The sequence below is a fragment of the Chiroxiphia lanceolata genome, chromosome 4 (genome assembly GCF_009829145.1).
Source record: "Chiroxiphia lanceolata isolate bChiLan1 chromosome 4, bChiLan1.pri, whole genome shotgun sequence".
Classification (NCBI taxonomy): domain Eukaryota; kingdom Metazoa; phylum Chordata; class Aves; order Passeriformes; family Pipridae; genus Chiroxiphia; species Chiroxiphia lanceolata.
The window spans coordinates 707,066-777,728 of NC_045640.1; the positions used below are offsets into that span (position 1 = coordinate 707,066).

A 70,663-nucleotide genomic window follows, 5' to 3' on the forward strand; every position below is an offset into this window, starting at 1 on the left:
GCCTGGGAATTGCTTGTTCCCTGATCCCTCCCCGCTCCTGCCTCATCCCTGGCATTCCCTGCTCCCTGCTGTCCATCTGGTGGGACATCTGATCCTCCTGGAATCACTGAGGGCCACTGGAAAAGCCCTGGGAGAGCAGCAGGGAGCGAGAAGGACTCAGGAAGAGCTGGAGATGGTGCAGGGTTGGAAGCCAAGTGTCCCCTGGGGCCTCCAAAGCTCAACCTGGAGAGGGTGCAGGGACAGGCAGGAGCTCTTCCCCCGAGTTTTCCCTTCATCCCACATGGATTTCCCGAAGGACTGATCACTAAGGTCCCTTCCAACCCAAACCATTCCGTGATTCCGGGTGTGAGCAGCCTCAGATGAAGGATTTTGGGAAGCAGGGGGTTCCCGGGTGATGCTGGGGATGCTCTCCCTTCTCCTTGGGGCTCACCTCCTGGATAACCTTCCCATTCCCTGCCGGCACTAACCCCCTCTGTGAGCACATGGATCATGGGATGGAGGACTTCTCCAGGTGGGAAACCCGGGCATCTGCCCCAGAACGGAATTACCCAAAATCTCCAGCTTGAGTCAGCAATTCCCAACGGGAATTAAAGCTCCATGGCAAGGGCTTGGAACTGGATGATCCTTAAGGTCCCTTTCCAACCCAAACCGTTCCGTGATTCCACGATTCTCTACATTCCACAGGGAAAATCCCTTTGGGGAGCATTTATTTGTGCCCAGATGGAAACCTACTCCAATCCTGGGACTGGAAAAGAAACACACTGGATTTAATGCAGTGTGTTTCCAGCCTGGAAAGAATTCCAGGTTCCCAAATTGCTCCCAACTGCCCTCGTTCGAGGGGTGGCATTTTCCGAGGTTTTCCTTTCATTCCTGCTTTTTTTTGGTGACTCTGGACTGGGAGATGCAGGTTCCAGAGGAACACGAGTGTCCAGGGAATTCTGGCTCCTGCTTTGCTCCTCTCAGAAGGCAAATTCCGAATCCCTCACGTGCTTCCCAGATTTGGGATCACCCTCTGGAGCTCCCTCTCCCTGGGCACTGTGCAGGGGTGGCTTTCCCTGTCCCGTGGGGTGGTGATTGATGTGGTTTGTAGGAACAGCAGCCCCTTCCCACACCCAAGGGTGATGCCAGCCCCCCATCCCGTGCTGCTGCTCCCACTAAATCACTACTTTTTGGGAATTGGCTCCCAGCATCTCACTCTGCCCAACTCTGACCTTGCTGCTGCCGCTTCCTCCCCTCTCCTCATCCCTCTGGAACCCTCCCACCGTGATCCTGGTGGGACAGAGGTGGTTCCACCTCATCCTTCCCTAAAAGGGGCTGAACTTGCTGGAGGGCAGATCCCTCCTGTTTCCCTGGGAACGCTCAGGGATCGCTCCCAGCAGGTGTTTGATCTTCTCCAGGCTCGGATGAAAGGGAGAAACCCAGTTTTCCAGCGAAATCCTCCCCCCAACCCTCATCTCCCCCTCTGGCTGTCCTGGACTTCCAGAGGGACATGAGTTTGGCGGAGAGATGGAGACTCTGGGAGGATCCAGCGTGGGGAGGGGGTCGGTGTCCCATCCTGGGGTTCCTGACGTGTCCTTTCCCTCTCTCTGCTCCCTCAGCCAGAGGATTCTGACCTTCCCTACCCACCCCCCCAGCGGGAGCCCAACATTTACATGGTGCCCCAGGGCATCAGACCCGTCCTGCAGCGCACGGCCATCGAGGTGAGAGGGGACAGGGGACAGGGACGGGGTCATGGGGCCATCGAGGTGAGAGGGGACAGGGGTCAGGGACGGGGTCATGGGGCCATCGAGGTGAGAGGGGACGGGGTTGTGGGGGTATCGAGGTGAGAGGGGACGGGGTCGTGGGGACATCGAGGTGAGAGGGGACAGGGGACAGGGACGGGGTCATGGCCATCGAGGGGACAGGGGACGTGGGGTCATGGGGACATCGAGGTGAGAGGGGACAGGGGACAGGGACGGGGTCACGGGGACATTGAGGTGAGAGGGGACAGGGGACAGGGGATGGGGTCATGGCCATTGAGGTGAGAGGGGACAGGGGATGGGGTCATGGGGACATTGAGGTGAGAGGGGACAGGGGACAGGGACGGGGTCATGGCCATTGAGGTGAGAGGGGACAGGGGACAGGGATGGGGTCATGACCATCGAGGTGAGAGGGGACAGGGACATGGGGTCATGGGGCCATCGAGGTGAGAGGGGACAGGGTCATGGGAATGGGGTCATGGACATTGAGGTGAGAGGGGGCAAGGGACAGGGACGGGGTCATGGGGACATCAAGGTGAGAGGGGACAGGGGCACGGGGATGGGGTCATGAGGACATCGAGGTGAGCAGGGACAGGAGACGGGGTCACGGGGACAGGGTCATGGCCATCGAGGTGAGAGGGGACAGGGGATGAGGTCCCTCAAGGGGACCTCAAGGTGAGGTGGGGATCCAAAACAGGCCTTGGGATGCAGAGAACCCCCAGAGCCTGGGGGGCTGGAGAAAAAGAGGCTCCAGAGGGACCCTCTTGGTCCTCACAACTCCCTGACAGGAGGGGGGAGCCGGGGGGATGTTTGGGCCCTTTTCCCAAAAAACAAGGGACAGGAGGAGAGGGAACGGCCTCAGGCTGTGCCAGGGGAGGGTCAGGTTGGGGCTGAGGAGGAATTTGTTGCTGGAAAGGGTGGTGAGGCCTTGGCAGGGGCTGCCCAGGGAGGTTTGGAGTGCCCAGCCCTGGAGGTGTCCCAGGAAGGCCTGGCCGTGGCACTCAGTGCTCTGGGCTGGGGGACAAGGGGGGCATCGGGCACAGGGGGCACTCGGTGACCTTGGAGGGCTTTTCCAGCCTCAGGGATTCCGTGCACACCCGACTTTTCCCACCACTGGGTCACCTCTCCATGGAGGGCCACCCCTCACCTTCCCTTCCCCTGGCGAGGAGCTCGGTGACACAGCCGGTGACAGAGCCGGTGGCAGAGGGGTGGCTCAGTCTCTGCTGTCCCCTCCCCTGCAGATCCTGGCCTGGGGGCTGAGGAACCTCAAGAGCTTCCAGCTGGCCAGCGTGACCTCTCCCAGCCTGCTGGTGGAGTGTGGGGGGCAGCTCGTGCAGTCCTGCGTCATCAAGAACGTCAAGAAGAACCCCAACTTCGACGTCTCCGTGCTCTACATGGAAGTGGTGAGGGCCCCGGGGGCTGGGATCACACGGGGCTGCTTGGGAAGGACCTGGGGGGCCCAGGAAAATGCACCTTCTGGTGAAGGGCCTCAAAGTCCCATAAAAATGCACCTTGTGGTGAAGGACCTCAAAGTCCCATAAAAATTAATCTTGTGGTGGAGGACTTGGGGGGTCCCATAAAAATGCACCTTGTGGTGGAGAATCTCAGAGTCCCATAAAATTGGATTTTATGGTGAATGACCTTGAAGTCCTATAAAAATGCACCTTGTGGTAGAGGAGTTGGAGGTCCCATAAAAATGCACCTTATGGTGAAGGACCTCAAATCTCATAAAAATGGATTTTATGGTGAAGGACCTCAAATCTCATAAAAATGGATTTTATGGTGAAGGACCTCAAATCTCATAAAAATGGATTTTATGGTGAAGGACCTCAAATCTCATAAAAATGCACCTTATGGTGAAGGACCTCAAAATCCCATAGAAATGAATCTTGTGGAGAAGAACCTCAGAGTCCCATAAAAGTGGATTTTATAGTGAAGGACCTGGAGGTCCCATAAAAATGCACCTTGTGATGAAGGACCTCAAAGTCCCATAAAAATGCACCTTATGGTGAAGGACCTCAAAGTCCCATAAAAATGCATCTTTTGGTGAAGGACCTGGGGGTCCCATAAAAATGAATTTTATGGTGAAGGACCTCAGGGTCCCATAAAAATTAATCTTGTGGTGAAGGACCTGAGGGTCCCATAAAAATGCACCTTATGGTGAAGGACCTGGGAGTCCCATAAAAATGGATTTTATGGTGAAGGACCTCAGATCTCATAAAAATGCACCTTATGGTGAAGGACCTGGGAGTCCCATAAAAATGGATTTTATGGTGAAGGACCTCAGATCTCATAAAAATGCACCTTATGGTGAAGGACCTGGGGGTCCCATAAAAATGAATCTTGTGGTGGAGAATCTCAGAGTCCCATAAAGTGGATTTTATGGTGAATGACCTTAAAGTCCTATAAAAATGCACCTTGTGGTGAAGGACCTCAGAGCTCCATAAAAATGAATCTTACGGTGAAGGATGTCGAAGTCCCATAAAAATTACCCTTACGGTGAAGGACCTGGGGGCACCATTAAAAATCTTTTGGTGAAGGACCTGGAGTCCCACAAAAATGAATCTTATGGTGGAGAACCTCAGAGTCCCATAAAAGTGGATTTTCTGGTGAAGGACCTGGAGGTCCCATAGAAATGAATCTCGTGGTGAAGGACCCCAAAGCTCTCAGAAATGGATTATTCTGGTGAAGGACCTGGGGGTCCCATAGAAATGAATCTTGTGGTGGAGAATCTCAGAGTCCCATAAAGTGGATTTTATGGTGAATGACCTTAAAGTCCTACAAAAATGCATCTTGTGGTGAAGGACCTCAGAGCTCCATAAAAATGAACCTTATGGTGAAGGACCTGGGGGTCCCATAAAAGTGGATTTTATGGTGAAGGACCTCAAATCTCATAAAAATGCACCTTATGGTGAAGGGCCTGGGGGTCCCATAAAAATGCATCTTGTGGTGGAGAACCTCCGAGTCCCATAAAAGTGGATTTTCTGGTGAAGGACCTGGAGGTCCCATAGAAATGGATCTCGTGGTGAAGGACCCCAAAGCTCTCAGAAATGGATTCTTCTGGTGAAGGACCTGGGGGTCCCATAAAAATGAATCTTGTGGTGGAGAATCTCAGAGTCCCATAAAAGTGGATTTTCTGGTGAAGGACCTGGAGGTCCCATAGAAATGGATCTCGTGGTGAAGGACCCCAAAGTTCTCAGAAATGGATTATTCTGGTGAAGGACCTGGGGGTCCCATAAAAATGAATCTTGTGGTGGAGAACCTCAGAGTCCCATAAAAGTGGATTTTCTGGTGAAGGACGTGGAGGTCCCATAGAAATGAATCTTGTGGTGGAGAACCTCAGAGTCCCATAAAAGTGGATTTTCTGGTGAAGGACGTGGAGGTCCCATAGAAATGAATCTTGTGGTGGAGAATCTCAGAGTCCCATAAAAGTGGATTTTCTGGTGAAGGATGTGGAGGTCCCATAGAAATGAATCTTGTGGTGAAGGACCCCAAAGCTCTCAGAAATGGATTATTCTGGTGAAGGACCTGGGGGTCCCATAAAAATGAATCTTGTGGTGGAGAATCTCAGAGCCCCATAAAGTGGATTTTCTGGTGAATGACCTTAAAGTCCTATAAAAATGCATCTTGTGGTGAAGGACCTCAGAGCTCCATAAAAATGAACCTTATGGTGAAGGACGTTGAAGTCCCATAAAAATTCACCTTATGGTGAAGGACCTGGGGGCACCATTAAAATTAATCTTTTGGTGAAGGACCTGGAGTCCCACAAAAATGAATCTTATGGTGGAGAACCTCAGAGTCCCATAAAAGTGGATTTTCTGGTGAAGGACCTGGAGGTCCCATAGAAATGGATCTCGTGGTGAAGGACCCCAAAGCTCTCAGAAATGGATTCTTCTGGTGAAGGACCTGGGGGTCCCATAAAAATGAATCTTGTGGTGGAGAACCTCAGAGTCCCATAAAAGTGGATTTTCTGGTGAAGGACCTGGAGGTCCCATAGAAATGAATCTTGTGGTGGAGAACCTCAGAGTCCCATAAAAGTGGATTTTTTGGTGAAGGGCCTGGAGGTCCCATAGAAATGAATCTCGTGGTGAAGGACCCCAAAGCTCTCAGAAATGGATTCTTCTGGTGAAGGACCTGGGGGTCCCATAAAAATGAATCTTGTGGTGGAGAATCTCAGAGTCCCATAAAAGTGGATTTTCTGGTGAAGGACCTGGAGGTCCCATAGAAATGGATCTCGTGGTGAAGGACCCCAAAGTTCTCAGAAATGGATTATTCTGGTGAAGGACCTGGGGGTCCCATAAAAATGAATCTTGTGGTGGAGAACCTCAGAGTCCCATAAAAGTGGATTTTCTGGTGAAGGACGTGGAGGTCCCATAGAAATGAATCTTGTGGTGGAGAACCTCAGAGTCCCATAAAAGTGGATTTTCTGGTGAAGGACGTGGAGGTCCCATAGAAATGAATCTTGTGGTGGAGAACCTCAGAGTCCCATAAAATGGATTTTCTGGTGAAGGACGTGGAGGTCCCATAGAAATGGATCTTGTGGTGGAGAACCTCAGAGTCCCATAAAAGTGGATTTTCTGGTGAAGGACGTGGAGGTCCCATAGAAATGAATCTCGCGGTGAAGGACCCCAAAGCTCTCAGAAATGGATTATTCTGGTGAAGGGCCCTGGAGCCCCATAACAAAGCCCCTTTTGACACGGTTGGTTCTGCCCCCGTTCTCTGTGGGGTGGTGCAGCAGCTCTGCCCCCCTGCCCCGTGTCCTGACCCCCCCTGTTCCCGCAGCGCCTGCCCAAGGAGAGCCTCTACAGCCCCCCCATCGTCATCAAGGTCCTGGACAACCGTCCCTTCGGGCGCCGGCCCGTGGTGGGACAGTGCTCCGTGCGCTCCCTGGAGCCCTTCCGATGGGATCCCTCCGGCCAGGACAGCGCCCGGCCCCCCGGGCACGGAGGTACGGGGGGGCTGGCACCGGGATCCTCGTGGAGCAGGGAACGGGGCGGGTGGGGAGGGACCCGCCCAGGGACACCTCCCCCCAGCCCAGCGTGCTCCAGCCTGGCCTTGGACTCTTCCACGGATCCCGGGGGGCAGCCACGGCTTCTCTGGGAGTTCTATCCCAGCCCCTCCCAACCCTCACAGGGAGGAATTCCTTCCCAGTATCCCACCTAACCCTGCCCTCCCTGGGCTCAATCCATTCCCTCTTGTCCTGTCACTCCGTGTCCTTGTCCAAGCCTTCCTGGAGCCCTCCCTTCTCCAGGAGGAGCCGTGGGTCACTCCCCACGTGGCTTTGAGCTCAGCCCAGCTCTAGTCCGGATCCAAAAACCCCAGGAGGTGCCAAGAATGAGTTTAGCTCTGGGACTGGCTGGTGGGATGGGCCGTCCTTGGGCCAGGCTGGTCAACCTGCAGGAAGATGAACTTTGGGGGCTGTGAAGGGTCTGGATAGGGTTGGGGTCAGGGACATGAGCTGTGGGTGGTGTGGAGGCTCTGGGAGAGGTTGGGATCATGGACAAGAGCCGTGGGTGGTGTGAAGAGTCTGGGAGAGGTTGGGATCATGAAGATGAATTTTTGGGTGGTGTGAGGGCTCTGGATGAGGTTGGGATCATGGACAGGAGCCGTGGGTGGTGTGAAGAGTCTGGGAGAGGTTGGGATCATGAAGATGAATTTTTGGGTGGTGTGAGGGCTCTGGATGAGGTTGGGATCATGGACAGGAGCTGTGGGTGGTGTGAGGGCTCTGGGTGGGGTGCAGGGTGTCACCCCAAGGCTCTGGGTGCCCCTGGCTGCCCTGCCATGCCGTGCCCTCCCTGCAGACGACGTGAGCCTCACGCCCGGGGACGACGTCCTCATTGACATCGACGACAAGGAGCCCCTGCTCCCTGCCCAGGTATGGAAAACGGGGCAGGGGGGGACAACGGGATCCTCGGGGTGCTCTGGGGGACCCTGGGAGGCTGGAGGGCTGGAGTGATGCCCTGGGAGGCCATGGCTGGTTCTCTCCCTCCCTTTGGAACTTCCACCCGTGTTCTCACCCCCCCTCCTCCACCTGCACATCCCCAAACTCATCCTCCTTCCCTGCTTTCGGTGTCAGGGGCTGGGTTGGCTCTTCTGGGGGAGGACAAGGGACTCTCTCCACACCAGGCTCTTCTTTCAGCGTCTCCTCCTCACTGTGGGGTTTGGTTTGAGGCTGGGCAAGGTCTGGAGTCACCCCTTGGGAAGGACAGGCACTGTCCCAAAGAAGGGATGGGAGGGATAAATAATCCCTGGAGGGATTTATCCCAGCACTGGGAGGTGAACTGGTGCTGGGAGATGATGGGACAGTTTTCCCAAGGCCAGGCTGGAAGCAAAGATTCCCCGAGGTTCCATCATCCTCACCCCATGCCAGGTCTCCTTTTCCCAGTTTTCCTCTTTGAAGGTTCCCTTGCTGCTTCCAGCAGCTCCAGTCCCTCTGCAGAGGGGGCTGGTGGGACTGGGATTGCAGGATCCACAATCCAGCTTGGGCAGGGAAGGAGAGGGGTGTTCCAAGCTCCCTGTGCCGTGAGTTTGAGGGACCTCAGCTGTCCCTCGTGGGTGGATCAGGCTGGACACGCCCCTGGAGCTGCTGTTCTCCTCCCTGGAGCTTCCCATTCCCGTAATCCCTGTGTTCCTGCCCCAGCAGGGGTGTCCCCTCTGGGACAGCCCTGCCTGTGCCGAGCTGGGCAGATCCATGGCTGATCCACAGGTGATCCTGGTGGCCCAGGAGCAGCTGGGCGTGGTGCCAGGAACGTTTGGTGCAGCTTCCCATGGTCTCCTGTCCCTTTGGTGTCCTGGGCACGTGCTGGAATTGCCTTTCCCCCCGTTCCAAAGGCTGGAGGTGCCGCAGGGAACCTCGGGCTGGAAGAGCCTGAGCTTTGGGGAAGGATCTGCCCCTCGGGTGTCTCCTGCCCCACCTTTCCTGGCCCTGGGCACTTCCAGGGGTGGGCAGGAAGATGTGGCACTTGGGCACCAATCCTGCTCCTTGTCCATCCCCTTGGTGGCTCCCCAGCGTTTCTATTCCCGAGGATTCCGTGGTGCCGTTGGATCCCCGTGGGCGTGTCCCAGGGTGGGCTCGGCCTGGGGATCCCAAATCGGGCTGGGAATGAAGATTTTTGGCCAGTTCCCAGCAAATCCCATGGCTGTGGGACTCCAGCCTGGACTGGCCTTGTCCTGGTCACTTATCCCACCCCCAGGCTCCCATTCCAAGTCCCCATCCCTGGGAGTGTCCAAGGCCAGGCTGGAGCATCCTGGGCTAGTGGAAGATGTCCCTGCCCATGGCAGGGGTGGCACTGGGTGGTCTCTAAGGTCTTTCCCAACCCAACCCATTCCCTGATTCCATGATTCTGGGACCCCCAGGCAGGGCTTTCTTCCCAAAAATCCTCCAGGACAAGAGTAGTCATGTGCACCTTTCCTGTGACACTCTTGGAGCTGGGAGAGCTGGAGCAGCTCAGCCCTTCCCTCTGGGAATCCCTGGGGAATCCCTGGGATCTCCCACCCAAAACCTCGCAGGGATTTCATGGGGATGTGACCAACCCTCCTCCCATCAGCTTTTGGGGGATGAAACCCCTGGATAGGGACACAACCCCCCCTCTGTACAGATGTTCCCAGCATTTGGAGCTCCAGGGGCGGCTCCCAGGAGTGGGGAATCAGCCCAGGAGCTGCAGAGATCCCGGAGGAAGGGGCAGGAGAGAGGTTTGCAATCCATACATCGTTCCTTGGGGTGGTTTAAAGCTGATGGAAAAACATCTCCCAACTCACATCAGATTCAGGGAACAGTTGAAAGGGGAGGAAAAGGGGGAGAGGGACGTGGCAAAGCCAAACCCCTCCACTCCAGGGAAGATTTGGATGATGTTTTATGGGAACAAACACTTCCCAAACAACCCCTGCCCTGAGCCGAGTTGTTCACTTTGACCCCACGTTTGTCCTCCTCTGCTTGTTTGTTTGTTTGTCTTTCCCTTTTTGTTTTGGGAGAGGAGGGAGCTTGTTCCTGGAAAGCCAAACCGAAATTCCCACCTTCTCCCTCCCTGACCCCTGAATCCTGGCACTGGAAGCTGTTCCTGCCCTGGAGGGGGACAGGGTTGGGACGTGGGTGGATCAGCAGGGTCCTCTCACCCCGCCCTGCTCCCGTTTGGGGGCAGATCCGGGGGGTCCAGGAGCACTCCCAGCCTGCAGAGACCATCCTGCTCCTTCTCCCTGGGAAAGAGGGACGGATCCATGGCCAGGAGCCCGTTCCCAGGGCTCTCCCAGCCGTGACCTTGGAAGCAGGAGCCAGGATTGTGCAGGGCTGTGCTTCAGTGGGTGGCTCCAGAGCTCTTCTCCCTCCTTGCCAGGCCTGGCCTTGGTCCCTGCTCCGATGGATGTTGGGAACAAAGGATCCCTCTGTTGTCCTCCTCGGGAATGGGGAAAACAAGCAGAGGTGAATCCCCCCTGCTCCAGAGCTGGGGAGTGTTGGCCATCCCATCCAGGGGGGAAGAGGAGTTCATCTGGAGTTCAGAGCACTTGGTGTGCACGTGAACCACACCGTGGTCGTCCGGAGGGATGGAAAAACCTCCCCAAACCCACGGAACAGCTGCTTTTCCAGGCTGACCCCTTCCAGTTTGGGAGATGGACCCAGAGTGGGGTTTTGGAAGGGCTGAAGTCCTGCCTGCTCTGCATTCCCTGTTCTCCAGGGGGTCATTCCCCTGGGAAGGACATCCATGGTGTGTCCATGTGCAGCCCCAAGGGATGAGCCAGGGGTTTGTCCTTCTGCTCGTGGATAAATCATGGAGGGGCCGTTCCCAGCAGCCTCCCGGAGCTGGGGGGGGTGTCCTGGTTGGAGCTGAGCCTCAGGGAATGTTTTCCCCGTGGAGCAGCTGGGAATGGGGTGTTTTCAGCTGGTTTCAGGTCCGGGGTGGGGCTCAGAGCAGCGTGTTGGGGGAGAGGCTCAGGGAACGCTGGTGGGATGGGGCTGATGTTTTCTGGGAAGAACATCTCGTTTGTCCCCCTCTCCCACCTCCAAGGGACCAACCCTTGGGAAGCAGGAGCAGAGCTTGGTGCCCAGGGCAGGGATGGCAGCTCTTGGGCTGCCCAGGACAGGCTGAGCTTGGAGCTGGGCCTTGGTCCCGAGCTTTGCTGATCCCATTAAACCCCTCCCGGGCTCCCGGGATGAACGTGCCCCGCTGTGCCCGGGGAGATTCCCTGCTCCACTGGAAAGCATTAACAGCTTTTCCATCCCACATTTCCCCCTTTAACATCCCATCCACTCCCTGTAACCGTGCCCAGTTTGCTGAACACCCCTAAAAACCCAAACCCTGCCGAGGCTGGGAGGGTTCACCCTCCCTGGGGACGAGGCCTCACCCTCGTCCCCGGGGCGGATTTCCTTGGATTAATTGCTTTGATTTCTCCCCAACGGTGCTTTTGCCGACGTGTGCTCCCCCCCATCCCTCTAATTCCATGGCTAATGGATCCTTTTGATTTGTAGCTTGCCGAGGGCGTGACCAGCTCTGCACTAATTACCCTCCCTCCTGCCGGGGCCCCGCCTCCTGTAGGTATCGCTTCACTTCCAATTCACGGCTTCCTCGAGGGCTTTTCTCTGGGATTGGGGGGCATGTGGAGATGGGAAAGAGGCATTTCCCACTGGGAAAGACCCCCTTGCTGCTCGGCGAGGTGGCAGTTCCACGGGGAATGGTTTTCCCTTCCTGCCCAAGGGAAGGAGTTGGGGTTGGGGAGGAATCCCGGGTCCTGCTCTGGAGCAGGAAGGATGTGGAGCTGTTGGAGAGAGTCCAGAGGGGGCACCTGGATGAGCAGAGGGATGGAGCAGCTCTGCTGGGAGGAAAGGCTGGGAAAGCTGGGATTGTCCAGCCTGGAGAAGGGAAGGATCCAGGGAGAGCTGAGAGCCCCTGGCAGGGCCTGAAGGGGCTCCAGGAGAGCTGGAGAGGGACTGGGGACAAGGGAGAGAGGGACAGGACACAGGGAATGGATTCCCAGTGCCAGAGGGCAGGGATAGGTGGGATATTGGGAAGGAATTCCTGGCTGGGAGGGTGATGAGGCCCTGGAATGCATTTCCCAGAGAAGCTGTGGCTACCCCTGGATCCCTGGAAGTGTCCAAGGACAGGTTGGAGCAACCTGGGATAGTGGAAGTTGTCCCTGCCATGTCCCTGCCCATGGCACAGGGTGGGACTGGATGGGCTCTGATGTCCCTTCCCACCCAAACCATTCCAGGATTCTTTAATTACCCTCATCCAGCTTCTCTGGGCAACCTGTGCCAGGCCCTTCCCACCCTCACAGGCTGGAATTCTTTCCCAGTGTTCCATCTATCCCAGTTCTGTCCCTGTGTCTCTGCAGCACCGCTGGACCCAGATGTTGCCCCCTGGGGTGGTTTGTGTGTCCCATGGAGAGGATGGATGGGTGGCAGTGCTGGGATCCCAACAGTGCCCACAAACCCTCCATGAATCCCTTCCCCAGCCCTGTCCATCAGCATCTGGAATTTACAGGAGCGTGGGTTTGGTTTAGTTCCCATAAAATAGGGGGGGGATGAAAAAAAGGAGGAGAAAAGCTGCAAATCGTTAATTTAAAATAAAAGCAGCGGAATGGGAGGCAGGAACAGACCCCTTGTCCTGGTTTTCCCCAGGATCCTACGGGATGATGGGATGTGATGTAACAAACCCCACTTTGCAGGGAGGTGTGGATGTTCCCTTGGGAAAACCATCCTGGTTTGGGAAGCTGGTCATGGAGTTGGGCCGTGCACGTCCCTGTCCCACCTCCTGCTCCTTTCAGAGCTTTGGAGCTTCCCAGGAAAGCAGGAGCTGTGGGATGAGGGGCAGGGGAAGAAATATTAGGAAAAAAGGCTTTTCCAACCCAAAAGCTCCAGCCCAGTGTGGAGTCCAGGAGGGGGAAAATCCCTGGATTTCCCCGGGGATCCGCCTCCCGCTGTGGTGTTAATGGCAAAGGATGGTTTCCCTCTGCCAGAGGGAGGGGTGGGATATGGGGAAGGAATTCCTGCCTGGCAGGGTGGGGAGGGGCTGGAATGGAATTCCCAGAGGAGCTGTGGCTGCCCCTGGATCCCTGGGAGTGTCCAAGGCCAGGTTGGAGCAACCTGGGAGAGTGGAAGGTGTCCCTGCCCATGGAACTGGATGAGCTTTCAGGTCCCTCCCAACCCAACCCATTCCATGATTCCATGATTCTTGGGCATCTCCCAGAGGAGAGGAGCTCAGGAGGAGCCCTGAGACGCCCCTGAGCCGTGGGACTACGAGGAGGAGGCTCCCATTCCCCCCGGGAATGGCTCCAAGGCCCTTTCCCCGCGGTGCCTCCCCCGTCCCTCCGGCCGAACATTCCTCGTCCCACACAAATATCCCAGGGAAGGACCCGGGAACGGAGCCCAGTGGAGCCGAATCCACGGAGCCCAGACCTGGGAGTGATTTGGGATAATTGGTTGTTCGCTGGCTTTGCTCCCTGCAGAGCCCAGCACACATTTCACGGCTTCTCCAGTTACCGTTGGAAGAGCTCCTGGCGCTGGATGGCTCCTCCTGGGAACGGCTGCCAAGGAGCTGCCTCCCGGAATGTTCCCCCTGTTCCTTTTATTCCCAGCTGGGAGACAGCCCCTGGCCAGGGGGGAATGCTGGGTTCCCACCGTGGAGTCATGGAATGGCTTGGCTTGGGGGGGATCTTAAAGCCCATCCAGTCCCACGGGCAGGGACACCTCCCGCTCTCCCAGGTCGCTCCAACCCGGCCTGGGACACTTCCAGGGATCCAGGGGCAGCCACAGCTCCTCTGGGAAATTCATCCCAGGGCCTCCCCACCCTCCCAGGCAGGAATTCCTTCCTGAAGGGAGAAATCCTCCTCCCTCCAGCCCAGCCCAGAGCTGATCCTGGGATGGGCAGGAGGATCCAGGGGAAAGGCCTGGGCAGCCGAACATCCCGGCCTTTTCCAGAGGGATCATCCCATCCCAGCTCCAGAGCTTTCCCCCAGCAGGAATTCTGCCTCCAGCCGGGAGGGATGAGCAGGCCCAGCCTGAGGTGGTGGCTCAGCTGCTTTGGGCAGGTTTGTTGCTGTAATTCTCTGTATTCCCACTGGGAAGAGCCAGAGTGAGCAGGAGAACAGGGATAAGGATCGAGGCTCCCGTTATCCTGCTGCTGCTCCGCTCCGGGCTCTACCTGGGCCCGATCCTGGCCCTGCCTCAGTTTCCCTGGAAGGTGCTGGTAGGGATTAAGTTCCACCAGCAGCTGATTTGTCCGTGGTGTGGGAATTTACCAGGTTTCCACGTCTTTCTCCAGACTGAAACAACCATTCCAGCAACTCCTGGGACAGCTGGGTTGTGCTGGACAAGCCCAGGTTCCTGGGATCTCCATTTGGGAATGCATCCCATGGGATGGGCTTGTGGTCACAGGGAACCCTGGGCAGGGGGGGGAAATCCCTGTGCCTCGGCCTTCCCGACCAAAATGAGGTTAAAAACAGGGAATTCTCTCCGGGATTGGGGAAAAAATGGGATTGAAAACATCCCCGGAGCCGTTGGGGTGACACAGGTCTGGGTTTGGGGATCCAAAGGGGGGAAGAACTGGGGGATCAGGCAGAGCTTCCACCCCATTCCCTGTTATCCCAAGGGATGAGGCAGCCGATGGCTCTGCTGATCCCAAGCCCTGATCCAGGGATCCTCAAGGCCCCGTCTGAGGAACCTCAGGGGTTCCCCCGAGGTTTCCCCACTCCATGGAAACTCAGCACGTTCCCTGAGTGCCCTGGATGTGCCCAAACCACAATCCCAGGAATTTCAACCCGCTGGGGAATTCTGGGGATTTAAGTCATTAAAAAAAATAATACTGGAATTTCTGTATTTCTGGAAGCTTTTGACCATAAGATATTCCTGTCTTTGGGATTTCCCCCCTGGAAGGGGCTCTGCTGCTTCCCTTTCCCTGGAAAACTGCTGAGCTGGTCCCGCTGGTGAAATAATCCTGGATCATCCCTCTGATCCCTTGTTAAAGGTGGATTTTCCCATGTTAGCAGAGAATTCCAAAGCTGGACTCCCTGGAGCTGGAAAGACCTGGACTTTTATCCCAGTAGTGAGCAGGAAAACGTTTGGGATCATGATTCCAGCCTGGGAGAATTGGGATAAAGGTGCCAGCCCACCTCGTGGTGATCCCTGCTCCGGGAGAGGGGACAGGGATGGGGAGGCAGGAAACCTCTGGATAACTCACTTCCAGGTCTGGAGGAGCTCCTTTCCAAGCTCAAATTGGAGGCTTCGATCCCTTGGGCTTAAATTTGTGATCAGCCGGGGGTTGATCCCGTGGGATCCATGGAAAAGCTGGAGAGGGAATGCAGGAGGTCCCTCAGCCACCTGCTCCAGGCTCAGGGAACAGATCCCGACCTGGAGACCCTCTGGGCTGTGTCCAGGATAAACCACTGGAGGTGATTTGGGATATCCCGAGGGAATTTTGGCTATCCCAGGGGAATTTTGACTACCTGGAAGGGGTTTGGGGATACTTGGAGGGAGTTTTGGCTCCCTGGAGGGAATTTGGGATACCTGGAGGTGATTTGGGATATCCCAGGGTGATTTTTGGCTCCCTGGAGGGAATTTGGGATACTTGGAGGGAATTTGGGCTGTCCTGAGGGAATTTTGGGTGTCCCGAGGTAATTTTGGCTTTCCAGAGGTGATTTGGGAATCTCGAGGGAATTTTAGCTGCCTGGAGGGAATTTTGACTGCCTGGAGGGAATTTGGGATACCTGCAAGGGATTTGAGATCCCTGGAGGGGATTTGGGATCCCTGAGAGGGAATTTGAGATCCCTGGAGGGGATTTGGGATCCCTGAGAGGGAATTTGGGATCCCTGGAGGGAATTTGGGATACCTGCAAGGGATTTGAGATCCCTGGAGGGGATTTGGGATCCCTGAGAGGGAATTTGAGATCCCTGGAGCTGATTTGGGATACCTGGGAGGGAATTTGGGATCCCTGGAGGGGATTTGGGATCCCTGAGAGGGAATTTGGGATCCCTAGAGGTAATTTGGGATACCTGCAAGGGACTTGAGATCCCTGGAGTGATTTGGGATACCTGGGAGGGAATCTGGGATCCCTGGAGGTGATTTGGGATCCCTGAGAGGGAATTTGGGATCCCTGGAGGTGATTTGGGATACCTGGGAGGGAATTTGGGATCCCTGGAGGGGATTTGGGATAGCTGGGAATGAATCTGGGATCCCTGGAGGGGATTTGGGATCCCTGAGAGGGAATTTGGGATCCCTGGAGGGAATTTGGGATAGCTGCAAGGGATTTGAGATCCCTGGAGGTGATTTGGGATACCTGAGATGGAATTTGGGATCCCTGGAGGGGATTTGGGATCCCTGAGAGGGAATTTGGGATCCCTGGAGGGGATTTGGGATAGCTGGGAATGAATCTGGGATCCCTGAGAGGGAATTTGGGATCCCTGGAGGGAATTTGGGATCCCTGCAAGGGATTTGAGATCCCTGGAGGTGATTTGGGATACCTGGGAGGGAATTTGGGATCCCTGGAGGGGATTTGGGATAACTGGGAATGAATCTGGGATCCCTGGAGGTGATTTGGGATACCTGGGAGGGAATTTGGGATCCCTGCAAGGGATTTGAGATCCCTGGAGGTGATTTGGGATACCTGGGAGGGAATTTGGGATCCCTGGAGGGGATTTGGGATAACTGGGAATGAATCTGGGATCCCTGGAGGGGATTTGGGCCCCCCTTGGTCGCTCCATGAAATCCCTCAGTCCATCCTTGGTGTGGTGGATCCATTGCTCTCCCTGCCCGCTCCATTCCCAAACGGATTCCTACCCTTCCCTATTAACATTCCAGCTGCTCCCCTTCCCTCCCTTTTTTAATTCCTCCCGTTTTTTTTGTCGTGACCTCCGTAAAAATCCACTAAAATCTTTCCCCCCCCCTCTCTTTCCTTGGGGCTGCAGAAGATCCCGTGGGTAAGTCCTGGGATGAATCCAAGTGCTTTCCTTGGAATCCCCGGGGGAACGTCCCAGGAAAGCCACGATGCTCCAAGAGGAGCTTTTCAAACACTAAACCGGGGGAAATCATGGAAGGCAAATTCAGATTTTCCAAAAAAAAAATAAAAAAGGAGTTAATTTGTGTGATATTCCCATGAAATCCAACGTCTGTCCCAGTGAAATCCCGCAGCACTGGCTTCAAACAGAATTCCAGGAAACCTCTGGTGTAATTCCTGCGTCGGTCTGGGATTCTGTGGCCTTCTAGAATCAGGCATCGTTGTTTTGCGGGAATGTTTCGTGGGAACGTTTCGTGGATCGCAGGCAAAGCCCCTCCGGCTTTGCTTTAGGCATTTAAAAAATGGGATTCTTGGAAAATCCGTGGTTTTCCTCTCGGAGCAGCATCCTCGGGGCTGGAATGGTTTGCCCAGGGAATGAGGCAACTGGTCCTTGCTGGCGGGAGGTGAAACTGGGTGGGATTTTCCTGCTTTTCGGCCTGATATTGTGGGAAGAGGGTTTTGCCCTTAATTTTTCGTGGGAATGTCTGGATTGGGATTGGATGGATTTCTTCCTTCCCCCCGGGCTGTGTCGGGATGGGGGGGGTTGGGTGGTGCTGGGGCACAACCGGGGAGTCAATCCCTGTCCCCAAAAATCTCGGCGCCGGAGTCCGTTCGGTCCCATTCCCTGCGCGGTCCCGCCCGGAGAATCCCGGGAAAACCACCTTCCAAAGGGCCGGAATCTCCCTACAAACGCTCCCGTCGTTTTCCTGGGAGCTCCACTTTGCCCTCCCGAGGAGAACCATCCCGCCAGGAGAAGGTTCGCGGGTTTGGGCCGGGAGAATCCCCCAAATCCCCCCGGGAATGGGGGCTGGAGGAGCTCCCGGGGGGGATCCAACCCCCGGCGTTGGGGTCGGCGCGGGAGCTCAGCTCCGGGAATTTGGGATCTTTCCTTGGAGCTGAGGAACTCTGGGATCTGCTGCAGGAGGAAGAGTTCATCGACTGGTGGAGCAAGTTTTATGCTTCCGTAGGAGAGAGGGAAAAATGCGGCTCCTACCTGGAGAAGGGCTTTGACACCCTGAAGGTGAGCGGATTCCCGCACTTCCGGCTCCTTGGATCTCGCGCTCCAGGAATTTTTGGGGGGAATTTTTGGGCTTAGGAAAAAAAAAAAAAAAAAATGAAACGTTGCCCCGAGGGGGGAAAAAACCGGAATATTTTCCGAATGGATGTTGGTTTTAAAAATGCGCGTTGTTGGTTTTAAAATAAGTTGTGTTTTGAAGATGAGTATGGTTTTAAAAATATTGTTTTTAAAGTAAAATACTGTTTTAAAGGTAAAGATTGTTTTAAAAATAGAGATTGTTTTTAAAATAAATAGTGTTTTAAAGGTAAGTATTGTTTTAAAAATAGAGATTGTTTTTAAAATAAATAGTGTTTTAAAGGTAAGTATTGTTTTAAAAATAGAGATTGTTTTTAAAATAAGTTGTGTTTTAAAGATGAGTATGGTTTTAAAAATATATATTGTTTTTAAAGTAAAATACTGTTTTAAAGGTAAAGATTGTTTTAAAAATAGAGATTGTATTTAAAATAAATAGTGTTTTAAAGATAAGTATTGTTTTAAAACTATATATATTGTTTTTAAAATAAGTTGTGTTTTAAAGATGAGTATGGTTTTAAAAATATATATTGTTTTTAAAGTAAAATACTGTTTTAAAGGTAAGTATTGTTTTAAAAATATATATTGTTTTTAAAATAAATAGTGTTTTAAAGGTAAGTGTTGTTTTAAAAATAGATATTGTTTTAAAAATAAAATACTGTTTTAAAGGTAAGTATTGTTTTAAAAATAGAGATTGTTTTTAAAATAAGTTGTGTTTTAAAGATGAGTATGGTTTTAAAAATATATATTGTTTTTAAAGTAAAATACTGTTTTAAAGGTAAAGATTGTTTTAAAAATAGAGATTGTTTTTAAAATAAATAGTGTTTTAAAGGTAAGTGTTGTTTTAAAAATAGAGATTGTATTTAAAATAAATAGTGTTTTAAAGATAAGTATTGTTTTAAAACTATATATATTGTTTTTAAAATAAGTTGTGTTTTAAAGATGAGTATGGTTTTAAAAATATATATTGTTTTTAAAGTAAAATACTGTTTTAAAGGTAAAGATTGTTTTAAAAATATATATTGTTTTTAAAATAAAATACTGTTTTAAAGGTAAGTGTTGTTTTAAAAATAGATATTGTTTTAAAAATAAAATACTGTTTTAAAGGTAAGTGTTGTTTTAAAAACATATTTTATATATAAATATAAATATAAATATTATTGTTTCAAAATATATTTTATATGTAAATATAAATATAATTGTTTAAAAAATGTAATTATATATAAGTATAAATATTGTTTAAAATAATATATAAAATATAAATATTATTGTTTTAAAATATAATTTTAATATATAAATATAAATATTATTGTTTAAAAATATATTATAAATATAAATATAAATATTATTGTTTTAAAATATATTATAAATATAAATATAAATATAAATGTAATTGTTTTAAAATATAATTTTATATATAAATATAAATATTATTGTTTTAAAATATGGGGGTTTATATAAATACAAATATTATTGTTTTAAAATATATTTATATATAAATATTAATATTATTGTTTTAAAATAAAATTTATATATAAATAAAAATATTATGGTTTTAAAAATGTAATTTTATATATAAATATAAATATTATTGTTTAAAAATATAATTTATATGTAAATATTATAGTTTTAAAATATAATTTATATATAAATATAAATATTATTGTTTTAAAATATAGTTTATACATAAATGTAAACAGAAATATTACCATTGAAAATATAATTTATATATAAATATTATTGTTTTAAAATACATTTTATGTATAAATATAAATAGAAATATTATTTTTAAAAAATATAATTTTATATAAAAATATAAATATAAATATAATTGTTTTAAAAATACCTACTTGGAAAATCCAAATTGCTTTGCAAAATCCCCTCTGGAAGCTCTGCTGCCTTCGGGAAATCTCCACCTTGGAAGTGGCCGAGGAGGTGGGGGAAAGGCCGCCCTGGGAATTGTTTGGGAATGAGGAAAACCGGGCAGGATTTCACACCCAGGCCCCAGCAGGGCTAAAACGGGGAAAAGACCTTTCCTGCCCTTAAGGAAAACGTTCCCAGCGGGATTTTTCCGGTGGGAAACCCTGGAAGGAGCCCTCTGTGATGGGCTGGTGTTTATTGTAGGGTCACCAAACTCTCCATCCCCATCCTGGGGGACGGCGGGGGTGGGAGATCCCGGGATTTTTTTTCCCCCGTGGGGGGGGATTTTCCCGGGGCCTGAGGAGGTTGGAAGGAGCCTCTTCCCCATCCCGTGTGTCCCTGCAGGTCTACGACGCGGAGCTGGAGGAGGTGGAGGAGTTCGAGCACCTCTGTGACTTCTGCCACACCTTCCCCCTGCTCCGGGGCCGGAGCCGCGACTGCAGCGACGACCCCTCGGTCGTGGGGGAGTTCAAGGTGGGAGCGGCTCCCGAGGCCTGGAATTCCGGGGAGGGGCTGGGAGGGCCCTTCCAACCCAAACCGTTCCAGGATTCCGGGAATTACGGGAGCTGCGGTTGCCCCAACACTGGGAGAGTCCAAGGACGGGTTGGAGCAACCTGGGAGAGAGGAAGGTGTCCCTGCCCAGGTGGAATCAGTGGGATTTACAATCCCTTCCAACCCAAGGCATTCCAGGATTGTGGAGCCAGGCTGGGAGAGCTGGGGGGGTTCCCCTGGAGAAGAGAAGGCTCCAGGGAGAGCTGAGAGCCCCTGGCAGGGCCTGAAGGGGCTCCAGGAGAGCTGGAGAGGGACTGGGGACAAGGCAGGGAGGGACAGGACACAGGGAATGGCTTCCCACTGCCAGAAGACAGGGATAGATGGGATATTGGGAAGGAATTCCTGACTGTGAGGGTGGTGAGGGGCTGAGATGAATTTCCCAGAGAAGCTGTGGCTGCCCCTGGATCCCTGGGAGTGTCCAAGGCCAGGTTGGAGCAACCTGGGAGAGTGGGAGGTGTCCCTGGTTGGAACTGGATGGGATTTAAGGTCTCTCCCATCCCAACCCATTCCATGGTTCCATGAACCCATTCTGGCTTCAAGCTGCCAGAGGGCAGGGTTGGGTGGGATATTGGGAAGGAACTCCTGGCTGTGGGGGTGGTGAGGGCCAGGGATGACATTCCCAGAGCAGCTGTGGCTGCCCCTGGATCCCTGGGAGTGTCCAAGGCCAGGCTGGAGCCCCCGGGATAACGGGAGGTGTCTCTTCCCACACTGGCCCAAGACGACCTTTCAGGTCCCTCCCAACCCAACCCAACCCAACCCATCCCATCCCACGATTCCATGATCCATCCCACCCGCTGGGGACGCCCATCGCTCCTGAACTCCCGTGTCCTTCCCAGGGTTCCTTCAGGATCTACCCCCTTCCTGAGGATCCGCGCGTGCCGGCGCCGCCCCGGCAGTTCCGGCAGCTCCCGGCGCGGGGTCTCCAGGAGTGTCTGCTCCGGGTCTACATCATCAGGGCCTTCGACCTGCAGCCCAAGGACTCCAACGGGAAGGTATCCCGGTATCCCGCTATCCCGGTGGGAATGGGCTCCGGGGGCGGGATCTTGGGACAGGTTGATTAAAACCGACCAAAATCCGTCGATTCCGCTTAAAATTTTGGGATCTGTCCCTCTTTTCTGTCTCTGTTGGAACTCTGGGGATGCCAGAGCCAGCTCTTCCTCATCCCACGGGGATTTTCCGTAGGATTAGTTCAAATGTGGAAAGGAGTTTTGGCTTTTTAGTGAGTTTTTTGGGGGGATTTTGGTGCCAAAGGGCGACGAAATTCTCTCTTTCCCAGGAATTCCTTTGCCAGTGCGGAAGGAAAATTTAAGGCAAAAGGAAATTGGGTCTTTATTTTGTTTTATTTATTTTATTTTATTTTATTTTATTTTATTTTATTTTATTTTATTTTTTAATTTATTTTATTCTGCACTATTTTATTTTATTCTACACTATTTTATTTTATTTTATTCTATACTATTTTAATTTATTTTATTCTGCACTATTTTATTTTATTCTACACTATTTTATTTTATTTTATTCTATACTATTTTATTTTATTTTATTCTATACTATTTTCTTCTCTACTATTTTATTTTATTTTATTTTATTCTATACTATTTTATTTTTTAATTTATTTTATTCTGCACTATTTTATTTTATTCTACACTATTTTATTTTATTTTATTCTATACTATTTTATTTTATTTTATTCTATACTATTTTCTTCTCTACTGTTTTATTTTATTTTATTTTATTTTATTTTATTTTATTCTATACTATTTTCTTCTCTACTATTTTATTTTATTCTATATTCTTTTATTTTATTCTATATTCTTTTATTTTATTCTACACTATTTTATTTTATTCTATTCTATACTATCTTACTCTATTCTATACTATCTTATTCTATTTTTTTTGTTCACTTTGGGTCACTTTACCCCCTCCCCCCCAAAAAAAAATATATCTCAGGGAAAGGTCCTTTTTAACTGTTTTTGTTCCGACTGGAAAACAGGGAAAAAGTTAAGGAAAACAACGGGAAATATTTGAATAGACGAGGAAAGAGATGTGAAATATAGAGGGGAAATAATATAGATATGAAATATATTAAATATATAAAAGAAATGTATGAAAAATATTATATATATGAAATATATGAAATAGATATGAAATATATATATGTGAAAAATAAGAAAATTTAGATATATAAAATATATGAAATAGATATGAAATATATATATGAAAAATAAGAAATTTATATATATAAAATATATGAAATAGATATGAAATATATATATGAAAAATAAGAATATTTATATATATGAAATATAGATGAAATATTAAAAAAAATATGAAAAACGTGAAATCTGTATGAAATACGTGAAAAAAATGTGTGAAGAAAATGAAACTGCTTTTGAACCTGCCTGGCTTTTGAAAATGGGTTGGGAATGAAGTTTTTCCAGCCCTTGGGAATCTCCCGTAAGTGACTCCCGGGGATTAAAAATAACTAGAAAAAAGGCTCTTTTTTCACACTCAAAAACCCCCAAACTGACCCAAATTTGACCCCCAGTGTCCCCCCCGGGCTGGGAATTCCCCTGGGGAATCCCGGGTGTCCAGTGTCCTTCCTTGGCTGGTGCTTTCCCATCCATTCCTTAAAAACAAAAAAATCTCCAGGAAAAGGGAAATCCAGGAAAAGTGATGAGGAACTGGTCCCGGGTGCCTTTTCCAGGGAATTTTTTTGGTGAGGGCTGGGATGGAGGATCCCTGACCCTGAGCCGGGCGGAATCTTTTCGGTGCAGTTGGATCGTTTTCCCGACTTTTTTTTTCCCGGCCCTCGAGTCAATTGAACCCCTTTTTAAAGGAATGCTGAGTTTCCAAGGTTGCTGGGACCGTGAGAGGGATGGGGTTTGGAGCATCCCGGGCTATGGATCCTGGCACAGGGTGGGATTGGGTGGGATTTAAGGTCCTTCCCACCCCATTCCATGATTCCCTGTCTCTTGCCCCCCCCCCCTCAGTGCGATCCCTACGTGAAGATTTCCGTGGGAAAGAAATCCATCAACGACCAGGAGAATTACCTGCCCTGCACCCTGGAGCCTGTCTTTGGGAAGTAAGTTTGGGATTCACTTTGGGATCCAGGGGATTTTTTTGTGTCACGCTGAGGGAATTGTGCTGGATGAGCCAGAGCTTCCCGTTCCAACCTGCACTCAAGGCTGGATGAGGCTTGGAGCAACCTGGGATGGTGGAAGGTGTCCCTGCCCATGGCAGGGCATGGAATGGGATGGATTTTAAGGTTCCTCCCATCCAAACCATTCCATGATTCCCTTGGCTCTTGTTCATCTTCTCCCTGGGAATTCCGAGCTGTGGAGCTGGGTCTGCTCCGTCATCCATGGATGCACCAGGAGGGATGTTTAGACCTGGAATTCCCTCGTGGAGGAATAATCCCGGTCCCACCGGTGGTAGGGGGAGTCCAGGGAACTTCTGCTCCTCGTTTAGGGAATTTGGTTCCATGTCTGGAGGAAAAATGGGATGGATGGAGACCTGTTTGGGACCGTGGGACAGGACACCTCCAAATGGGATTCCGTGGAAAAGAGTTATCCATAAACATGGTTTCCTGAGGCAGTTCCTGCCAGTTCAGGCTGCCAGTGACACCTTCCCAGAAAAGCTGGATGGACAGGGTTTAGATGGGATATTGGGATGAAATTCCTGGCTGAGAGGGTGGGGAGGCCCTGGCCCAGGTTGGGCAGAGAAGCTGTGGCTGCCCCTGGATCCCTGGGAGTGTCCAAGGCCAGGTTGGAGCAACCTGGGAGAGTGGAAGGTGTCCCTGCCCATGGAACTGGATGAGCTTTTAGGTCCCTCCCAACCCAACCCATTCCATGATTCCATGATAAACTGAGCCAACATGACACAGCCCTGGCACTGTTGGGTGTTGGGATGGGGAGTGGGTCCATCCTGCTGGCACTGGGGTGTTGGGATGAGGAGTGGGTCCATCCCACTGATGTGTTGGGATGGGAGTGGATCCATCCCACTGGCACTGGGGTGTTGGGATGGGGAGTGGGTCCATCCCACTGGTGTGTAGGGATGGGGAGTGGGTCCATTCCCATTCCCACTGGTGTGTTGGGATGGGGAGTGGATCCATCCCATTGGTGTGTTGGGATGGGGAGTGGATCCATCCCACTGGGGTGTTGGGATGGGGAGTGGGTCCATTCCCACTGGCACTGGGGTGTTGGGATGGGAGTGGATCCATCCCATTGGTATGTTGGGATGGGGAGTGGATCCATCCCACTGGGGTGTTGGGATGGGGAGTGGGTCCATTCCCACTGGAGTGTTGGGATGGGGAGTGGATCCATCCCATTGGTGTGTTGGGATGGGGAGTGGGTCCATCCCATTGGTATGTTGGGATGGGGAGTGGATCCATCCCACTGGGGTGTTGGGATGGGGAGTGGATCCATCCCACTGAGGTGTTGAGATGGGGAGTGTGTCCATTCCCATTCCCACTGAGGTGTTGGGATGGGGAGTGGGTCCCTCCCAGGGTCTCCCCCGTCCCATCCATGTCTCCCACCCCGTGCAGGATGTTCGAGCTGAGCTGCACCCTGCCCCTGGAGAAGGACCTGCGGGTGGCCCTGTACGACTACGACCTGCTGTCCAAGGACGAGAAGATCGGGGAGACCGTCATCGACCTGGAGAACCGGTTCCTGTCGCGCTACGGGGCGCGCTGCGGGCTGCCCCAGACATACTGCGTGTGGGTACCGGGGCTGGGGGGCTCTGGGGGGGCACCAGGGGGGTCCCAGGCTGCACTTCCCCCAGTGCTGGTTCTCCTCCAGGAGCCCCAAATGGGGCAAATAACCTGGAAATCCTCGGGGAGATCCCGTCACCCCCCCGGCGTCTCCCGCTCACACCGTGCTGGGGACGCTCCCCTTGCACAGCCTGCCCGGGGGAGTTGGTGATACCCCGTCCCTGGGAGTGTCCAGGACCTGGTTGGAGTGACCTGGGATGGTGGAAGGTGTCCCCTGCCCCTGGAACTGGGTGGTTTTGAAGGTCTTTCCAACCCAACCCATTCCATAATTCCGTGGTCCTGTTCGGTTTCAGCTCCGGGCCCAACCAGTGGCGGGACCAGCTCCGCCCTTCCCAGCTGCTCCACCTCTTCTCCCTGCAGCACAACTACAAGGCTCCCACCTACAAATCCGACCGGATCATCTTCAGGGATCAGGAGTACGTCCTGTCTGAGCAGGGTAAGGGCACTGGGATCTTCTGGGATAGCGGAGTTTCCTTTATCCAGAGCAAGGGGTGGAGCTGGAGGCCAGAGCAGGTTGCTGGGCACATCCCCATCCTCCCCACCTCACTGTCCAGCTTGGATCTGCACCATTCCCAGGCTTGGCCGTGCCCCAAACCCTGGGATCGAACCCAGACCTGCAGTGCAGCCCCGGGAACATTGACCTTGGGTGACTTCCCTGGGCTGCAGGAGCTCTGAAGTCCATCCTGGGCTGAGAAGCTCCAGCCTGATGTTCCAGCTGCTGGAGGAGCAGCTGTGCCATTGGAATCTCGTTTTGGGTCACTAGATGGAGACAGGATCACACACACAGTGCCCAGGGATCCCCTCAGGGCTCAGGGGGCAGCTGGAAGGGCAAAACCAACCTCTGCCCTATGTGGGAGTATCTCTGAGGCCTGGGGAGGTGTTTTCTTGTTTGCACAAAACCCACCCCAGCACTGACCCTTTGACCACCCTGGGCATCACCTCGTGCCCCTCTGACCCACACCCCCTTGGGGCAGGAGTTGCCTCTGTGAGAAAACTCTGCTTTAAGGCATCAAAGGGGTGTTTAGGCCCTGGGGGGATCATGGAATGGTTTGGGTGGGAAGGAACCTCAAAGATCATCCTGTTTAACCATGGGCAGGGACACCTCCCACCAACCCGGGTTGTTCCAGCCTGGCCTTGGACACTTCCAGGGATCCAGGGACAGCCACAGCTTCTCTGGGAAATTTATACCAGGGCCTCCCCACCCTCCCAACTGGGAATTCCTTCCCAGTATCCCATGACAAATTTTATTGTGGCAGTATTGGGGCCACCCCATCAAGGGGGTCGTCAGAGGCACAAAACAAGGCACAACCCAGCGCTGATCCCTCTCCTGCTCTTGGGAATCAAGGTCTAAATTCCTGGTTTTCCCTAAGGAGGAGGAAGAGGAGGAGGAGGAGGAAGAGGAGGAGGGAAGCAGGGGTTTTCAGCTGGGGCTGGGGAGGTGTTGGAGCAGCGGGTCCCCCCCGTGCCACCCCCTGCCTTTCACCTTCCTCTGCTTTAATGGCAGCGAGTTCAAAGAGCAGAACAAAGTGTGGAGCTTGACCTGGAGGAGATCTGGGAACCAGCTGTGAGCTGGGCTGGGCTGGGCCAGGAAACCACAGCAGGGCTTTTACAAGCGTCTGCCCCGGCCCCTCAGCCCACAACACCACCAGCCCCTCAGCCCACACTCCCCCAGCTCCTCATCCCACAACCCCCACCCTTCATCCCACAACCCCCACCCTTCATCCCACAGTCCCCCCAGCCCCTCATCCCACAACACTGCCAGCCTCTCATCCCAGAACCCCCCCGGCCCCTCATTCCACCACTCTTCCGGTCCTTCATCCCAGAACCCCCAGCCCCTCATCCCACTACACCACCAACCCCTCATCCCACACCCCACGACCCTCATCTGACACCCCCTGATCCCTCATCCCACAACCCCCTGGCCTCTCATCCCACCCCTCAGCCTTCATCCCACAACACCACCAGCCCCTCATCTCACAACCCCCCCGGCCCTCATCCCACCACTCTCCTGGTCCTTCATCCCAGAATCCCCAGTCTTCATCCCACACCCCCTGGCCCCTCATCCCACACCCCCTGGCCCCTCATCCCACAACCCCCACCCTTCATCCCACAACACCCCCAGCCCCTCATCCCACACCCCCCGACCCTCATCTGACGCCCCCTGATCCCTCATCCCACAACCCCCTGGCCTCTCATCCCACCCCTCAGCCTTCATCCCACAACCCCTCAGCCCTCATCCCACACCCCCTGGCCCCTCATCCTGCTACTCTCCTGGTCCTTCATCCCAGAACCCCCAGCCCCTCATCCCAGAACCCCCAGCCCCTCATCCCACACCCCTCGACCCTCATCCCACACCCCCTGGCCACTCATCCCACAACACCCCCAGCCCCTCATCTCACAGCCCCCCACACCTCATCCCACACCCCCTCGACCCTTCGTCCCACAGCCCCCCACTCCTCATCTCACACCCCCCAACCCCTCATCCAACACCCCCCAATGCCTCATCCCACAGCCCCCAATGCCTCATCCAACACCCCCCAATGCCTCATCCCACACCCCCCAATGCCTCATCCCACACCCCCCAATGCCTCATCCCACAGCCCCCAGTGCCTCATCCCACAGCCCCCCAACCCCTCATCCCACAGCTCCCAACCCCTCATCCCACACCCCCCAACCCCTCATCCCCCACCCCCCAACGCCTCATCCCATAGCCCCCCGACCCTTCCTCCTACAGCCCCAAATCCCACAACGCCCCTGTTCCCTCATCCCACAGCCCCCCTGCACCCTTATCCCACAACACCACCAGCCCCTCATCCCACACCCCCTGACCCTCATCCCACCCCCCCCAGCCCCTCATCCCACCCCCCAACCCTCATCTCACCCCCCCGGCCCCTCATCCCACAACTCCCCCAGCCCCTCATCCCACCACTCTCCCGGTCCTTCATCCCAGAACCCCCAGCCTTCATCCCACAGCCCCCTGACCCTTCATCCCACAGGCCCCCATCCCACAACCCCCCTGTTCCCTCATCCCACACCCCTCCAGCCCTCATGTCACAACCCCCCAACCCTTCATCCCACACCTCCTGGCCCCTCATCCCACCCCCCAGCCTTCATCCCACACCCCCCCAGCCCCTCATCCCACAGCCCCCCGACCCTTCATCCCACAGCCCCCCATCCCACAACCCCCCTGTTCCCTCATCCCACACCCCCTGACTCTCATCCCACAACTCTCACCCTTCATCCCATACCCCCCCCAGCCCCATCCCACCCCTCACCCTTCATCCCACACCCCTCCAGCCCTCATGTCACAACCCCCCAGCCCTTCATCCCACACCTCCTGGCCCCTCATCCCACCTCTCACCCTTCATCCCACACCCCCCCAGCCCCTCATCCCACTCCCTGGCCCCTCATCCCACAATTCCCAGCTGTAGTTCCCGAGGGGGGCCGGTTGCCCCCCCCCGGTCCCAGCACCCCCCTGTGTGCACACTCCAGCTTCCCAGTGCCTGGGAATGGCTGGGATGGAGCCCAGACGGCTGGAGGGAAGCACTCTGCCAGGAAAGGAGCTGGGATGTGTCACCTGGGTCTGGCAGAGCTGGAATGGTGTTTATGGGATGGCGTTTATGGGATGGCGTTTATGGGATGGCATTTATGGGATAACGTTTATGGGATAGCGTTTCGTGCCCAAGGTCCTGGAAGGGCAGCGGGGTTGGGGTGAGGTCCTGCTCCCTCCCCAGCCTGGCCCGGGGGTGCTTGTGGAATCATCCAGCTTGGATTTGTGGAACCAGGGAATCTTTTAGGCTGGGAAAGAGCTTTGGGATCATGAAATCCCAGGATCGTTAAGGTTGGAAAAGAGCTCCGAGGGCATTGAGTCCAATCCGGCCAATCCTCACCTTGTCCAAGTGTCACATCCCGTCATTCCTTGGACACCTCCGGGGGTGGGGACTCCACCACCTCCCTGGGCAACCCCTGCCAGGGATAGCTCATCCTGTCCAACTGTTATGGAATCATGGAATGGGATGGGGAGGCTGGAGCAGGCTCAGCCAAGGACAGGTTGGCCACCCAACTGCCTGGATGGGTGGATGGGAGAATGGAGGGATGGATTGGAGGGATGAATGGATGGATGGAGGGATGGATTGGAGGGATGAGTGGATGAAGGGATGGGTGGATGGATGGAGGGATGGATGGAGGGATGGATGGAGGGATTGGTGGATGGATGGATGGATGGGTGGATGAATGGATGGGTAGATGAATGGATGGAGGGATGGGTGGATGGGTGGATGGATGGATGGATGGATGGGTGGATGGAGGGAGGATGGGAGGATGGATGGTTGGATGGGTGGATGGATGAGTGGATGGATGGATGGATGGATGGGTGGATGGATGAGTGGATGGATGGGTGGATAAATGGATGGATGGGTGGGTGGATGGGTGGATGGATGGTGGGATGGATGGATGGATGGGTGGGTGGGTGGGTGGGTGGGTGGAGAGGTGAATGGATGGATGGGAGGATGGATGGGTGGATGGATGGGTGGATGGGTGGATGGATGGGTGGATGGGTGGATGGATGGGTGGATGGATGGATGGATGGATGGATGAATGGATGGATGGATGAGTGGATGGATGGATGGATGGATGAATGGGTGGATGGATGGATGGATGGATGAGTGGATGGGTGAGTGGATCGGTGGGTGATGGATGGTGGAGCAGGTGAGTAGCAGGAGATGCTTCCAGGTCTTTATTCACTGTGGCTGCCGCGTCCTGACCCCTTTCCTTGAAGGACCACAGATATCCCAGTGGGAGCAGGGAGGGGTGGAGCAGGGACTGGGATGGAAGAGGAAGCAGGATCAGCCCCCAAGCTGTGCTGGTGGTGTCTCCATGGCCTTCCTCCCCCCCTCCTTTCTGTCTTTCATCCCCAACCCAGCAGAGAAGAAATGGGATCCCCTTGGGAGCTCATTCCTCTGCCCAGCTGAAGATCCTGGATGGGTTGGAATGATGGGATAACCCTCTGGTGGGGGTGGGAATGTCAGCAGGGCAGCAGTGTGGGCTGGGGGGCTGCTGGGGACCCTGCACCCCAATTTCTGTGGCTTTAGGAGCCCTGAACCCCGGAGTGGGATCCAAGCCTGGGGTCTCCTTTCCATGTCCCTCAACCTGGTCCTTGTGCTGTCCCCCTGCCCTGGTTTGGGGTGGTTGCACGAGGCTCCCAGCAGGTCCCTCTCCCATCTGGGGGGGGTTTGCTCATGGGAGAAGGGCATGGGAATGGGACTTGCCCGTGGGGTGGCCCAGCTGTGCCCAGGGGGGGTTGTGGTGATGGATTTGGGAACGGAGGCTCTGCCCCTCCTGCTCGCCCCGGCTTCCCCGGGGCTGCTGGTGATCCCTGGGCCGTCCCAAAGCCACCCCAAAGCCACCCCAAAGCCACCCCAAAGCCATCCCAAAGCCTCCCCCGCGGGACTGACGCTGCTCGTTGCCCTTGGCAGAGGACGGGAAGGCCCCGAACCCGCACCTGGGGCCGGTGGAGGAGCGGCTGGCACTGCTGGCACTGCGGCACCAGGGGCTGGTGCCCGAGCACGTGGAGACGCGGCGGCTGAGCAGCCCCCTGCAGCCTGGCATCCCTCAGGTGGGAATGGGAATGGGATTGCAGCCCCTGCAGCCTGGCATCCCTCAGGTGGGAATGGGATTGGGATTGCAGCCCCCTGCAGCCTGGCATCCCCCAGGTGGGAATGGGAATGGGATTGCAGCCCCCTGCAGCCTGGCATCCCTCAGGTGGGAATGGGGGCACAGGGATTGCAGCCCCCTGCAGCCTGGCATCCCTCAGGTGGGAATGGGATTGGGATTGCAGCCCCCTGCAGCCTGGCATCCCTCAGGTGGGACTGGGACAGGGGGGACAGATTCCAGCCCCCTGCAGCTGTGCCTCACATTTTGAAATTTATCTGTACCTTTATTTCATTTTAATTTATTTTTATTTTATTTTGTTTTTTTCTTTATTTTATTTTATTTTATTTTATTTTATTTTAATTTTATTTTATTTTATTCTCTTTTATTTTCTTTCATTCTCTTTTATATTATTCTATTTTATTTTATCTTTATTTTACCTTTATTTTGTATTTTTTATACTTTAATTTATTTTATCTCTATTTTATCTTCATTTATTTTATTTTTAATTTTATTTTATTTTATTCTATTTGATTATCTTTATTTTATTTTTATTTTATTTTATATTTTATTTTATTCTATTTTATTCTATACTATTTTATTTTATTCTCTTTTATATAATTCTATTTTATTATCTTTATTTTATTTTTATTTTATTTTATTTTTTTATATTTTATTTTATTCTATTTTATTCTATACTATTTTATTTTATTCTCTTTTATTTTATCTTTTTTTTATTTTATCTTTATTTTATATATGTTTTATTTTATTCTATTCTCTTTTATTCTATAGCATTTTATTTTATTTTATTCTCTTCTATTTTATAGTATTTTTTTTTATTTTATTCTCTTTTATATTATTTTATTTTATCTTTATTTTATTTTTATTTTATATTTTATTTTATTCTCTTTTATTTTATAGTATTTTATTTTATTCTCTTTTATATTATTTTATTTTATCTTTATTTTATTTTTATTTTATATTTTATTTTATTCTCTTTTATTTTATAGTATTTTATTTTATTCTCTTTTATATTATTTTATTTTATCTTTATTTTATTTTTATTTTATATTTTATTTATTCTCTTTTATTTTATAGTATTTTATTTTATTCTCTTTTATATTATTTTATTTTATCTTTATTTTATTTTTATTTTATATTTTATTTTATTATATTCTCTTTTATTTTCTAGTATTTTATTTTATTCTCTTTTATATTATTCTATTTTATTATCTTTATTTTATTCCATTCCATTTGGTTTTATTTTTATTTGTTTTTATTCATTTTTTTACCATTTGAATTTTAATTTTACATTTTCGATGGAAAAGCCGTTTCTGGTCTCCCAGTCCTGGTGCAGAATCCTCCTCCCAGGATCCCTGAGGTTGGAAAAGCCCTCCCAGCCCATGGATCCCCCCTGTGCCCCATCCCCACCCTGTCCCCCAGCCCAGAGCACTGAGTGCCACATCCAGGCCTTCCTGGGACACCTCCAGGGCTGGGGACTCCAAACCTCCCTGGGCAGCCCCTGCCAAGGCCTCACCACCCTTTCCAGGGGGAAATTCCTCCTGATGTCCAACCTGAGCCTCCCCTGGCACAGCTGGAGGCCGTTCCCTCTCCTCCTGTCCCTTGTTCCCTGGGAGCAGAGCCCGAATCCCCCCGGCTCCAACCTCCTCCCAGGGAATTTTAGGGATCCAGAAGGTCCCCCCTGAGCCTCCTTTTCTCCAGGCTGAGCCCCCCCAGCTCCCTTGGATGCTCCTCACAGGACTTCCAATCCATCCCCCCAATAAAATACTTGTAATATCATATTTAAGGACACTTTTCCATGAGGGAATCCTTCCCTCTCATCGAAGGAATTCCGGAGCACGTGGGATTCTCTCTCTCCCCGCTCTGGTTGTCACCGAGGTGATGGAGCTTGGAGGCCCCTCGGGCTTCATGGATTGTTCTCTCCCCGCAGGGAAAGCTGCAGATGTGGGTGGATCTGTTCCCCAAATCCCTGGGGCATCCCGGGCCCCCTTTCAACATCAGCCCCCGCAAAGCCAAGAGGTAACTGGGCACTTCCCGGGGGGGTGATGATCCAGCCCCTTCTCTTTGGGAAGCCGGGAGGGCTTGGAAGTGTTGGCTGGGGTGGGATTCACCTTCCCACGTGGGATCATTGTGGCAGGATCGGCTGCCCGGGTGGGGTGGGACTGAGATTCCCATGTGGGATCATTCCTAGGGAATGACGGCTGGTGGCAGGACCAGCTGCCTGGGTGGGATGGAATTCACCTTCCCACAAGGGATTGTCCCCAGGGAATGATGGCTGGTGGCAGGGCCGGCTGCCCGGGTGGGATGGGATTCACCTTCCCATGTGGGATCATCCCCAGGGAATGATGGCTGGTGGCTGGACCGGCTACCCAGGTGGGATGGGATTCATCTTCCCATGTGGGATCATTCCCAGGGAATGACAGCTCATGGCAGGATTGGCTGCCCGGGTGGGATGGAATTCACCTTCCCATGTGGGATCATTCCCAGGGAATGACAGCTGGTGGCAGGACCAGCTACCTGGGTGGGGTGGGACTGAGGTTCCCATATGGGATCATTCCCAGGGAATGACAGCTCATGGCAGGACCGGCTGCCTGGGTGGGAAGGGACTGAGATTCCCATATGGGATCATCCCCAGGGAATGATGGCTCATGACCGGCTGCCCGGGTGGGAAGGGACTGAGGTTCCCATGTGGGATCATCATTCCCCAGGGAATGATGGCTGGTGGCTGGACCGGCTGCCCAGGTGGGATGGGATTCACCTTCCCACGTGGGATCGTCCCCAGGGAGTGATGGCTCATGACCAGCTGCCCGAGTGGGAAGGGACTGAGATTCCCATGTGGGATCATCCCCAGGGAATGAGGGCTGATGGCAGGACCGGCTGTTTGGGTGGGATGGAGTTCACCTTCCCACGTGGGATCATCCCCAGGGAATGATGGCTCATGACTGGCTGCCCGAGTGGGAAGGGACTGAGGTTCCCATGTGGGATCATTCCCAGGGAATGACAGCTCATGGCAGGACCGGCTGCCTGGGTGGGATGGAATTCACCTTCCCACGTGGGATTGTCCCCAGGGAGTGATGGCTCATGACCGGCTGCCCGGGTGGGGTGGGACTGAGGTTCCCATGTGGGATCATCCCCAGGGAATGATGGCTCATGACCGGCTGCCCGAGTGGGATGGGACTGAGATTCCCATGTGGGATCATCCCCAGGGAATGACAGCTCATGGCAGGATTGGCTGCCCGGGTGGGATGGAATTCACCTTCCCATGTGGGATCATTCCCAGGGAATGGCAGCTGGTGGCAGGACCAGCTGCCTGGGTGGGGTGGGACTGAGGTTCCCATGTGGGATCTTTCCCAGGGAATGACGGATGGTGGCTGGACCGGCTGCCTGGGTGGGATGGGATTGAGGTTCCCATATGGGATCATCTCCAGGAAATGATGGCTCATGACCGGCTGCCCGGGTTGGAAGGGATTCATCTTCCCATGTGGGATTGTCCCCAGGGAATGACAGCTCATGGCAGGATTGGCTGCCCGGGTGGGAAGGGACTGAGGTTCCCATGTGGGATCATCATTCCCCAGGGAATGATGGCTGGTGGCAGGACCGGCTGCCCAGGTGGGATGGGATTCACCTTCCCATGTGGGATCATCCCCAGGGAATGACAGCTCATGGCAGGACCGGCTACCCGGGTGGGAAGGGACTGTTTCCCACCCGCTCACGCTGGCTGTTCCCGGGTTCTCCGGGTTCTCCAGGTTCTACCTGCGCTGCATCATCTGGAACACCAGGGACGTGATCCTGGACGACCTGAGCATCACCGGGGAGAAGATGAGCGACATCTACGTCAAAGGGTCAGTCCTCCCACCCCGGGGAGCCTGGAGTCCGGAGTGGGAACAGCGGGGAAAGGGGGAAAACCGGTCTGGGAGCAACATGGCGGGGGTGGGCACGGATCCTGCTGGGATGGACCTGGATCCTGCTGGGATGGATGTGAATCCTGCTGGGATGAACCACTGCACCTCTCCAATGATGGATCCACCCTCTCTGTGGATGGATCCAAACCTCTCCATGGAGGGATCCAAATCTCTCCATGGATGGACCCAAACCTCTCCATGGATGGATTCAAACCTCTCCATGGATGGATCCACCCTCTCCGTGGATGGATCCACCCCTCTCCATGGATGGATCCACCCCTCTCCATGGATGGATCCAGACCTCTCCATGGATGGATCCACCCCTCTCCAGACATGGATCCATCCTCTCCCTGGAGGGATCCAAACCTCTCCATGGATGGATCCAAACTTCTCCACGGAGGGATCCAAATCTCTCCGCGAATGGATCCACCCTGTCCATGGATGAATGCACCCTCTCCATGGACGGATCCAAACCTCTCCATGGACGGATCCAGACCTCTCCATGGATGGATCCAAACCTCTCCAATAATATATCCACCTCTCTCCATGGATAGCTCTAAACCTCTATAGCTATGGATCCCCCTCTCCATGGATGGATTCAACCTCTCCACAGAGGTATCCACCCCCCTCCAGACATGGATCCATCCTCTCCCTGGAGGGATCCAAACCTCTCCATGTATGGATCCACCTGTCTCCAACTATGGATCCACCCTCTCCGTGGATGGATCCAAACCTCTCCATGGACAGATCCATTTTTTTGGAAGGCACGTCCCCACTGGGCTCAGAACTGCTCGAAGACGTCATTTTTCTTTGGAATTCTTGGATGCTCCCATGACAATAGGGACCTGTAGAGACCTAAGAGTGGGGAGCACCTGGGAAACCCTGGAAAGGGGAGTAAAACCTCCAGCAGTTGCAGAACTCAGCTGGGAAAAATGAATCCCAGCAGGGCTGAGGGGAACATCCCATTTCCCGCTCGCGTCCTTTGCGCCGGGAACTCCCGAATCCTCGGCGCGTTCCCGGTTTTCCATGGGCTCTGTCTGTGCTTTGCAGGTGGCTGGTGGGGCACGAGGAGAACAAGCAGAAGACAGACGTGCACTACAGGTCCATGGGGGGAGAGGGCAACTTCAACTGGAGGTTCGTCTTCCCCTTTGACTACCTGCCGGCCGAGCAGATGTGCCACGTGGCGAAGAAGGTGAGCGGCCTGCAGGGAGGGATTCCTGCCTTCCCCTGGGAATTCCGGGGTGGAATTGGCGTCTGGGACCTTCGCAGCCGGAGCTGTGCGAGGCTCAGCTTTGCCATGGTGTTGTTTGAACCTCCCGTTGTGGGAAAAGGATCCACGTTGGTGGGGTCAGAGTTAGAGGTGGGTTTGTGGGAGGGGTTTGGAGAGGTGGATCTGCCCAGGAAAGACCCCTCTGGGCTGGGCAAGGATGGATGTTGGTGCAGTGGTGGCCAAGTGCTCTCCAGGTGAACTTCCAGGGTGGCTTGGTTGGTCTGGAGAGGGCGTTCCCATGGGGATGCTTGGGTGGGAACCTCTGGCCTCCCCCATGGAATCGTGGATGTCTTCCTGTGCAAGAACTTCCCAGACGGGCTAAGGAGGAGGGAAAGGAAGGAGCTGCCTCCAAATTCCTGAGGGGATCACGGGTTGGGATGTACCACTGATGGGAAGAAAAGCTTTGGTTTGGGGTTCAGGGGGAAGATTGGTCTACTAGGGAGTTCCTCTCTTGGGAAGGTACAAATGGATGTGATTCCTCCACCTCTTATTGCTCCTGGTGTTCCTTGGATCACTTGGTGCAACAGGGTGATCAAATGTGAGAATTTCATGGAGGGAAGGAAACAGGGATTGAATTGGGGTGTGTGGGATAATGCCAGTGAAAACAGTGGGGGAAATTAGGGAAAATTGGACACAGAACGCTGCAGGAGGAGGAGATCTATTCCCTCTAAATTTTCTGCTCCTCACCTGGAGTTTAGGAGGATTAAAGGAGTAAGAGGAGTGGGATTCTAGTGGAATGTACTGATCCCACGGCAGGGGATTGGGGTTGGATGATCTTTAAGGTCCCTTCCAACCCAAAGCATTCCATGAGGCATTCCAGGGTTGTTGGGGTGTGTGGGGTGTGGGCAGCAGGGACAGTCCTGCCTTCCCACATTTGGTCCTGCTTGTGACACCTCCCTGGAGGCTCCAGCTCCAGCCACCTGAGCCTTCATGCCATGAGGAAGGTGTGATTCCATCCCATCAGGAGGAATTTCCTCCTGGAAAGGGTGGTCAGGCCTTGGCAGGGGCTGCCCAGGGAGGTTTGGAGTGCCCAGCCCTGGAGGTGTCCCAGGAATGACAGGAGGTGGCACTCAGTGCTCTGGGCTGGGGGACAGGGTGGGCATCAGGCACAGGGGGCACTCGGTGACCTTGGAGGGCTTTTCCAACCTAAATGATCCCAGAATTCTGTGATCCCGTGATCTCTGCTCCCTCCCTGGCTCCTGAGAGCTCAACCTCATGGAGTGAGTGTTGCCCAAACGTCCCTGTTGCACTGGAATTGTCCCCCAAACCTGCTGGGACCCCCCATCCCACCTGATTTTGGGCGGCCTGGCTTGGAAAAACCCCCGAGCCAATGCCCCATTCCTGCCAATGCCCCATCCCAGACACTCCAGTCCCCCATCCCTGCCAATACCCCGTCCCAGACACTCCAGTCCCCCATCCCAGCCACTCCAGTCCCCCATCCCAGACACTCCAATCCCCCATCCCAACCACTCCAATCCCCCATCCCAGCCAATCCCCCATCCCAACCACTCCAATCCCCCATCCCAACCACTCCAATCCCCCATCCCAACCACTCTAACCCCTCATCCCAGCCACTCCAGTCCCCCATCCCAGCCAATCCCCCATCCCAACCACTCCAATCCCCCATCCAAGTCACTCCAATCCCCCATCCCAACCACTCTAACCCCTCATCCCAGCCACTCCAGTCCCCCATCCCAGCCAATCCCCCATCCCAGCCACTCCAACCTCCCATCCCAACCACTCCAATCCCCCATCCCAGCCACTCCAGTCCCCCATCCCAGACACTCCAATCCCCCATCCCAACCACTCCAATCCCCCATCCCAGCCAATCCCCCATCCCAGCCACTCCAATCCCCCATCCCAACCACTCTAATCCCCCATCCCAGTCACTCCAATCCCCCATCCCAGCCACTCTAACCCCTCATCCCAGCCACTCCAATCCCCCATCCCAGCCAATCCCCCATCCCAGCCACTCCAATCCCTCATCCCAGACACTCCAATGCCCCATCCCAACCACTCCAATCCCCCATCCCAGCCACGCCAAACCCCCCATCCCAGCCACTCCAACCCCCCAACCCAGCCACTCCAACCCCCCATCCCAGCCACTCCAATCCCCCATCCCAGCCACTCCAATCCCCCATCCCAGCCACTCCAACCCCCCATCCCAGCCACTCCAACCCCCCATCCCAGCCACTCCAATCCCCATCCCAGCCACTCCCCAGCTCCCAGAGGGGCCTCTCTAGGGCAGACAAGAATCCCAGCCGTGCCCATTTCACGCCTCACGTTCCCCAAACCCCGGGAACGGCGCGTTCCACATCCAATTATCCCCCTCTGGAAAAGCCAAGCCCTCCCCCTATAAACCCTTTAAGCAAATCCATCCCACTGTGCCGGGATTTGCTTCCCCCTCCCAGCACATGGCTCCGAAAATAAACAGCTTGTAAAAGGCCCCTGGCAAGGCAGGACTAATGAAGGCAAAGCCGGGTTTGTGTCCGGGGGCCTGGGTTTGATCTCCCCGGGTGCTGTTTGAACTCCCCCTTCATTAAAAGCGCTGCTGGAAGAGCCCCTGGCTGGAAATTCGGGCCCTGGAAGTTGGAATTTAAATCAAAACCGCCCCCGGGGGCGAAGTGGGAGCTGCTCAAAGGCACCTGCACCCGGCTGGGGTTGGATCTCCCAGAGATTCCCAACCTCTCCTCTCTGTTTGCTCCCAGCTGGGGTTGGATCTCCCAGAGATTCCCAACCTCTCCTCTCTGTTTGCTCCCAGCTGGGGTTGGATCTCCCAGGGATTCCCAACCTCTCCCCTCTGTTTGCACCTGGCTGGGGTTGGATCTCCCAGGGATTCCCAGCCTGTCCCTGCTGTTTGCTCCCGGCTGGGGTTGGATCTCCCAGGGATTCCCAGCGAAGAATTCCTTCCCAACATCCCACCCAAATCTCCCCTTTTCCAATGTGAAGCCATTCCCTGTGTCCTGTCCCTCCCTTCCTTGTCCCCAGTCCCTCTCCAGCTCTCCTGGAGCCCCTTCAGGCCCTGCCAGGGGCTCTCAGCTCTCCCTGGAGCCTTCTCTTCCCCAGGGGAACCCCCCCAGCTCTCCCAGCCTGGCTCCAGAGCAGAGGGGTTCCAGAATCCTGGAATGGGTTGGGTTGGAAAGGATTTTAAAGGCCATTAATTTCCACCCCCATGGGCAGGGACACCTTCCACCAGCCCAGGTTGCTCCAACCTGGCCTTGGACACTTCCAGGGATCCAGGAGCAGCCACAGCTTCTCTGGGAATTCCATCCCAGCCCCACCCCCCCCACACAGGGAAGAATTCCTCCCCAGTATCCCACTCAAATCTCCGTTTTTCCAGTTTGAAGCCATTCCCTGTGTCCTGACCCTCCATCCCTTGTCCCAGGTCCCTCTCCAGCTCTCCAAGTGTCCCTAAAATTTGATGATCCAACCATCCCCCAGCCCTGAGCATGTCCCCAAGTGCCACATCCACAGGGCTGTTAAATCCCACAGGGATGGGAACTCCCCCCCAGCCAGGGCTGGACAATCCTTCCCAGGAGGGAGTTTTCCCAAAATCCAACCTAAACCTGAAGTTTCAGCTTTAGATCCCCGGGGCTGAGCCTGGCAGGTCCCAGCTCTTGCAGGGATATTGGATGGTCCTGGCACAGCCCCGAGGGCAATCCCAGCTCGGCTGGATGGGAATCTCCGGGCACAGGGAGGGCTCAGCCCCCTCATCCCGCGGGCACCGGGAGCTGGGAAAGGCTGGAATTCATTGGGAATGTTCGGCTGCACGTCCTGGTTCCAGCAGCAGCCGAGTGCAGCTGCCAGGGCTGAGCTCAGGAGGGTGTTTAGGGCAGGAAAGGGTTGGCAGGGAATGTCAGAGGGGATGGAATGGGCTGGTGCCGTGTCCGGGTCTGGGACCATCGTGGCCAGAAGGACACAGAGGGGCTGGAGCGTGTGGAGGGAAGAGAATGGAGTTGGGAAAGGGGCTGGAGCAGCAGGAGAGGCTGAGGGAGCTGGGGGGGCTCAGCCTGGAGAAAAGGAGGCTCAGGGGGCACCTTCTGGATCCCTAAAATTCCCTGGAAGGAGGTTGGAGCCGGGGGAAATCGGGCTCTGCTGCCAGGGAATAAGGGACAGGAGGAGAGGGAACGGCCTCCAGCTGTGCCAGGGGAAGCTCAGGTTGGACAGGAGGAGGAATTTCCTCCTGGAAAGGGTGGTGAGGCTTTGGCAGGGGCTGCCCAGGGAGGTTTGGAGTGCCCAGCCCTGGAGGTGTCCCAGGAAGGCCTGGCTGTGGCACTCAGTGCTCTGGGCTGGGGGACAAGGGGGGCATCAAGCACAGGGGGGATCCATGGGCTGGGAGGGCTTTTCCAACCTCAGGCATCCTGGGAGCTCCAGGGAGAGTCTCCTGCCTGTCCAGCTGCTCCGGGATGAGGGACCTGCTGCTCTCACAGGCTGAAGCGGGACCAGATTTCTGGGTGCAAACCCCCCGGGGCCTCCTGCCTTCCCAAAAATCCAGTTCTCTCCTTGCTCTGTATCCCATAGCACAAAAGCAGCCCAGCAGAAACGCAGCCCTGTCAACACTTTGCCGGGAACAGGAGCGGGTTTTTCCCTCCGGGTTTTCCCCTCCTCCCCTCTGCTTTATTCACGACCGTAAAACATCCCCCAGCCTCCCCTCTGCCCATCTCTCCCCCCTCCTGACTGCAGAACAACCCCCCCAAACAAACAATAATTCCAGCCCCTTCCTCTGCCCAGGGCTGGGAAATCAATCTCTGGCCGTGGGTTGTTTTTTGGGGGATTTCAGAGCTCGGTTTGATCCCGGAGGGAATTTTACGTTTAATCGCGGAGTGAATTTTCCGCCGCCTCCGAAGGGACCCGTCCACCTCCCCCGGCCTGGAATTACCCCTTCCCACCCTACCCTTCCCCCAGCCCTGCCTCTCCCTGTCCCCACTTCCCAGGGCTCTGGGCAGGGCAGTTTTGTCACCAGCCAAACTCCATTTACGGGGTTTTCCACGACAAAAAGGGTCCGGGCTGTAGGGGTGGTGCCGCTGTGGGATGTGCTCCCAGTTGCCCCCTGGAAGGGGTGGGATCCCCCCGGGAGTGACCCTTGGTCAGGCAGGGAGGCCCTGGGAAGGCAGGAGGTTGTTGTGAGGGGTGGGAGCAGTGCTGGGATGAAGGGGGTGCAGGGAGGATCCAAGGGGGTGGGGTTTGTTCCCATTGAGGGTGGACAAATCCTTGGATCTTGCAGTGGGAAGGGGGGAAGGTGGAAAGCCAAGTCCTGTGGGTTTTGCAGCAATTCCTTGGTAAGTCATGGAATGGGTTGAGTGGGAAGGGACCTTAAAGATCATCTCATTCCACCCCTGCCATGGGCAGGGACACCTTCCACCAGCCCAGGTTGCTCCAACCTGGCCTTGGACACTTCCAGGGATCCAGAGAGAACCACAACTTCTCTGGGAAATTCATTCCAGGGCCTCCCCACCCTCACAGCCAGGAATTCCTTCCCAATATCCCACCCAAATTTCCTCTTTTCCAGTTTGAAGCCATTCCCTGTGTCCTGTCCCTCCCTGCCTTGTCCCCAGTCCCTCTCCAGCTCTCCTGGAGCCCCTTCAGGCCCTGCCAGGGGCTCTCAGCTCTCCCTGGAGCCTTCTCTTCTCCAGGGGAACCCCCCCAGCTCTCCCAGCCTGGCTCCAGAGCAGAGGGGCTCCAGAATCCTGGAATGGTTTGGGTGGGAAGGGACCTTAAATCCCATCCAGTGCCACCCCTGCCCTGGGCAGGGACACCTCCCACTCTCCCAGGTTGCTCCCACCTGGCCTTGGACACTCCCAGGGCTCCAGGGGCAGTTTGGTCCAAGCTTCCCCTTGTTCCAGTGGAAGGTGTCCCTGCCCATGGCAGGGGTTGGAACGAGATGGTCTTTAAGGTCCTTCCCACCCAAACCATTCCAGGATTCTGTGAGGTTTCCCCCTCTCCCAAACCAGGAGCAGATGTCCCCATCAGGGGAACAAAACCCCTTGGAGATGGGAATTCTTCCACCTCCCAGACCCCACATGGACCTTTCCAACCCCCGGTGAGATCATCCCACCACCTTTAGCCATGGATACATATTCCCTTGGGATCTCTCCCCTGGGTGACTGACACCCCTCCTGCCACGAAGGCCCCGATATCTGGGAACGGGAAGAATCACCAGAAACTCTTCCCCTTCCCTTTGGAGCAGCTTTAATTTCCAAGGACTGGGAAAGCTGGAAAAACCGGGAAAACATCCCCCTCCCAAGCACCCCCCTTGGCAAAAACCTCCCTGCTGACATCCAGTGCCATCAGCACAGGGGGGACACAGGGAGCTTTTCGTCGCCTTCATTTCGCGTTTCTGGATTCTAAAATATTTAAAGCCCGGGGATAAAACGCTCTGGTGCAAAATTCCTGGCCCGTTTTCCCAGAGCTCCAGTGAAACCCAACCAGCCAGGGGGAGCTTGGGAAGGGAAACCAGTTCCAGGGGGATTTAAGCTCCCACAGCCTCCCAGCTGGAATATTTATGTCCTCCTGGAGCAGGACACGTCTTCCCCCCTTTCTTGTTTAATCTTGGCCCGTGGAATGAATCCGAGTTGTAGCCACTGCCGTGGGTTTGTGGGGTCAGGGATAGTGCTGGAGGTGCCTGGGTTTAATTAAATCTGCTCCTTTCTGACACTTCCACGGTGCAGGAGCGTGGAAGGAGGAATTGCCACCAGGATACCCCTGGGAGGGGGGGTCAGGAATCCCAAGATGACTCTGCCTCCTCTTTGCAGGGCCAGGAATGACAAACCCTCGCTCTGGGAGTGCTTTGGGCTCCCTCCTTCTGTCCTGATGCTCCTTTTTGGGCATCAGGAGGAATTTCCTCCTGGAAAGGGTGGTCAGGCCTTGGAAAGGGCTGCCCAGGGACTGGGGACAAGGGATGGAGGGGCAGGACACAGGGAATGGCTTCCCAGTGCCAGAGGGCAGGGAGAGATGGGATATTGGGAAGGAATTCCTGGCTGGGAGGGTGGGGAGGCCCTGGAATGAATTTCCCAGAGAAGTTGTGGCTCTCTCTGGATCCCTGGAAGTGTCCAAGGCCTGGTTGGAACAACCTGGATTTAAGGTCCCTTCTGACATGAACAATTCCATAATTCCATGTTTCTGACAGCTCTGAGTCTCTCCTTTCTTGAACTTAGATACAAATAAGGTAACAAATATCATGGAATTACAGGATGGTTTGGGTGGGAAGGGACCTTAAAGCCCATCCCATCCCATCCCATCCCATCCCATCCCATCTCATCCCATCCCATCCCATCCCATCCCACCCCACCCCACCTTCCCCCAGCCCAGGTTGCTCCCAGCCCCGTCCAACCTGGTCTTGGACACTTCCAGGGATCCAGGGGCATTCAATAAATTTGGGAAGCAGGTGTCCAGCTTGGCAGCCCGGTGTGATAAATCCCAGGATACCACGTCCAAGTCCACCTCTGACCTGGGGGATCCAGGGGGATCCAGGCTGTGCAGGGGAGAGGAGAAGGGAAGGGATGTGCTGGAATTGTCTGCCAGAGGTGCTGATGGAAGTGTTCATCCTCTATTTTCCCGTGAATTAAGAGGAAGGGGGGGTTTGGCAGCCCTGGCACTCAGCACTCGCTGCCTCTTCGCCTTGGAGAGCCACCAGTCCTTGCTGGAATTGTGGGGATACGGTGCTGTCTCTCCAAAGGATAAATATTGTCAGTAAATGAAGGGATGAACTGGTGATAACTCCCCTTCCAGAGGCATCCTGGCTTTCCCATGGAGCATCCAGGAGCTGCCCAAAGCCAGGGGTCCTGTGGCTCCAGCCCTGCAGAGCCAGGGCAGGACACACCAGGAGTGCCAGGATTTCCACGGGAAGGCAGGAACCACTTCCTCTAACAATCCTTTTGTTTCCCTTGGTTTTCTCTCCCGGTGGGATTTTAGGAGCATTTCTGGAGCTTGGACAAGACAGAAAACAAGATCCCACCTCAGCTGATCCTCCAGATCTGGGACAACGACAAGTTCTCCTTCGACGACTATTTGGGTGAGCTGGGGGAGGTTTTTGGCTCCATCCCTCCCGGGGCAGCAGGAAGGGAAAAATTCCTGGAAAATGGTGCCTGGAAAAGCCGGGGCTGTCCCTGGATCCCTGGAAGTGTCCAAGGCTGGGTTGGATGGGGCTTGGAGCAACCTGGACTGGTGGAAGGTGTCCCTGCCCAGGGCAGGGGGTGGAACTGGATGGGATTTAAGGTCCCTTCCAACCCAAACCATTCCAGGATTCTGGATCCCTCTGCTCTGGAGCCAGGCTGGGAGAGCTGGGGGGGTTCCCCTGGAGAAGAGAAGGCTCCAGGGAGAGCTGAGAGCCCCTGGCAGGGCCTAAAGGGGCTCCAGGAGAGCTGGAGAGGGACTGGGGACAAGGGAGGGAGGGACAGGACACAGGGAATGGCTTCCCAGTGCCAGAGGGCAGGGATAGATGGGATATTGGGAAGGAATTGCTGGCTGGGAGGGTGGGGAGGCCCTGGAATGAATTTCCCAGAGAAGCTGTGGCTGCCCCTGGATCCCTGGGAGTGTCCAAGGCCAGGTTGGACAGGGCTTGGAGCAGTCTGTTCTAGAGGAGGTTGTGGTTTGGAGCTGGGGGGGTCTGGGTGGCCCAAACTCCCTGAGATCAGGAAGGTGCCACAAGGAAAGAGCCCTCAGGGAAAGAGGCCACGTTTTCAAGGACCTTTAACACTGAGCTGTCCCACCTGTGACATTCCTCCTTGCAGGCTCCATCCAGATGGATCTCAACAGGATGCCCAAACCTGCCAAGACGGCCGAGAAGTGCTCCCTGGAGCTGGTGGACGACACCCTGTCCTCCAGCCACTTCGTGTCCCTCTTCGAGCAGAAAACTGTCAAGGGCTGGTGGCCCTGTGGGGCTGAGCAGGACCACAAGAAGATCCTGGCGGTGAGGAGGCCCCTCCACGTGTTCCCACGGGATTCACTCCAAATTCCCATCCCTGGAAGTGTCCAAGGCCAGGCTGGACGGGGCTCGGAGCAGCCTGGGCTGGTGGGAGGTGTGGCTGCCCGTGGCAGGGGGTGGGACTCCACATCTGCACGGTCTGGGATGGGATGATCCTTCTGGGAATGGATCCCAAAGCATTCCAGGATTCCCTGGGAGCTTTGAGGAGGGAGGTGTCCGGGCCGAGCACCCGCGGGACGTCACGGTCAGGGCACCAAATGAAGTTTGGGGCTGTGACTTTTCCCTCTGTTGGTTGGGGTGGATGTTTGCCAGCTCCGCGCAGATTCCTCAGGAGGGATCGCTTGGTTTGTGGGTGTTTTTTTTTTTTTGGGCTGTGGATTTTGGGATGTGCCACCGAACCTGGCTCTGTGTCAGGCCTGTTCCCGATGATCTCGTGTCACGAGGAGCACCAGGGAAAGGCTCCAGGTGTCCCAGTGACACGTGGAAAAGTGTCCTGTCCGAGGGTTTGGTGGTGCTTCCGTCCAAGTAAAGGAGTCCAGGCTGTGAATGGAGTCATTCCACAAAAAAAAAAAACCCTCCTGAGGTGGGTTCAGGGAAATCAGGAATCAGGGAATCAGGAAAGGCTGGACTCAGTGCCGTGGTCTGGTTGGCAAGGTGGTGGTCGGTCACAGGCTGGACTCGATGATCCTGGAGGTCTTTTCCAACCTCAGTGGTTCTGTAGTTTCCCAAACTTGGGCGTCAGTGACATTTGGGATCTCCTGGAGGATCCCCCTTGGCCCGTTGAGGGATCTCTGGACTCTCCCCGATTTCCTCCTGGGTGGTTTCTGGGCTTTGCTAAAAGTGGATTTTCTTCCCCCAATCTGTGTTTTCCACCCGTTTCTCCCCCCTGCCCTCTTTTTTGGGGTTCTGAGTGTGTTTTGTTCGTGTCCCCCCCCAGGGCAAACTGGAGATGACCCTGGAGATCGTGGCGGAGCAGGAGCACGAGGAGCGCCCGGCTGGGATGGGGAGGGACGAGCCCAACATGAATCCCAGGCTGGAGGAGCCCAAGTGAGCCCATCCCGAGGGGAAAAGCAACCCCCGGGGCACGGAGAGCTCGGGGAGCAACCGGGAATTCGGGGGGCCCAGTTGGAGGGGACTGGGATTGTACTGGGGTGGGCTCTGTTCTCCACCGGAGTGGGAAGGGAGACAGTCCAGGGAGGACTTGGTGGGACATTCCCAGAGGGCTGGAGGAGCTGGGACAGTCAAAGGGCGTCAGGAGGGTGATCTGGACCGCCAAGAGGGACACTGGTGGGACATTCCCAGAGGGATGGAGGAGCTGGGACAGTCCAGGGGGGTCAGGAGGGTGATCTGGAGCACCAAGAGGGACATTGGTGGAACATTCTCAGAGGGATGAAGGAGCTGAGATGGTCCAGGAGGGATGGGAGTCTGGTTTGGACCACCAGGAGGGATGTTGGTGAGACATTCCCAGAGGGATGGAGGAGCTGGGACAGTCGAGGAGGGATGGGAAGCTGTTCTGGAGCACCAAGGAGGATATTGGGACATTCCCAGAGGGCTGGAGGAGCTGGGACAGTCCAGGAGTGGTGGGAAGCTGGTTTTGACCACCAAGAGGGACACTGGTGGGACATTCCCAGAGGGGTGGAGGAACTGGGACAGTCCAGGAGGAATAGGGAGCTGTTCTGGAGCACCAGGGAGGATATTGGTGGGACATTCCCAGAGGAATGGAGGGGCTGGAAAAGTCCAGGAGTGGTGGGAAGCTGGTTTTGACCACCAAGAGGGGCTTGGTGGGACATTCCCAGAGAGGTAGAGGAGCTGGGACAGTCCAGGAGGGTCAGGAGGGTGATCTGGACCACCAAGGAGGACTTTGGTGGGACATTCCCAGAGGGCTGGAGGAGCTGGGACAGTCCAGGAGGGATGGGAAGCTGTTCTGGAGCTCCAAGGAGGTTATTGGGACATTCCCAGAGGGCTGGAGGAACTGGGACAGTCAGAGGGGGTCAGGAGGGTGATCTGGAGCACCAAGGAGGACTTTGGTGGGACATTCCCAGAGAAATGGAGGAGCTGGGACAGTCCAGGAGGGATGGGAAACTGTTCTGGAGCACCAGGGAGGATATTGGTGGGACATTTCCAGAGGGATGGAGGAGCTGAGACCGTCCAAGAGGGATGGGAAGCTGGTTTGGACCACCAAGAGGGACATGAGTGGTTCATTCCCAGAGGGATGTGGGTTTTCAGGCCACACTGCTGGGATTGGGGATCCGGGAGGGCGAAGCTCTGACGTGACCTGAACTTTTCCCGGCTCCAGGCGCCCGGAAACCTCCTTCCTGTGGTTCACCTCCCCCTACAAGACCCTCAAGTACATCCTGTGGAGGAGGTACAAGTGGATGCTGATCCTGCTCATCCTCCTCTTCATCCTGCTGCTCTTCCTGGGGATCTTCGTCTACGCCTTCCCGGTACGGAGCGGGCTGGGGCAAGGCTGGGAGAGATCCCTCGGGATGGGGAGGATGGTTCCAGGGCAGGGGGCTGGAAAAACCCAGGGCTGCTCCCTGAGGAACAGCCTGGGGGATCGTGGGGGTCAAAAGGTGGCTTGGTTTTGGGTCGTTCCTGAGAAGGACACGGAGGGGCTGGAGCGTGTCCAGGGAATGGAGCTGGGAAAGGGGCTGGAGCAGCAGGAGGGGCTGAGGGAGCTGGGGGGGCTCAGCCTGGAGAAAAGGAGGCTCAGGGGGGACCTTCTGGATCCCTAAAATTCCCTGGAAGGAGGTTGGAGCCTCAGGGGTCGGGGATAAGTGACAGGAGGCAGAGGGAACGGCCTCCAGCTGTGCCAGGGGAGGGTGAGGTTGGACATCAGGAGGAATTTCCTCCTGGAAAAGGTGGTCAGGCCTTGGAAGGGGCTGCCCAGGGAGGGGGTGGAGTCCCCAGCCCTGGGGGGATTTAAGATCCCTGTGGATGTGGCACTTGGGGACATGGTCGGGGGTGGCCTGGGCAGTGCTGGGGGAGGGTTGGACTCCATGATCCCAAAGGGCTTTTCCAGCCTAAACCATTCCATCCCAGACTCCTTCTGCAGGCTGAGCCCAAGGTTCTGCCCTCTCTGTGTCAATGTTTCCAATGGGAGTCACTCCTCCATGGGGTCAGTCCTTCAGGAACTGCTCCAGGTCCTTCCATGGGGTCAGTCCCTCAGGAACTGCTCCAGGTCCCTTTCCAGGGGCTCAGTCCCACAGGAACTGCTCCAGTGGGGATCCCTTCCATGGGCTCATTCCTTCAGGAACTGCTCCAAATAGGATCCCTTCCATGGATCATTCCCTCAGGAACTGCTCCAGGTCCCTTTCCATGGGCTCAGTCCTTCAGGAACTGCTCCAGGTCCCTTTCTATGGGGTCATTCCCTCAGGAACTGCTGCAGAGGGGATCCCTTCCATGGGGTCATTCCTTAGGAACTGCTCCAGTGGGATCCCTTCCATGGGGTCATTCCTTAGGAACTGCTCCAGTGGGATCCCTTCCATGGGGTCATTCCTTAGGAACTGCTCCAGGTCCCTTTCCATGGGGTCATTCCCTCAGGAACTGCTCCAGGTCCCTTTCCATGGGCTCATTCCCTCAGGAACTGCTCCAGTGGGGGTCCTTTCCATGGGATCATTCCCTCAGGAACTGCTCCAGGTCCCTTTCCTTGGGCTCCTTCTTTCAGGAACTGCTCCAGAAGGGATCCCTTCCATGGGGTCATTCCTTAGGAACTGCTCCAGAGGGGATCCCTTCCATGGGATCATTCCCTCAGGAACTGCTCCAGAGGGGATCCCTTCCATAGGGTCATTCCTTCAGGAACTGCTCCAGTAGGAATCCTTTCCATGGGCTCATTCCTTCAGGAACTGCTCCAGAGGGGATCCCTTCCATGGGGTCATTCCTTAGGAACTGCTCCAGGTCCCTTTCCATGGGGTCATTCCCTCAGGAACTGTTTCAGGTCCCTTTCCATGGGCTCATTCTTTCAGGAACTGCTCCAGAGGGGATCCCTTCCATGGGATCATTCCTTAGGAACTGCTCCAGTGGGATCCCTTCCATGGGCTCAGCCTAACAATGCTGAGGTTCATTAAAGGTCTCCAGGAGGTTGGAGCAGCTGCTGTTGGGGATCTCCTCAGTTTGGTGGGAGCAGAACTGGCAACCCAAGGATTTTAGGGTGCTGAGCAGCGGGAACAAGCGGAGTCAGGAACTGTTTAAAGCTGGAGCAGTTCCTGGGATGTGGGGAAGGCCCATCCCGTGCTCTCAGAGCTCAGAGCACGTCCCACAGGGGCTGCAGTCGGGGGGAGGGAGGGTTGGCACCTCATTCCTCACCCAGGGGGCTCCTTTGTGCCCCTGGCAGAACCAAATAAATCAGGGGCAGAGCCCTGAGCTGCCAGTTTGGCTCTGGAGGGATTTCTGCAGCCTCCTCTGTTTCCCCAGCGCTGGGATAATTCCAAGCAGGGCTCTTGGAAGCTTTTCCCTCCTCTCTGGCTGATAAGGAAAAACAACCCCCCTCTTTTTTTTTTTTTTCCCAGCGCGTCACAAATTCTGCCACTTTTAGCTGATGGTTTTATTATTTTATTTTTTATTTTATTTCAGTCAAAAGCCTCATTGGGGGAATTTGTAATTTATCCCTGGGAGAGGATGGAGCTGCTCCTGTGGAAAAGTGAGGGGGGGGATTTCTCCTCATGGTTGTAATGGCTTTCAGATGATTGGAATTCGTGCAGGGGGGTTGTTCCCATGGAGGAAAAGGGGTTGGAATTAGGTCATGGCTCTCCCCTTTTCTCCATCCCCATATCCGTGGGAAGGGCTGGGATTCTCCTGCTGGAGAAAGGATCCTGGAGGTGTTAAATTAAGGAGGAAAAAGTGGAGATACTTGGAGAAATTCCTGGAGATTCCTGGTAGTGGGATGGCCCTGGTTGGTTCCAGACAGTCCCCAAAGCTGCTCCATCCCTGCCCTTGTTCCCATGGAGAAAAAGTGGTTGGAATTAGGTCATGGCTCTCCCCATTTCTCCATCCCCATATCCATGGGAAGGGCTGGGATTCTCCTGCTGGAGAAATGATCCTGGAGGTGTTAAATTAAGGAGGAAATTATGGTGGAAGTGGAGATTTGGATACTCAGAGGAATTCCTGGAGATTCCTGGTAGTGGGATGGTCCTGGTTGGTTCCAGACAACCCCCCAAAGCTGCTCCATCCCTGCCCTTCCCAGCTGGACAAGGGAAAGTAGAACTGAGGTCCATGGGATGGGATAAGGGCAGGGAGGGATTCCTTCAGGAACTGCTCCAATGTGGGTCACTCTTCCATGGGGTCAGTCCCTCAGGAACTGCTCCAGATCCCTTCCGTGGGGTCAGTCCTTCAGGAATTGCTCCAATGGGATCCCTTCCATGGGATCAGTCCCTCAGGAACTGCTCCAACCTGGGTCATTCCTTCAGGAACTGTTCCAGTGTGGATCAGTCCCTCAGGAACTGCTCCAGGTCCCTTTCCATGGGTCATTCCTTCAGGAACTGCTCCAGGTCTCTTTCCATGGGGTCAGTCCTTCAGGAACTGCTCCAGGTCCCTTCCATGGGCTCAGTCCCTCAGGAACTGCTCCAGTGGGGATCCCTTCCATGGGGTCATTCCTCCAGGAACTGCTCCAATGTGGGTCCCTTTCCATGGGGTCAGTCCTTCAGGAATTGCTCCAGGATGGGTCCCTTCCATGGGGTCATTCCTCCAGGAACTGTTCCAGTGTGGATCAGTCCCTCAGGAACTGCTCCAGGTCCCTTTCCATGGGGTCATTCCTTCAGGAACTTCTCCAGGGTGTGTCACTCCCTCAGGAACTGCTCCAGCTCCATTCCACGGGGTCATTCCTCCAGGAACTGCTCCAACATGGGTCCTCCACAGGGTCCCAAGTCCCCCCCTGCCCAGACCTGCCCACACCTCCCCCTCACACCCCCCTGCACGTCCAGGAGCAGCAGTGGAGCCTCCCTGACCCCGGCCTGCTCCGTGTTTCCCTGAGATCCGAGCGCTCATTCCAGCGGTGTCCCACAGACCCGGCGTGGGCAGGAGGAAGGAACCCCAGGAACTATAAATATTGCTTTCCACCCAGCACTCCTCGGGATCTCTCCCTGTTTTCTGGTTTAAAGGCCGGGTCGAGTTTCCCCCCGGGCAGTTTTCGGAGCTATTTTGGAAAAGCTCATGGAATTCCTCCAGCTTTGTGTCTTTGGCCTCGTTCCCCGGAATGTCTGAGGTCGCTGTGTCTCTGCAGGGATTGAGTTCCTTTCCCCTTCCATCAGGGACTAAATTTAGGGATGGTTTGCTCCTCCGAAGGATCCCCCAGGCATCCCGACCTTTGGGAGGGTTCGCCGTTAATCCCTGGTTAAAGACATGGAAAACCAATCCCTCCCCTCTCTGTGTCCATGTTTCCAGTGGGGGTCACTCCTCCATGGGGTCAGTCCTTCAGGAACTGCTCCAGGGTGGGTCCCTTTCCATGGGGTCAGTTCCTTCACTCAGTCCTTCAGGAACTGCTGCAGGTCCCTTTCCATGGGATCAGTCCCTCAGGAACTGCTCCAGAGGGGATCCCTTCCATGGGGTCAGTCCCTCAAGAACTGCTCCAGGTCCCTTTCCATGGGCTCAATCCCTCAGGAACTGCTCCAGTGGGGATCCCTTCCATGGGGTCATTCCTTCAGGAACTGCCCCAAAGGGAATCCCTTCCATGGGCTCAGTCCCACAGGAACTGCTCCAGAGGGGATCCCTTCCATGGGATCAGTCCCTCAAGAACTGCTCCAGGTCCCTTTCCATGGGGTCAGTCCCACAGGAACTGCTCCAGAGGGGATCCCTTCCATGGAGTCATTCCTTAGGAACTGCTCCAGGGTGGATCCCTTCCATGGGGTCATTCCTTAGGAATTGCTCCAGTGGGGATCCCTGCCATGGGGTCAGTCCCACAGGAACTGCTCCAATGTGGGTCCCTTCCATGGGGTCATTCCCTCAGGAACTGCTCTAGAGGGGATCCTTTCCATGGGCTCAGTCCTTCAGGAATTGCTCCAGTGGGGATTCCTTCCATGGGGTCATTCCTTAGGAATTGCTCCAGTGGGGATCCCTTCCATGGGGTCAGTCCCTCAAGAACTGCTCCAGGTCCCTTTCCATGGGCTCAGTCCCTCAGGAATTGCTCCAGTGCGATCCCTTCCATGGGGTCATTCCTTAGGAATTGCTCCAGTGGGGATCCCTGCCATGGGGTCAGTCCGTCAGGAACTGCTCCAGGTCCCTTTCCAGGGTCTCAGTCCCTCAGGAACTGCTCCAATGGGATCCCTTCCATGGGGTCAGTCCCTCACTTCTGATCCCGGTTTGTGTCCCAGCTGCCCAGCGGGGTTTGCTGCATTCATCCCTGGAGGTGTGATCTTCCCACTCCACAGGGAATTCTGAGGAATTCCCACTCTGCAGGCAGAGGGGTTTGTGGGTGTCCTGCCCCTCTCATCCCGGGAAAAGCGGTGGGTGATGGGAAGGAAAGCTCCAGGAACCTTGGAAGGTTCCCGGGGAAGGTCTCTGCGGTTCCGTCGTCCTCGGGACACAGGGATGGATCACGGGCTGGAATAAAGACCTTCCCATCCCTCCTTTCCTTGTCTTGGATCCTCTCCCAGCTCTCTTTCCCAGGAGAGTTTTGTGCACCCAGTTGTTTTCCAGGCAGGGAACGTGCCGTGGTTTCCCTGGAGGGATCCGGGGCCTCTTAAGGAGCAGGGGGAGACATGGAAAAGTGGGAAAGGGCCTGGAAGGGCTCAGGGATGAAGATGAGGTTCATCAGGATCCATGGAATGCTGGGAGTAGGGCAGGATGGGAAATCAAGGCCCGCATCCATAAGGAACCATCCTTAACCCCACTGCTTCCAGAAGAAGTGGGGAAGAGCCAATTCCAACTGAAAACCCGGCTGGTTTTGGGTGGAAAACTGCCCAGAATTGCACATTTCCGTCCAAAAAATGGTCTAGTTTTACAAAAACGGGGGAAAAATATTGCAAAGCTGATACTTTGAGGTTCTGAATTTATTCCTGGGCTCTCCCACACCCCCCCTCAGTGCCAGGGGACTGCTCTGCTTTAGTTTTCCCTGGAGACTGGCTGGGATTAAGGGCTGTGCAGACCAGGAGCAGCATTCCCTGGAGATTTCCTGTAGGATTTCCATAGGTGGTCCTTGGATTTAACTTGCCATCAGGAGCCTCCTGAAACAAGAGGGAAATGAGATCCAGCAGCTGGGGGTTGGAGCTGGAGGAGCTGTTCCAGTGGGAACTGGAGGCTAATTTGTGAGATGAAGGATAATTAACCACTGGAATAACGAGCCAGAGGTTGTGGTGGAGCTGTTGCTGCTGGAGAGGGCCCAGGATGGAGACGGAATTTCTTTCTGCAGGAGGAGCTGGGGCTGCCCCATCCCTGGGAGTGTCCCAGGCCGGGTTGGATGGGGCTTGGAGCAGCCTGGGATAGTGGGAGGTGTCCCTGGGTGGGAGAAGTTTTGTGCCCTGGGCTGAATTTGGGTTCCCCAGGTGTTGAAAGCCAAGCGGGATCATCCGTCAGGGAGCGGGAATTGGGATCAGCGACCACGGGAGCAGCGCTGGGATCACGGGACACAAACGGCTCCAAAGGCTCTGAACAACTTCCCGGGGCTCCAGATGGAGTCACATCCAGCTGGAAGCACAGCTGGGGTTTTTTTGTGGTGGCAGCCACTCAGATCTTCCCAATAATCCTCATTCTGGGGAGATCCTTCGGCGTATTCCCGGCATGTTATGGATTTATATTCCCTAAGCTGTTCTGCCACAGCCAGGTTGGACAGGGCTTGGAGCAGCCTGGGGTAGTGGGAGGTGTCCCTGGGTGGGATTTGAGGTCCCTCCCAACCCAGACCATTCCATGATTCCAGGATACCTTTTCTTCCGGCTTCACATCCAGCCCCAGACGCTCACCCAGCCATTCCCAGTCACCCACGGAAACACCGGATGAAAATTCCATCAAAGGCACTGGGCTTTTCCAAACAACCCCACAGCAAATCCATGAATGATCCCACTGGGCAGGAGCAGAGGGTGGAACTGGAGCTGAGAGAATCCCAGAGTCCCAGACTGGTTTGGGTTGGGAGGGACCTTCAATCCCACCAATCCCAACGTTCCCACGGCTGAGTGGGAACGGCTGAGGGAACACCTTGGGCTGGGTGTGGAGTGTCATGGAATCATGGAATGGTCTGGGTTGGGAGGGACCTTAAATCCCACCCAGGGACACCTCCCACTACCCCAGGCTGCTCCAAGCCCTGTCCAACCTGTCTGTGGCAGAACATCTTAGGGACTATAAATCCATAACATGTCGGGAATACGCCGAAGGATCTCCCCAAAATGAGGATTATTGGGAAGATCTGAGTGGCTACCACCACAAAAAAAATCCAGCTGTGCTTCCAGCTGGATGTGACTCCACTTTCAACACCTGGGGAACCCAAATTCAGCCCGGGGCACAAAACTTCTCCCTTCCGGGACACAACCGGTCAAATCCCAAAATCCAGGAGCGTTTTGGAGGCTGGACCTGGAGGGACAAATGGTGGATAATTAATTCCGAGGGTTTTTTTTGGTCACTGGGGGCTTTTTGATGACTTCTGGGAAACTGCCCTGGCCTCATTTGTGGCATTATTAGAAATCCTGGTCGGAAAACTGCTGGAGAAGCTGCTCCACGTTGTAACTCATCAGGATGCTTCTGCTCAGACATTATTTGGGTGGTTTTTAGGTTTTTTTGTGTCTTTTTCCCCCCTCATTCCTCCCCAAATCCTGCCCTGGGGTTTGTTTCCAGTTTGGGGTTTTTTTTAGGAGTTATGGCTCTTCCCAAATGTCCCAAATGTGCATTTTTGGGGTGTTGTCACCGTGGGTTGACCAGAGGGGTCGGCACAGATTATTCCTGATCACGGCACTGCCACATCTTCTCTCAGGGAAGGAATTCCATGGAAAACAGGCTGAAATCTGCCTTTGACCCCCCATTTTCCATGTCAATCCTAAAGTTCTCCCTGTGCTGGGCACGGCTGAGCCCCTGGAATTCTGGGTTTGCTCCACATTGTAACTCATCAGGATGCTTCTGCTCAGACATTATTTGGTTGGTTTTTAGGGGTTTTTTTGTGTCTTTTTCCCCCTCATTCCTCCCCAAATCCTGCCCTGGGATTTGTTTCCAGTTTGGGGTTTTTTTATGAGTGGTGGATCATCCTGAGACAGTTATGGAATGGGAGAAAGACTTCCCAAATGTCCTAAATGAGCATTTTTGGGGTGTTGTCACTGTGGTTTGACCAGAGGGGTCGGCACAGATTATTCCTGATCATGGCACTGCCACATCTTCTCTCAGGGAAGGAATTCCATGGAAAACAGGCTGAAATCTGCCTTTGACCCCCCATTTTCCATGTCAATCCTAAAGTTCTCCCTGTGGTGGGCACGGCTGAGCCCCTGGAATTCTGGGTTTGCTCCACATTGTAACTCATCAGGATGCTTCTGCTCAGACATTATTTGGGTGTTTTTTAGGGTTTTTTGTGTCTTTTCCCCCCCTCATTCCTCCCCAAATCCTGCCCTGGGGTTTGTTTCCAGTTTGGAATTTTTTTAGGAGTGGTGGATCATCTTGTGTCAGTTATGGAATGGGAGAAAGACTTCCCAAATGTCCTAAATGTGCATTTTTGGGGTGTTGTCACCATGGTTTGACCAGGAGGGTTGGCACAGATTATTCCTGATCATGGCACTGCTGTGACTTCTCTCAGGGAAGGAATTCCATGGAAAACAGGCTGAAATCCACCTGTGACCCCCCATTTTCCATGTCAGTCCTAAAGTTCTCCCTGTGCTGGGCATGGCTGAGCCCCTGGAATTCTGGGTTTGCTCCACATTGTAACTCATCAGGATACTTCTGCTCAGACATTATTTGGGTGTTTTTTAGGGTTTTTTGTGTCTTTTCCCCCCCTCATTCCTCCCCAAATCCTGCCCTGGGATTTGTTTCCAGTTTGGGGTTTTTTTAGGAGTGGTGGATCATCCTGAGACAGTTATGGAATGGGAGAAAGACTTCCCAAATGTCCTAAATGTGCATTTTTGGGGTGTTGTCACCGTGGTTTGATCAGGGGGGTCAGCACAGATTATTCCTGATCATGGCACTGCTGTGTCTTCTCTCAGGGAAGGAATTCCATGGAAAACAGGCTGAAATCCACTTGTGACCCCCCATTTTCCATGTCAGTCCTAAAGTTCTCCCTGTGGTGGGCATGGCTGAGGCCCCTGGACTTCTGGGATTGGTTTTGGGCCCCTCACAAGAAAGATGTGGAGGGGCTGGATCATGTCCAGGGAAGGGAATGGAGCTGGGAAGGGGCTGGAGCAGCAGGAGCAGCTGAGGGAGCTGGGGGGGCTCAGCCTGGAGAAAAGGAGGCTCAGGGGGGACCTTCTGGATCCCTAAAATTCCCTGGAATGAGGTTGGTGCCAGGGGCAATCAGGCTCTGCTGCCAGGGAACAAGGGACAGGAGGAGAGGGAACGGCCTCCAGCTGTGCCAGGGGAGGCTCAGGTGGGATATTATGGAAAATTCCCTCCTGGAAAGGGTGGTGAGGCCTTGGCAGGGGCTGCCCAGGGAGGTTTGGAGTTCCCCATCCTTGGAAGTGTCCAGAAATCCTGTGGATGTGGCCCATGGGGCCGTGTCCGTGATGGGGTCGAGTGGATGTTTGGACTCGATCCTAAAAGTCTTCTCCAACCTCTCCAGGGATGGTGGAGATCCCAGGAAAGGGGTGTGGGAAGGTCGTGCCTGGGGTGTCCCCTCTCAGCAACACAAACCCACCCATGGAGCAGATCCTGGGCATGGAGACAAAGGCAGGGAAAAAAATCCAGAGGGAAGTCGATTTGCCTTCCCTGCCTTTGGCAGAGCCTCTGGAGACATTCCAGGGAGCTGCAGGCTGGGCTTGGACTCGGAGTTAATTGGGATGGGACAGGGCTGGAGACCCCTCCTCTGCTTCCCGGAGTGATTCCAGGCCTGTGGAAAGCTCTGCTCTCCGGAAAAATCCCGGGGATGCTCAAGGACCTTTTCCAAAGGGTCCAGCTCAACGGGAAGAGGGGGTGAGGCCACCAGTTTTGGGGGAATGTGGGAAGAAGGAGCTGAGGTCACCAGTTTTGGGGGAATGTGGGAAGAAGGAGCTGAGGTCACCAGTTTTGGGGGAATGTGGGAAGAAGGAGCTGAGGTCACCAGTTTTGGGATAATGTGGGAAGAAGGAGCTGGGGATGCAAGGTCGGGGTTTGGGTGGTGGATCCAACCCGGGGGTTTGTGGGAAGCACTGGAAGGGAAGGAGCAGCGGGATCCAGAGGAGAGGAGGAGGAGGCACAAATGGCTGGAAGTGCCTGTGGAAAGCTCTGCTCTCCAGAAAAATCCCAGGGATGCTCAAGGACCTTTTCCAAAGGGTCCAGCTCAACGGGAAGAGGGGGTGAGGCCACCAGTTTTGGGGGAATGTGGGAAGAAGGAACTGAGGTCACCAGTTTTGGGATAATGTGGGAAGAAGGAGCTGAGGTCACCAGTTTTGGGATAATGTGGGAAGAAGGAGCTGAGGTCACCAGTTTTGGGGGAATGTGGGAAGAAGGAGCTGAGGGGATGCAAGGTCGGGGTTTGGGTGGTGGATCCAACCCGGGGGTTTGTGGAAAGCACTGGAAGGGAAGGAGCAGCGGGATCCAGAGGGGAGGAGGAGGAGGAGGCACAAATGGCTGGAAGTGCCTCCCTCTGGAAGAGCCTCTGGGCTGGTGCTGCTGGGGAGGAGCCAAATCCCTTCCCAGGCTTGGAAAAGCTGGAAATTCTCCTTCAGAGCTGCTGGGAGGAGAAGCCAAAACCCAGGAGAGACTCCTGGTTCTGCTGGGGCTTGTTGGATCCTGGGATGGTTGGGCTTGGAAGGGACCTCAGAGACCCTTTCCCGACCGGGAGCTTCTCCTGGACACGGGAAAACCACTTCCACAGGTTTTTTGTCCTCCTGGTCATTGGGAACGGGATTTGTTCCTGCTTGTCCCGGCAGGTTGGGATTGGGAGCTTGGCCATCCCTCCTGCCCTGGATAAATCCGTGTCCCATTCCCATTCCGTGACTGTTCCCTGTTTCCCTTGCAGAACTACGCTGCCATGAAACTGGTGAAACCCTTCAACTGAGCGGGGCCGGCGCCGGAGCTCCAGGGATTCGGGATTTGGGATTCGGGATTTGGGATTCGGGATTTGGGATTCGGGATTCGGGATTCAGGATCCCGGCAGCGGGGGGAGAAGGACCCACCTGTGCCAGGCCCTGGACGGCTCCCGGGATGGACACACCAATTCCTGGCTGGAGAATCCGCCTGGGAATGTCACGTACCCAGCCCTGCACGAGGAGCTCTCTCTGGATTTTGGGTTGCTTTATTTTATTTTTACTTTACTTTATTTTATTTTATTTTATTTTATTTTATTTTATTTTATTTTATTTTATTTTGCTGTGTTTTACTTTATTTCATTTTATTTCCTTCTATTTTATTTTATTTTATTTTATTTTACTTTATTTTATTTTATTTCTTTTCCTTTCCTTTTATTTTATTTTATTTTATTTTATTTTATTTTATTTTATTTTATTTTGTTGTGTTTTATTTTATTTTATTTTTATTTTATTTTATTTTTATTTTATTTCATTGTGTTTTACTTTATTTTATTTTATTTTACTTTATTTTATTTTATTTTTATTTATTTTTATTTTATTTTACTTTATTTTATTTTATTTTTATTTATTTTCATTTTATTTTAATTTAATTTTATTTCATTGTGTTTTACTTTATTTTATTTTATTTTACTTTATTTTATTTTATTTTTATTTATTTTTATTTTATTTTATTTTTATTTTATTTTACTTTATTTTACTTTATTTTATTTTATTTTTATTTATTTTCATTTTATTTTAATTTTATTTTATTTCATTGTGTTTTACTTTATTTTATTTTATTTTACTTTATTTTATTTTATTTTTATTTATTTTTATTTTATTTTCATTTTATTTATTTTTATTTTAGTTTCATTTTATTTTATTTCATTGTGTTTTACTTTATTTTATTTTATTTTACTTTATTTTATTTTATTTGGTTTCACTTCCTTTTGGTTCTGGTTTGTTTTGGTTTACTTTGGCTTTACTTTATTTTTATTTTCTCCATTTTATTTGATTTCATTTGATTTCATTTTACTTTATTTCATATTTTATTTCGGTTTGTTTCATTTTAGTTTGGTTTTATTTTGTTTTGGTTTATTTTTGGTTTTGTTTGACTTTGGTTTGGTTTGATTTTGGTTTGGTTTCTTTCATTTTTATTTTGTTTTATTTTGTTTTGGTTTTGTTTATTTCATTTACTTTTATCTTATTTTTTATTTTATTTTTGTTTTTTTGGTTTTGTTTTGACCTTGTTTTATTTCATTACATTTCAGTTCGTTTTTCTTTATTTCATTTTATTTTTTTTTGATTTTTTTTATTTTCTTCATTTTATTTCATTTTATTTCATTTTACTTTAGTCCATATTTTTTTTAATTTTATTTTTTATTTTATTTTGGGTTTCGTTTCGTTTTTATTTTCTTTATTTTCTTTCATTTTAGTTCATTTTACTTTATTTCAAATCTTATTTCATTTTATTTTATTTTTTATTTTATTTTGGATTTTGTTTTGACTTTATTTTCTTTCATTTTCTTTCATTTTACTTTATTTCAAATTTTATTTCACTTTATTTTATTTTTTATTTTATTTTGATTTTATTTTCTTTATTTTATTACATTTTCGTTCATTTCACTCCAGTTCATATTTTATTTAATTTTATTTTTTATTTTATTTTGGGTTTTGTTTTGTTTTTATTTTCTTTATTTTCTTTTATTACATTTTAGGTAATTTTACTTCATTTTTTTTTTGTTTTGTTTTTATTTTCTTTATTTCCTTTCATTTCTTTCATTTTACTTTATTTCAATATTTTATTTTATTTTATTTCCCTTTTTATTTTATTTTCTTTTAATTAATTTCCTTTTAATTCATTTAGTTTTATTTCCTTTTATTATATTTAATTTCAATTCATAAAATATTATTCCCTTTTCCTTTATTTCCTTTCCACCTTTTCCGTGCTTGAGCTGCTCTATTTTGTCAATCCCAAATCCCAGGGAAAATTCCAGAGGGCTGGAAAAGCTGGAAAACTCCCCCCCCCAAGGAGCTGAACCCCTCCATGTCCAGCAGCTCCTTGGAAAATCCCAAAAAAACCTGGAAAAGGAGCTGGGCCTCAATAACAATTTTCCATCCGTGGCCTGGTTTTGTTTCCTCAGGAGAAAGAGGAATTTTGGGAGAGGTTTCCACCCGGAATTTCGGGAGCGGTTTCCAGCTGGAATTTTGGGAGAGGTTTCCACCCGGAATTTTGGGAGAGGTTTCCACCTGGAATTTTGGGAGAGGTTTCCAGCTGGAATTTTGGGAGAGGTTTCCAGTTGGAATTTTGGGAGAGGTTTCTACCTGGAATTTTGGGAGAGGTTTCCAGCTGGAATTTTGGGAGAGGTTTCCTGCTGGAATTTTGGGAGCAGTTTCCACTTGGAATTTTGGGAGAGGTTTCCACCTGGAATTTCAGGGGAGGTTTCCAACTGGAATTTTGGGAGCAGTTTCTACCCAGAATTATGGGAGAGGTTTCCAGTTGGAATTTTGGGAGAGGTTGCCACCTGGAATTTTGGGAGTGTTTTCTACCTGGAATTTTGGGAGAGGTTTCCACCTGGAATTTCGGGAGTGTTTTCTACCTGGAATTTTGGGAGCAGTTTCTACCCAGAATTATGGGAGAGGTTTCCAACTGGAATTTTGGGAGTGTTTTCTACCTGGAATTTTGGGAGAGGTTTCCACCTGGAATTTTGGGAGTGTTTTCTGCCTGGAATTTCGGGAGAGGTTTCTACCCAGAATTTTGGGAGCAGTTTCCTGCTGGAATTTTGGGAGAGGTTTCACCCTGGAATTTTGGGAGCAGTTTCTACCCAGAATTATGGGAGAGGTTTCCACCTGGAATTTTGGGAGCAGTTTCCAGCTGGAATTTTGGGAGAGGTTTCCACCCGGAATTTCGGGAGTGGTTGGAGGGGAGGGAGGTGCTGCAGGAGAAGGGGGCTGAGGTGGATCCCTGGAATTCTTTGGGAGCCCTTTGGAGCCGGGTCTGTTGCTCCAATCCCTGTGGATGGTCCTGCCCATTCCCAGGGACGGGAAGGGGACACTCCTGGAGCAAACCTGACCCCGTGGGATGATCCCTACGGAAGATCATTGCGGCCTCCTGGCCCCCAAATCCAGGGATTCGGGTGGAAACGAGCCTGGCTTTGGGAGAGGAAGATCACTGTGGCCTCCTGGCCCCCAAATCCAGGGATTCGGGTGGAAACGAGCCTGGCTTTGGGAGAGGAAGATCACTATGGCCTCCTGGCCCCCAAATCCAGGGATCTGAGCCTGGCTTTGGGAGACACGACTCATTCCAGCCTCCACTCGAGCTCTGACCCCTCCAAGCTCTCCCAGGCCTGGATTTGCTGCCGCTGGAATGTCCCCCCTGGAATGTGCAGCCGCAGGGAGGGTCGTGATGAGTCCCAAGGCTGCTCCCTTGGCTCTGGAATTCCGGGATCACCGGCTGAGCTTCCCCAAGCCCGGCCCTGGGGCCGGTTGGGGGGGATTTGGTCGGAGACCCCCAGGAAGGGGGGTGGAAATTCCGTGGGTTTGGCTCCGCTGGGGATCCACTTCCAGCAGGAAAAGGAGCTTCCTTCGGCCCACCTGCTCTTCCCATTCCCGTCCCAGACTCCCCAGATAACCAGGAGAGCTGGATCAGGCCCTGGAATTTCCCTTTGGGAAAGGCTGAGTGGCCGTGGGGGGGGATTTGCTGGAATCCTGGAATGCTTTGGGTTGGAAAAGGCACAACTCGAGGTTCTTTCCTTTCCCTTCCCTTTGTTTTCCCCCTTTCTCTGCTCTCTCCTCCTCCTTTTTCCCTTCAACTTTTCCGTCGCTTTGCATCCAGAGCTCTCCAAAGGCTGCCATCCTGGGAGGAGTGGGAATTCCAGGCTTTCCCAAATCCAAGCCCTTTCTCCCTCTTTATCCTCAGCACAGCGTGAAAAAAATTCCTCTGCTCTCCTCCCTCCGTGTCGGGACCTCTCGGAGGTTTTCCCTGGAAAAACATCATCCCATGTTTATAAAAAACATGGATCCAGGGCACTTTAAGTGGATGGAGGAGGCAGAAACCTCTTTATCCCCCTTTTTTCCCCCCCCTTTGGAGCAGATTCGAGGTTGTTCCTCTGCCTGAGGCAAACAAAGGCAAATCAGGTTTGGTGGAAAAGGGGGAAAAAATAACCCCCCGGACAAGCAGGAGCTTCACAATCCCCGTGTCCTCTGCCAAGGAAAACACGGTGGGAAGAGGCAGCTGCTCGCAATGTCCATGGAAAACAAAGCCTGGATTCATTGTCCTCCTCCGAGGAGAACAGAGGACAGTTGGCACCTGTTGGGATGAGTCACCTCCGAGGGGTGGGATGGGCCCATCCCGGGATTTGGGGCTCCGAAGGGGGGCACGAAGGGCACGGGGGGGGGTTGGAGGTCTCTCCCTTCAGGGCTGGAATGTTGGGAAGATGTTGGACCCTCCTCCCTCCTTCCCACCCCTCCTTTGTCCCTCCAGGGAGTGTGAACAATTGGAGTCCGAGCCCTCCAGGTCATTCCTTTATTTCGAACTTATGCAACAGTGGAAAAGAAAATAGAAATAACAACAATAATAATAACAATAATAATATAATGTTGGGCTGCTTTTAGATATTTATTTGTTTTCTCGGTGGTTGAATAATCAGGGATTTGAAATTCCCAGGTTTTCTCTGCCAGCACAAGGCCTAAAAACACCCACCTCGTCACGGGACAGCTGAGATTTCCTTCAGCTCCAGCTCCAGCAATCCCAGAAATCCCCAGATCTCGTCAGCTGGGATCGTCTCCCTCGTGTCCTGAGCGCAGGAAATCCCACAGGGATATCCCAGGGAGACCTGGAGAACTCCCAGCTGGCTCCTGAGGGATGGGATTTTGAGAGGATTATTCCCTCCTTCCTGCCTCTTCCACATCCATCCCAACCTGGAGATGGGGGGACCTGCCCCAGATGGGTAATTTTGGGCAACTTCCTGAAGAACTGGAAGGGAGGGAATTGGTCCAGGAACTCGAGGAAGTTCAGGGAAGAGGGATGAGGCATCTGGGAGGACAGATGAGATTGGAAGGCTTGGGGTTGTTTAACCCCCCAGGAAAGAGCCTCTGGCAGCTCCAAACCGGGAATGAATCCCAACCCAGGAGGGAAACTGCAGGGAAACCTTGGGATGAGGGATAAAACAGTGGGAAAAGGGCTCTGGATCCATCCAGGTGTTGGTGCAGCTGGAGCAAAAGTTGAGGTCGGACCCTCCTCCGTGATCCTTCGTGTCCCCAAGGCTCACGCTCATGGAATCCGGGAATTCCAGAGTGATCCTTCGTGTCCCCAAGGCTCAGGCTCATGGAATCAGGGAATTCCAGAGTGATCCTTCGTGTCCCCAAGGCTCAGGCTCATGGAATCAGGGAATTCCAGAGTGATCCTTCCTGTCCCCAGGCCTCAGGTTCATGGAATCCGGGAATTCCAGAGTGATCCTTCGTGTCCCCAAGGCTCAGGTTCATGGAATCAGGGAATTCCAGAGTGATCCTTTGTGTCCCCAGACCTCAGACTCATGGAATCCGGGAATTCCAGAGTGATCCTTCGTGTCCCCAAGTCTCAGGCTCATGGAATCAGGGAATTCCAGTGAGATCCTTTGTGTCCCCAGGCCTCAGGCTCATGGAATCCGGGAATTCCAGAGTGATCCTTCGTGTCCCCAAGGCTCAGGCTCATGGAATCCGGGAATTCCAGAGTGATCCTTCATGTCCCCAAGGCTCAGGCTCATGGAATCCGGGAATTCCAGAGTGATCCTTCGTGTCCCCAAGTCTCAGGCTCATGGAATCCGGGAATTCCAGAGTGATCCTTCGTGTCCCCAAGGCTCAGGCTCCTGGAATCAGGGAATTCCAGAGTGATCCTTCGTGTCCCCAGGCCTCAGGCTCATGGAATCAGGGAATTCCAGAGTGATCCTTCGTGTCCCCAGGCCTCAGGCTCATGGAATCCGGGAATTCCAGAGTGATCCTTCGTGTCCCCAAGGCTCAGACTCATGGAATCCGGGAATTCCAGAGTGATCCTTCCTGTCCCCAAGGCTCAGGTTCATGGAATCAGGGAATTCCAGAGTGATCCTTCATGTCCCCAAGTCTCAGGCTCGTGGAATCCCGGAATTCCAGAGTGATCCTTTGTGTCCCCAGGCCTCAGGCTCATGGAATCAGGGAATTCCAGTGAGATCCTTCATGTCCCCAGGCCTCAGGCTCATGGAATCAGGGAATTCCAGAGTGATCCTTCGTGTCCCCAAGGCTCAGGCTCATGGAATCCGGGAATTCCAGAGTGATCCTTCGTGTCTCCAAGGCTCAGGCTCATGGAATCCAGGAATTCCAGAGTGATCCTTCCTGTATCCAAGGCTCAGGCTCATGGAATCAGGGAATTCCAGAGTGATCCTTCGTGTCCCCAAGGCTCAGGCTCATGGAATCAGGGAATTCCAGAGTGATCCTTCATGTCCCCAGGCCTCAGGCTCATGGAATCAGGGAATTCCAGAGTGATCCTTTGTGTCCCCAAGGCTCAGGCTCCTGCAATCAGGGAATTCCAGAGTGATCCTTCGTGTCCCCAGACCTCAGGCTCATGAAATCAGGGAATTCCAGAGTGATCCTTCATGTCCCCAAGGCTGAGGCTCATGGAATCAGGGAATTCCAGACTGGTTTGGGTGGGAAGGGGCCTTAAAGATGATCCTGTGCCAGGGGCAGGGACACCTCCTCCCCTATCCCAGGTTGCTCCAAGCGCTGTCCAACCTGGCCTGGGACATTCCCAGGGATGGGGATTCCACAAGCTCCTTTCCTCCATCCCGAGTGAAATCCATGGAGAACCAAACCGCGGATTGGGACGGTTCAGAGGACAAGGGTCCATCCTCTCCTTGCCCTTTTTTCCTGGCACTGGGAAAACTCCCCTTTGGTGACCTCTGGGCACTTTGGGAACCCACAGCGAGGAATTCCAGGCCCTCACATCCAAGTCTTCCCCCTTCCCAAGGAGGAACAGAGGCTGGAGAGGCTCTGGAGCAGGAAATCGCTCCCGGAGCGCTGGTGGGTTGTACGAGACGTGCCAGGCTGCCTCATTCCATGAAATCTGCTTCCCATTAAAGAGCAGCCGGAGCTCTGGAGCCCATTAAATGCTACTTTTCAGTACCAGGCTTTGATTCCAGCTGGTTTGTTTTTATGGACGGGGAGCCGAGCGAGGGAAAGGGGAATAAAAGCGAGGGGGGAAAAAAAGAACAAACCCCTCAGGATTCCAAACACACCTTCCCTGCTCCTCCAGGCCCCCTTTGGAAAAGCCCTCGTGGATGGATCAGCCTCTTCATCACCTCGGTGTGATGGAGATTCCAGGCTCCCTGCTTGGAATGGGCCTGATCTGGGCTCTGGGAAATGCGGGGTTTGAACTTCCCTGGGAATGACGGGCCGGAGCGGGGCCCGGAGCAGGGATGGGGGATCCTGCATCCCAAAGGCCTCAAAACAGGGATAAACGGGGGGAAACGAGTTCAAAGTTCGTTAATCAGGAAGGAATTGTCTGCTCTGAGGGTGGGGAGGGGCTGGGATGGAATTCCCAGAGAAGCTGTGGCTGCCCCTGGATCCCTGGAAGTGCCCCGGGGCCGGGTTGGACGGGGCTTGGAGCAACCTGGGAGGGTGGATTTTGGGATTAAAGAGGATCCATTTGCCCGTGGTGGAAAGGGACCTGTGCCGCCCTGGAGTCATGGAATCATGGAATGGCTTGGGAGGGACCTGAAAGCCCATCCAGTGCCACCCCCTGCCACGAGCAGGGACACATTCCCTTATCCCAGGTTGCTCCAGCGTGACCATTTCATTCCTAAAATGAAACCTCCCTTCCAGGGAAGCAGAGCAAGGGATGGGAGCCGCTGTTCCATCTTATTCCTTCGGGAATAACAGCTCAGTGTCTGTTCCCTCGGAATTCCTGCAGGGATTTCTGCCCTTCACCCCCTTCCCTGCTCCAAGGGGAGCAGATTTCCCTCCCCTCCCTCCCTTGGAAAAGCGGCTCATCCCTTTTTCCAGCCCCTGCGTCTATTTTTAAGCTTCCCAAGGATGAGACCGGACAAGGAATTCGATCCCAGCCGCGAAGGGAAACCGGGAGGGAAGGTGCCAAGCAGACTTTTGGGCTCGGCTTCAGGCACCAGACCCGCTCCTAAATGGGTTCCAGACGAGGAGGGACCCGCCGGGTTCCGCAGCTGGGCCTCCAGATGTGCCACCCACCCCCTCCCTGGGACACTTCCCAGCCTCTCCGTGCTCCCGGTGCCGGGAGGATCCCGGGATTGGAGGTGCTGACGTGAGGGGAGGGGGGGGGGGGGGGTTGGGTTGGTGCTCCGGCCTCTGGAGAGGTGATATTTTTGGGTGTGGGGAACGTCCCGACAGCTCGTTCCGGGGGAATCAGCGGCAGCTGCTCCCACCAGGATTCCAGAGGGCTTGGCCGGCGTTCCCGGAGAGCCGGGTCGGAGAAGGCTGGGAGCAACCTGGGATATTGGGAAGGGATTCCTGGCTGGGAGGGCGGGGAGGCCCTGGCACGGGTGGGGCAGAGAAGCTGTGGCTGCCCCTGGAGCCCTGGGAGTGTCCAAGGCCAGGTTGGAGCAACTTGGGAGAGAGGAAGGTGTCCCTGCCCATGGAACTGGATCTTTAAGGTCCCTTCCAAGCCAAAGCATTCCAGGATTCTGGAGCCCCTCTGCTCTGGAACCAGGCTGGGAGAGCTGGGGGGTTCCCCTGGAGAAGAGAAGGCTCCAGGGAGAGCTGAGAGCCCCTGGCAGGGCCTAAAGGGGCTCCAGGAGAGCTGGAGAGGGACTGGGGACAAGGGAGGGAGGGACAGCACACAGGGAATGGCTTCAAACTGGTAAAGGGGAGATTTGGGTGGGATATTGGGAAGGAATTCCTGCTGCAAGGGTGGGGAGGGCCTGGAATGGAATTCCCAGAGAAGCTGTGGCTGCCCCTGGATCCCTGGGAGTGTCCAAGGCCAGGATGGGGCAACCTGGGAGAGTGGGAGGTGTCCCTGCCCATGACAGGGGATGGAATGGGATGGGATTTAAGGTCCCTCCCAACCCAAAGCATTCCAGGATTCCTTGATTCCTGCCTTTCCCAACCTCCCCTGCTGCCGGTGCCGGATGATTCCCGTCAATCCCCCTCATTCCCTGGCTCTGGGGTGTCTTCTCCACGTGGTCCCTCCGGGAGCACCCGGGAGCTCTTTGGGGTCTGGATTCCTGCGCCTGGGAGAGCTCGGGCTGAGAATTCCACACCGGTTTGGGATGGAAGGGACCTTAAATCCCACCCAGTTCCACCAGCCCAGCTCGCTCCAACCCGACCTTGGACACTTCCAGGATCCAGGGGCAGCCACAGCTTCTCTGGGAATTCCATTCCAACCCCTCCCCACCCTCCCAGCCAGGAATTCCTTCCCAATATCCCATTTAAATCTTCATTTTTCCAGTGGGAAGCCATTCCCTGTGTCCTGTCCCTCCCTCCCTTGTCCCCAGTCCCTCTCCAGCTCTCCTGGAGCCCCTTCAGGCCCTGGAAGTGGCTCCAAGGTCTCCCTGGAGCCTTCCCTTCTCCAGGTTGGACATTCCCAGTTTTCCCAGCCCAGCCCAGCGTTTGCAACAATATTTAATTTTCCGTAATATTTAACAACTCTTTAATTCCTGCTTTAAGAATAATGAAACTTCCATCTCTAAGCAGCATTCCCAAGGAGGAGAATCCCAGTGGCTGAGGCTGAGGAGGAGGGAAAATATGGATTTGAGTTGGATTTTCCCAGGGGAAGGGAAGGAAAAGGAGGTTCCAGGGCCGGGCTGGGCCGACCAAGAGCCTCCAGATACATCCTGGGCAAGGGCTGAGGGGGAAATGGGAAAACTAAAGAGGAAATAGGAAAATTAAAGGGAAAATAAGGAAAATAAAGGGAAAAGTGGGAAAATAAAGGGGAAAAAATTAAAGAGAAAATAAGAAAAAATAAAGAGAAAATAAGGAAAATAAAGGGAAAATAAGGAAAATAAAGGGGAAAGAAGGAAAATAAATAAAGAGAAAATAAGAAAAAATAAAGAGAAAATAAGGAAAATAAAGGGAAAATAAGGAAAATAAAGGGAAAACAAGGAAAACAGGTAAGGAGAAAATAAGAAAAAATAAAATAAAAATAAGGAAAATAAAGGGAAAAGAAGGAAAATAAAGGGGAAACAAGGAAAATAAAGGGAAAAGAAGGAAAATGAATAAAGAGAAAATATGAAAAAATAAAGAGAAAATAAGGAAAATAAAGGGAAAGTAAGGAAAATAAAGGGGAAACAAGGAAAATAAATAAAGAGAAAATAAGAAAAATAAAGAGAAAAGATGGAAAATAAAGGGAAAAGAAGGAAAATAAAGGGGAAAAAGGGAAAATAAAGGGAAAAGAAGGAAAATAAATAAAGAGAAAATAAGAAAAAATAAAGAGAAAATAGGGAAAATAAAGGGAAACGAAGGAAAATAAAGGGGAAACAAGGAAAATAAATAAAGAGAAAATAAGGAAAATAAAGAGAAAATGAGGAAAATAAAGGGAAAACAAGGAAAATATAGGGAAAACGAGGAAAATAAATAGGGAGAATATAATAAAAATAAAGAGAAAATAAGGAAAATAAAGGGAAAAGAAGGAAAATAAAGTGGAAACAAGGAAAATAAGTTAAGAGAAAATAAGAAAAAAAGGAGAAAATAAGGAAAATAAAGAGAAAATCAGAAAAAAGAGAAAAAATAAGAAAAATAGAAAGGAAATATGACAAAGGGGAAAATTTAAAAAAAAAAGGGAAAAAAAGAAAAGGGAAAATAAGAAAAAAGGGAAAATAAGAAAATGAAGGGAAAATAAGAGAAATAAAGAGAAAATAAGAAAAATTAAGTAGACAAAAAAAGGAAATGAGAAAAATAAAAAGAAAAAAGAAAAATAAAAAGGAAATAAGAGGGAAAAGCAGAAAGTGAGAAAAATAGAGAGAAAAGAAGAAAAAGGAGAGAAAAAAGGAAAATATAGAGAAAATTAGAAAAAATAAAGAGAAAATAAGGAATATAAAGAGAAAATAAGAAAAATATAGAGAAAATAGGGAAAATAAAGAGAAAATAGGGAAAATAAAGAGAAAATCAGAAAAAAGAGAGAAAATGAGAAAAATATAAAGCAAATAAGAAAAATAAAGAGAAAATAAGGACAATAAAGAAAAAATGAGGAAAATAAAGAAAAAATAAGAAAAAATGAGGAGGAAATAAGAACAAAATAAAAAGAAAGTAACAAAACCAATAAGGAAATAAGAAAAATAAAAAGGAAATAAGGGGAGAAAAGAGAAACTAAGAAAAATATAGGGAAAAAAAGAAAAAAAGAGAAAATAAAAAAGAAAATAAGAAAAAATAGATAAAATAGGAAAATTCGAGAGAAAATAAGGTAAAAGAAAAATAGGAAAAAAGAAAATAAAGATAAAATAAGGAACATAAAGAGAAAATAAGAAAAAAAGAAAAATAAGAAAAATAAGAGAAAGAAAGAAAAATAGAAAGGAAATGAGAAAAATAAACAGAAAATAAAAAAGAAAATAAAAACATTGAGAAAAATGAAGAGAAAATAAAAAAGAAAATTAGGAAAAATTAAGTGAAAATAAGAAAAATAAAGATAAAAGAAATAAAATAAAAAGAAAATAAGGAAAAAGGGGGAAAATAAGAAAAAGGGAAAATTAGAAAAATAAGAGTAAGTAAGAGAAACAAAGAGAGAATAAGAAAAAATAAAACAAAATAAGAAAAATAAAAAATAAGAGGAAAAAAGAGAAAGTAAGAAGAAATAAAGTGAAAAGAAGAAAAATAAAGAGAAAAGAAGAGAAATAAAGAGAAAAGAAGAAAAATAAAGAGAAAAGAAGAAAAATAAAGAGAAAAGAAGAAAAATAAAGAGAAAAGGAGAAAAAAGAGAAAAGAAAAAAAAAAAGAGAAAATAAGGAAAAAAAAGGAAAAAAAAATATTATAAACCAGGATCTTTGCTCCTAAACTGGGAATGAGGAGCCTTGGGATGAGGAGTGTGTTAATTCCTTAAAAACTTAATTAATTAATCTCCATTAATGCTTCACCCTGTACTTCCTCTGCCTTGGGGAAAAACCCAACCCAAAAAAACCCCCAAACAAACAAACCCAAGAAAAAAATTAATCAGAAGGGATGGAAATTAAATTATTTCCTCCTTTTTCACTATTTTAGTTCTCCCTTCCTAATTTATGGATCCACATCCCTCTGGATTTGGGATCCACATCCCTCTTGATTTGGGATTCACATCCTTCTTGATTTGGGATTCCCATCCCTCTTGATTTGGGATTCCCATCCCTCTGGATTTGGGATTCCCATCCCTCTGGATTTGGGATTCCCATCCCTCTGGATTTGGGATCCACATCCCTCTGGATTTGGGATTCCCATACCTCTGGATTTGGGATTCCCATCCCTCTGGATTTGGGATCCACATCCCTCTGGATTTGGGATCCACATCCCTCTGGATTTGGGATTCCCATCCCTCTGGATTTGGGATTCCCATCCCTCTGGATTTGGGATTCCCATCCCTCTGGATTTGGGATTCACATCCCTCTGGATCTCCCTGATTTGGCAGCTGAGAAGGGAAATCCCAACAGCTCCCAAGGCCGTTCCCAACCCTCATTCCTGCAGCTCCGAGGTGCTCCTGGGTGGGAATGATTCTGGAAAATGGAGATTTCCCCCCAAAATCCCTTGGGATGATAAACAGGAGCATAATTCATCTCCCCTGAACAACCTTTGGAACCAACAGTCCTGGAAATGC

At 52.3% G+C, this 70,663-nt stretch overlaps 1 protein-coding gene across 1 annotated transcript; it reads left to right on the top strand.

Annotated features, from left to right (window-relative positions):
• Positions 1-1,592: 1,592 nt before the first annotated feature.
• LOC116785544 (dysferlin-like) lies at positions 1,593-58,119 on the top strand (the record flags this gene model as incomplete). Its single annotated transcript, XM_032685211.1, has 19 exons — positions 1,593-1,700; positions 2,981-3,142; positions 6,522-6,687; positions 7,541-7,614; positions 17,640-17,738; positions 20,073-20,201; positions 21,116-21,271; positions 23,273-23,364; positions 24,826-24,996; positions 25,344-25,486; positions 30,525-30,664; positions 32,651-32,739; positions 34,467-34,562; positions 35,673-35,814; positions 43,804-43,903; positions 44,622-44,800; positions 45,753-45,862; positions 47,112-47,259; positions 57,864-58,119. Coding segments are annotated over 19 exons (2,343 nt in total), but the record flags the coding sequence as incomplete, so codon positions are not given.
• Between the last annotated feature and the right edge of the window lie 12,544 nt (positions 58,120-70,663).